We start from the raw sequence: 72,089 nt of genomic DNA, 5'->3' as shown, positions 1-72,089 counted from the left end.
TCCAGTTTGTGCAGCTGACTTAATTTCAAGTTCTTCTCTGTTCACAACCAACTGGTCGAGCAGGGCACCTCCCCTTGTTGGCTTACTCACCAGCTGTATCAGGAAGTTATCTTACACACACTTCAGGAACCTCCCAGACCACTTCCTCTCTGCTGTATTGTATTTCCAGCAGACAAATGGTAAGTGCAGCCCCCCACTAGAACAAGGGCTAGGTCCTTCTGAATGACAGCACAGCACTCAGTGGTATAAGCCACTCCTCTCAGTTCATATCATCAGCAAACTTGCTGAAGAAGCACTCTATCCCTTCATCCAAGTCATTTATGTATAAGATGAACAACACTGGACCCAGTATTGACCCCTGAGAGACACCACTAATTAGAGGTCTCCAGCTAGACTCTGTGCCACTGATCACAACACCCTGAAATCTGCCTTTCAGCCAGTTCTCAATCCACCTCAGCATCCACTCATGCAGCCCCCACTTCCTGGGCTTGCCTATTAGAATGTGATGGGAGACAGTGTCAAAAGCCTTGCTGAAGCCCAGGTAGACAAAATCCACCACTCTCCCCTCGTCTATCTAACCTGTCATCGAATTGTAGAAGGCAATCAGGTTGATGAAGCATGATTTCCCTTTGGTGAACCTATGCTGACTACTCATGATCACCGTCTTGTCTTCCATATGTTTAGAGATGGCCTGCAGGATGAGCAGTTCCATCACCTTTCCAAGGATTGAGATGAGGCTGACTAGTAGTTCCCAGGGTCCTCCTTCTTGCCCTTTTTGAAGACTGGCTTGACATTTGCTTTCTTCCAGCCTTCAGGTACCTCTCCTGATTGCTATTACCTTTCAAAGATGATCAAGAATGGCCTAGCAATGATGTCCACCAGCTCCCTCAGTATTCATGGGTGCTTGCTCAACGGGTGGCTGAAGGAGAAGGATGGACTTCTCCTGAAGGAAGACTAAGGGATTAAATGTGTCTCACTTCTTCCACTTGGAACTTTTAAAAATCTTCTAAATAAAAACCAGTTTACAGATCTTCTCCTCAGCTATTTGTTTTGGGGTTTTTTTTTTCCCCAGTTCTTACACAATTAAGAAATCAGAATGTTTCTCTCCTCTCAGCAAATTTTAAGGAACCAGTATGCATTAGATATCTGAGAATTTGATTCTGTTACAAGTACTTATTAAATGTAGGGGTTAAATTGGCAAGGAAAAACACAGTGAGAGAATTGAAGAAATTACAACGTTCTGAATGTTTGACATTATGAAAATTGTTCCTAACACCAAAACCAATCAGACAGTAGATCAGATATCCAGGAAATTTCATGGGAGTGCTAGGTGGAAACAGTAAAAACAATTCTGCCACATCTGAGGACAGACTAAATGATGATGAGATTCCTTATAAGTGATGATGACACAGCGAGCTTTTGCTTAGTATGTGGCTGGGAGTAACAATGGCAAAGCAGAGGCAGTGTCTCTAATCTTCTGTAAGTGACAGGAAGGTGCTTGACTTTGCTGAGCCATTGGCCTCTGTGGTATCATCTGGCTTCCCAAACGTTCTGTAAAGCAGCCTACATATTTAACCAAATAAATACTGATTTCTTGTTTTCAATAACACTTTAAGTCCAAATTCCATGACTTTATGCAGTTAGCTGCAGATGAAAGGATCCACCCTCTTTAATAGGACTACAACAGTATTGTGGGTTTTCTGCTCTAGAATTACATTCCTTATTTAGTTCTCAAAATAAATTCTGTTAAGAAAACTGCTACATGAACTGAAAGCAGGGACAACAGGAGAATATGAATTTGGTACTTTATTTTCAGTTCTTACCATTTTGATGCAATCATTAGGAAAAATTTGATTAAATTATAAAATAAAAGGATAAAATGTCAGTATTTGCCAATGATTTGAATGTCAGGGCACTTGTTCTTCCCAGCTGCTTTCTAGGAGAAAATCCAGGAGAAGCTGGATGCAAACATCCACAAAGAAAAGCAGACAGAATTATAATTTTGTGAAGAACTAGCAAGGCTTGCTCTGCTTCTCAAGAGCAGGTTAAAAAAGCTGGGGGAGAAGACAACAATAAAACCCCAACAACCAGGGTTCATTGTTTCCAAGCACTTTCGTATTACTTCATACTGAAACACAAACAAGGATGCAACTTGATACACATTCATTTGAATTCCGGAATTCTTTTTTCCAGCTACTTAATTTTCACAGCGAAACAAGCTGGAAAATCATTTTCCTCCGGAGAAATGTTCAGCTTAGATACCACTACAGAAAGGGTATAAGTTATTAGATCCATCAAAGTAACTTAGCTGAATAAATTATGATCAAGGTTTATGTTCTTTTGGGGCTTTTTTTTTTTTTTAGGTCAGCCTTATCTGTGTGCTAAATTATTTATATTACAGTGTGGCCTACAAGACTCAAATAGAAACCTTGGGCACATTGCACTGAAGGTTTAATGTCTAGTTTTCCTTTAACTTTTAAACTGGTCTTTATCTTGAAAAGAAAGGAAAAAAAAAATCAAAACCTGCAATGAAACAATCAAAATAACAGTAAAGGTTTCTTTTTGTTTCCTTCAGCAAATGTTGCTTTACACTACAATAAGTGAGGGGAAATTTAGGACAGCTGCCAAGAGTCTAAGTACCATTTATTCTAAAATAAAAACTTCTCTTTCCCCAGTTTATTTTATTTTGTGCTGTTTTACTGGCACAAAAGGAATAACGGTTCAGATCCTTTACCTGAAATGCAGATGTTCAGCTATCAAAAGAAGCATAAAACATTTTGCTGCTGCACAGCATCACTTACCTGAACATCTCACGGCGCATCTCGGTGATTGCCCATTTTACTGATGCAGAAAGCGAGGCACATGGAGAGGAAGGTCTGAATTTTTGAAAGCAGCCTGTAATTGATAGTGCTTCCATGACAGGGAGGTTAGCTTTCAACAAAGTTAATTTTCAGTCTCTGAAAGTTTAGGTTCAACTTACATGATATTTGCTGCATTGGACACCAGTAGCCTGGTGTTTGAGGGCCTTTGCCTCAGCTCTTTATCTAAATTCCAACTTCAGGTATCACAAAATTGCATCCAAAATTTGAGACTGATGATTTACTACTAAATGAAATATTTTAGATTGTCTGTAGACTGAAGGTCTTTCAGAAAAAAATGAATTTCCCCAGTTCTGACTTCCAGGTAATTTTGCCTCCCCACTCCAAGCTTTCCTGATGTACTCACAAACTTCCTCTTTGAAGAATTGTATTTGAGAGCTTAATATTTTAAGACCTAAAGAAAACTAAGGATGAAGCATTTAATCTCAAGCTTCACACAGAGTAAATTAGAAAAGCAATACATAATAGCAATGCAAAGGGATGAACATCAAACCACAATGACGTGTGAACATCCATCAGTGACACCTATCTCCATGCTGGACCAAACATTATGTCACAGTACAGATTTCTGCAACAGGAATGGAATCGCAGCTCCTTATCATGTGTCTCTTTCTGTATAAACTGAGGCTGTTCAATGCAGGGTATAAAATAACATACCTATACAGAGAGCTTCTGAGGAGCAGCAAGTTCTTTTATTTACTCCTAAAGCTGCATTAGAAAAGGGTTGTGGCAGGCTGGGGGGGCAAATACCAGATTATGCAAGGGCTGGATAGGAGCAAGTGCAGAAGGGTAAGTCATAGAGCTGAAATGTCTGACTGTCAACCTTCTGAATTGGTTTGCAGTCATTGAACGAGAGAAAAACTAAAAAAACTACTTGGCTAACATGGCTAGTGAGCACTTAATTCATTTCAGAAATCAATCTGACAGCTCCTACTCTGTCTGCTAAAAAATCACCAGATGTCATTGACTACTTCTGTTTCTGCTCAGGGTGAAGGCTATGCTGTCAGAGATATGACAGAAATACAATTCAAGAATAATTGGTTCATCTAAGTGGTACACTTATAGCAATAAACTTAATTAAAGTTTTGAAAGTTCAAGCTTCACTTATGAAGCTACTTCACCAGTTACCTGCATCATAATTGACTCATCTGCTGCCATTTGCATGAAGTGAAAAACAAACCCTGTTGCCTTTGATGTTTTGAGGGTTTTTTGCATCATACTGCAGCAGCAATTTCTGATTTGTTTACTAGAGATGTATGAAAGAAGATTTTGTTAATGAAACAGCATGCATTTATTTCTATACCAGCACTTCATTTAATAACCCTCCCTTTTCCTGCAGTATGTGTAAGCTAAGAATAAGCCGTCTGGCACATAGGCACTGTAGCCCTCTCTGGGCTCACCTTTGTGAGCCAGTCAAAGGAAAGGGAGTAAGTGATACTCATAAAACAAGGACCCAAGGGGTAAAGTAGTTTCTCCCTCTCCTTGCCTGCAGTGAAGGGATTAAAATCCCAGTGATCAGATCACATTCATACCGAGAACATGAAGGTTTTGCCTTTAAACACAGGAGGTTCACAATCCTATCACTCAGCCATCTGCTTTGCAACCTCTTGGTCAATAGACCATGCTACATTTCTAAGATCAGGCCAAATCTGAAGCCCACAGAAGAAGACGAAAAAATTCCGATGCTTTTGAACCATTGTTTCTAACTGATGTTGCCCCTTAAATACAATTATCATGGCAGGGCATCTGCCTGATAGTGTGTATTATCCTTGTGCAGAGGGTGACGGGGGCACCATGCTGTCCTGACGTGACGTATGCTGTCACGTCCCCTGTCATTACAGAAACAAGGGATGCCTGACAACTGAAAGAAATCAATGCCAATTTGCTCATAAGTGCTTGGCAGAACAGCAATTACTTCACTGATTAAATCATCAGCTAACTAACAGAGGTAAAATTCAAAAGTTAAAGGAAACTTTACAGTGTTGCTACGTAAATTTTTCTCTATTCCTTTTTCAAACTGTTACGTGATCTGGTGAAGTCCTGCTTTGTTCTCTCAGAGCCTGTTGCCATGGAAGTGACTGAAATACCACAAGTTAAGCACTATAGCCTCTATTTCCTAAACAAATAAGCAGCTTTTCCCTCTGCAAGGGACCACAAATGGTACTTCTGCCACTCTCAGATATGCGTTGCACTTGCCAAATGCTTTTAAGCACTGAGCTCAGTTCTAAGCAATTGGGTCACCTTACAGGAATGGCCAGCTAGAAGGCGCTGCCTTGTGTGTGGGCAGAAGGAGGATGTTCTGGAGTTTCGGACTTCACAGGATTTCCAAATCAGATCAGGTCACCCCTCACTTCTGCTGTTTTCTAGCAAACAGGCCCATGGCAAACATGAAGGAAAGGGGAAATGAGCCTGAAGTCAGACATCCAGGTTGGTAACACAGCCCCATGAACAAAAGAATGAAACAACAGAGGGCTTAATATTCATCTGCCAAACCACTTCTGTCTGTTAGGAAGGCAGGATGATACCTTGGGGCTTTTTTCAAGAAGAGGGCTAACATCACTTGATGTGCTTTTCAGAAACACTCTGCATTCAGGAGAGCAAAGATGCTGCAGCTGTGCCTGCTGCTTGCAAGGATAGAGAGAGGTTGCTACCCCACTCTCTAAAATGCAAGACAAGATGAGGCAAGCCAGCCCACAGTCTGCCAGGGGGTGGATGGTGCAGCATGGTGTTTGTTTTTCCTGCCTGATGCTTTCTGAGCAAGTGAACAGGAGAACTGGGAGCAGTCTGACAATGCAGAGGCTCCCTCAGAGTCTGTTTTCAGAGAACAAATGCAGTGGTGCTCACTTTTTCAGTAGAGGCAGATCCTTTCTCAGAATAAAAGCTTAGCTTAGAGAAAAATCTGTTTGCATGTTGTTTCACACAATGTATGCATTCCTACTGAACAAAGTTTATGGTGACAAAACATTCCTGGCATTTTAATCACTGCCATGTTTTCCGATTTGTTTGTTTGGTTGGTTTTTTGTTTGTTTTTCCCCACAGGAAGGAAACCAGGAAGAAGAGAGGAATTTCATCTTTGTGGATTTTGTATTAAAATTTCTGAAGCATTTAATGCATTTATACAGAAATCCTGTATCCTGTGCAGGTCTTCCAATCTCCTTCTAGAGCTGCTGCATATAGGAAGGATTTTTTTCCATCACTACATTTTCAAAATTACAATTTATGTTTACCTAGATGTGAGCAAATACAGCTCTTTTCATCGGAAGAAGACTTCAGGTTTGGCCCTTGACTGTTGATCCCTCCAGCTTTTTGGCTAAAATGTTTTTGAGTAGATGTAAGTTCTGGGTTGTTGTGCTTTTGGCGAGCTTACAGAAATGGAACTTTAGAAAAACCAATCGCAAGTCCTAACCACCTTGGCTAAGACTGAGCAAGCTGGGCAAGGTCAGTGCAGTCAGTGAGGTCAGGGTAGCTGGTAGCTGTTATAGGGAGCTGCACTGCTGACTGGCACTGGAGCAGCAGCTTACGAAAGGTGGTGGGAGCGCCACACTGCAGAGGAAAGAGACATAAATCTTTATAATCTTCTCATTAACCCTTCAGGTTTGGGGGAAAACTGCTAATTTTAGTGTCACGGCCAAACCATATGGCCTATACAATCAGTGTCATCTCAGATAAAAGCTCTGGTTTTCACTTAATAGAAAATTTCACATTATGCTGTAGCACACTAGTAAACAGAGGTTACATTCTGTCAGAAAGCTGCGGTCTTTCCATCCAGCAATTTCCATCAATATGTTTTGATTTGGAGACCTTTTCTGTATCAGAGGCTTGTATCAGTATCTGGCAGCACCAGTGTAAGAAGGTTACTAGGTTCCTTAACAGAAGTATCTAATAGGTAACTGTTTAACACTGGACTTACTGTTTAAAGGGAAAAGATCATCCTCCTTCCAAATATGCTAAACCAGTAATATGTAATGATAATAATGGAATTATTTCACTTAGAAGACTAATAACAGACATCTTGTCTGTTACAAGTGCCCTTTAGACTTCCTTTCCTACACAGCCTGCAAAGGGCTATTGCTCAGGTAATATTGCAGTTGAAGCTGTGTGCTAACACTCTAAGACAGAAGGCCCAATACATTACAATATCAGAGGAAAAAAAGCTATAATTTTGATCACTATGTAATTTCCAGACACAACAGTGACCTTACCATAAACAACTTTTAGAATGAGAGTCCCATTGCACAGCAGCTGAATCCAGCCCTGGATTTGCAGCAGGCACATACACTGCTGATTAGACAAGGTGCAGATTTTACTTAATGAGTAACATGCAATCTTACTGAATCTTTGAAGTGAAACCTTTGGCTATTACAGATGAAAAGAATGACCCTACTGAAAGACTCCTTCACCTTTTTGATAAGGTAAGGAGTTTCCTAACATGCAGAAGATATTAATTAGGCAAAACCCTGTCTTTCTTAATTCTTAGACATCAGTTTTATCCAGGGGGAGTTTCAGATACTACAGTTGAGAAAACTGACCGTCAATCTTTAGCTCATTTATCTGCTGCCAGAAGCGTGCTTGGCCCAGCAATCTATGACAACTAAACCCTTTCTGCCCCCTTGAACTTCAGAGCACTATAAAAGCAATTACAGCAGAAATGGATTCAAATTATGTCAGAACATGAGCAAACTTTAAATTCCCTGATATATCCAATAAAGATTTTATTTTGCTATTTAAGGCAACCAAACCAACCAACCAAACACCAAAAAAACCCAAAAAACCCAACCCCCTCCCACTAATTTATCTCCGTTAAGGTATCTATTAATCACTATTAGACCACACGAACTGGTGGCAGTAAGCCACTAAGGTCTAAATTCTGCCTCAAAACCATTCAGTACACCCACAAAAACTTCTGTGGAAATCTAAATCAATGAGAACTGATGCAGCTGTTCTGCTTTTGCTGTATAAGTACAAATCCATAAAAGCTCTACAAGCAAAAGCATACCATCTATTTTGTAATTGTAATACTAGTTAGCTATAAACAGACAGATGAAGCCTCAGATTTTTCCATTCAGAATTCAACTGCCTGTTTCAAACACTCTGGGGTCCAATCCTGTCTCTCTGTGCGTGTGGTAACATATATGCAGTATAGCTGCAGGGTTCCCTCCTCTGCTCCCTTCCAGACACCTCAGAGTCTATGGAAGGCAGCCAAAGCAGCGGCTCCTGCCATAGTTCACACTCAGCCCCAAAGAGTGGTTCTGGGAGAGAAAGCTGAAGACCTGGGAGACCTTCCAAGACAGCCCAGCACCACAGAGGTGGGCACACCAGCAGTGGCAGGGCCCTTTGCCTTTGATGCCACCTTGCTTTTCCAGGCAAAGACTCTGCGACCACCCAGAAGTGCAAGGACTCTCACTGTCTTTTGAGGAAAAGAGGATGATCCATATTGCCCCTCTCTTCCACATTTGTTTTTCCTCTTTTTTCACTAAGGAGAAGGACTGAGAGTACTGGGGGCCTGGGACATCCCTGTTCAAATGCAGTCTGAAGATACAGAGTGAGAGAAAGTGGTCACAGCTGGATCTTAGTGCTCTTTAGGTATCTTCTGCTGTGGACAGCCTTTAAAGGTCTTTGTAGTAGGATACTACACAAAGCACTCCTGAGCTTGCCCTAATGCAGGTTATTAGATGAACTGTGTTCAGGCATGGAGAGGCAGAAAGCACACTGCCTAAAGTGGAGCCAATTCTGTCTCTCAGGCTATCAGTAACATGGTCTTTGACCCTGACAAGGCACATAGCTGCTTGCATGTTTTGTTTTCCCCTTTTGACAGCTATAATAAAAAACCTTCCTCAATATCACTATAATGTGTTAAGACATCAGTGTTTGCAGCTATCTGCTTTGCTCTTCTGCCAGGATTTTATTACTCGGCAGTGGGAATGACAGACCCAGACGAGCACCTACATCTCAGCTACTCCTGTGAAAAATCTGATATATTACATCCTTGGTGGAAAAAGATAGCCCAGCAGTCTGAACTTAATGAACAGCTGAGGCACAGGTATACATGAATGAAAGGCAGGGTAGGTAGGGAGAGTAATATCTCAAATCATGCCAGTGTGCTACAGTGAAAGATATCTGTTAAATAGCTACATTGATCACTCTGCTGTCCTTGTATAACCACATTCATCCAGAATAATTAGGATACACAAAATCATAATTCAAACATTACATCAGAAAGTCCTTAGCTTATCCACCTTCCAAAAGTACTTTTATGAAAGCATTTGTTGGTAGGGTTTTTTTTTATATTGCAAACACTTTTTTTTATATATATATAGATTTGCACACTTTTTGTTGACTAAAGTTGCATATGATGTCATGGTGACTGTATAGCATTCATTTAATGTTATTTCTACACAATTAGTTAAAGGAGTATTAACACAGACTCAAAATGAGTTTCTCAGTCTTCCACTGGACACCTGCATTGCCATTTGCAAAGCAGAAAATACGTGATCATTCAGTAACCTATGTCCTATTATGGTAATAATAAATGATACATAAACCAGTCTAAAACTAAGTTCAACCATAATAATTCAAGAACATACCAGTTATGGGGTTATACAGAAATCCAGCCAATCTGGAGCAGGAAACCTGTGTTCAAACAGGAGGCACACAAAGAGTTGTGGTGAAGATAAGGAAGGCACTTCATTTGTGGGACATCAATAGCTGATGATTTGCTTTTGGGCTCTGTCACTGTTGTAAGTCTCCTTTCCACCTACACAGGTGGGAAGACTAAGAAAGACAGCGTCCCACATTGTGGAAGTGAGACTGCTTACTTAGAGAACCACCCCTTGGCAAGATCTCATTTCTTTCCTTTTTTTTCCCCCCTGAACTTCAATAATTTTTAGAAAATTTAAGTTCTTTAGAAAACCAAGTTCTGGAGAAAGAGCTCTTCTCTCCCTGATTTTGTATTAAGTTTGATAGGAAACAGACTGATCTTTATTAGCAAACTGGAGATCAGGTTCCTTTACTGAAAGATATTAGACACCAAAGGATTTTTTGGCATTTCTGCAGACTGAAGGCCTTGTTTTAATTTTGCTTTTGTTTCTCACTCTCTGAACCATGTTAATTGGAAATAAACTAATCTTCCATAACTCTGTTTTGCCCATGATAGTAATTGGTATGTGGCGTTCCTGTCTTTATCTTGACTCACAAGCTTCTCAATCTTATTTTCTCCCCGTCCTGTAGAGGAGGAGGAGGAGGAGTGAGAGAGCAGCCAAGTGAGTGTCTGGCAGCCAGCAAAGGTCCAGCCACCACAGGATGCTAGAGGAAAAGCAGCCTGCAGAAAAAGGCATTCCTGCCCATCTTGTGTGGGTTGTCTCATCTGCTTTTCAATGTAAGGCTAAGATTATCACTACACTTGTCCTCACAATCATCACTACTTGCTGAGACTACTGCTAGTTCTTTGCCAGCACTGACCAGTATCCAATGTTTAGGCTTCTTCTCATATCTCTGATTATCTTAGGAGTTAGCTTCTCATGGTCATTCCTTGTTTACAGCATCTCTAGTTTGCAGTGCTCCACCTGTTTATGCTGAAATAATTACAGAGCGCTCTAATGCCTGGACACTACCTAATAATTCAGCTGATTTAGATTTGCATATTTATTATTTATCAGTCACCCAGAAGGAAAGGACAAGTTTCACTGAGTCTTCCCTTGGCAGGTGGAATGACTTACCTTCCTTTACTGCCTGCATAAAGATACTACTCTTGGACTATTTCTATTGCAATTCTGTTTCATTGTATGCCACTTGGTTTCCACATGATTTGTGGGATAAGTAATTTTACAAGCAGAGAAACCAATAGACGAGGACACAATGCAAACCTGTATCAGGTCAGGAGGTTCAGATTCTAGCTTCATTTCAGCTCTCCCTTCCAACAAATGATCATTGCTGAATTCTGTCAAGAAATGCCCTAACTTATGGCTTCAGTGTTTAGATTTGAGTTTTCTCTGGGTTTAATCTTGATTTTTTAGAGTTAAATTTATTTTTTCAAATTGTGCCACAGCTTTTTGATAGTTTGCTAGCTTCTGATATTTTTTCTTGATAAAGTTTCACTTATTTATATATTAAAGAACACCTTACTAATGCTCTTTCCCGTCATTCCCTCCATCTCAATTTTATTTTTTGTACTTTGTAGAGAAATGAGCTAGCAATCACAGAAGTCAGAACTTCCGATAACTTCAGTGAGCTCTGGAGAAAGTCCTAAAGTCCTCACACCTTCCAGACAGAGCTAATATTCTGGCTGGAACAGCTCCCAAACAAGGCATGTTTCAACAAGTACACCTGTGATTAAGCTGAATTGTGAAATCAGAAGCATACAGAACTGGAATGCTCCTGGCAGGCTTCTAACTTTATTCAGAAAGGTAAACAAACACAGGCAGGTGCAAAATCCTGCTAGAATTTAATAGGGCCCAGGCCTGTTTAAAAGGAAGGAATCCAGCCCTGCTGAAACCAGTGATCAGTTGTCTCCAGCCACGGGGCAGAGTGATGTGCAGCTGCAGAAGTTTGTGATGGCATGGGGACCCCAGCAGCACACATGGTCCCCTGAGATGGTGTATTGGATGCATGTCCAGGTGTTGGCAGCTGGGGTGGCCTTTGTGAGAAGAGGCCAGACCGGCTCGGTGGGCACCTGCCAGCCAGCCAAGGTCAGCCCACCACATGTGCACAGAGAGTGGTTGATCCTCTTCTAAGAGGAACTGGCCATTGTCCCCAGAGCCCAGTCCACCTGGCCCCAGGACACCTATGGCTGTAGGCAGTTCCCTTCCTTTTCTGCTCTTTCTCAGCACAGATCTCACAAGGATAACCCTACCACATCCAGGGCTACAACACATGGCTTGAACTTTCCATCCTAGGGATATCCCAACTCACTACAGAAAGGGACCATATGCCTCAACAGGCCCTACTTATCATAGAATAATAAGATCATAGAATGGTTTGGGTTGGAATGGACCTTAAAGCTCATCTAGTTCCAAACCCCCTGCCATGGGCATCTTCTACTAGACCAGGTTGTTCAAAGCCCCCCGTCCAACCTGGCTTTGAACACTGCCAGGGATGGGGCAGCCACAGCTGTTCTGGAAAACATTTGGGAAAAATATTACAGCAGAGGGGTCACCTCTGCTAGTTTCATGACAGCTTTCTTTTCCTTTCCAAGGTCAGGATTGAATGATTCAGGAGAAATAGCTTCAGACAGCATTTAATTTACCTCTTTGACTGCATAATAAAAATGTGACACTCAGGAATGATGGCGAGAAATTATTGTTGGTCTAGTTAAACAGTTGATTCTGTCTTTCTTCTGTATCATCATCCTATGACATGGATCTAGATCAGAAAATTCAGAATTTTTCTCATGAATTGCCGAGGTGAGTATCTCCAGAGAGGACGCCTTTAACACCGGAGCGGGGGGAAGCACAGCGTCCAAGAGCCTCAGTTCGGGGCAGCAAGAGCGACCGAGGGAGCCTCAAGTCCTCGACAGGACTTGCCCAGGAGCCGGCAGCTCAGCTGACGCGAGCAGCTGACTCACAGGGGGCGGCGCCAGGAGTGACGGCACCAGCCCTCAGTGGGGAAAAACCCACCCTAGGGAGCGCGGGCGACCAGGGCGTGGCGCGGCAGTTGGCGCAGGCACGGCGAGCGGGCAGCGAGCGGGATGGTGAGCACTCGCCTCAGGAGCAGCGCTCGCTCTGGGAGCTCTGCCCCGGCGGCGGCCAGCGTAGGCACCCAGACAGAGCCGATGGGAGGGGAGGCTGCGGCGCCGACCTCGGAGTGTAGAGAGTGCCTCGACTGGTCTCTTGAGGCGAGGGTGCACAATGGACAGGGCTGCACTCGGTGCGCCTTGGTGGAGGTCCTCCTGCAGCAGGTGGCTGAGCTGCGGGAGGCTGTTGGAGAGCTAAAAGATGCCAGGGAAGCTGAGAGGAAGCTGGGCTGCTTGCTCCAGGCGCAAACTGTGCAGGGGCTGCAAACGTCCAGCATTGCTCATATAGGAAAGAAGGAGGGCAGCAACCCAGGAAGCTGGGACTTAGTCACGAGAAAAACGAACAAAAAAAGGAGGAAGAGGACAATTAACGACAAGGTGCTTCCTCCTAAATCTGATGTCCCCACCCAGAACTGCTTCGCAGTTCTGCAGGGGGCTAATGAGAAAGCACCCACCACACCTAATGAGTATCCTGCTGATGCACCAGTAAAGAGAATCACTACTGGTGCCTCCAGGAAAAAGCGGAGGGTCATAGTAGTAGGGGACTCTACTTTGAAAGGCACAGAGGCACTCATCTGCCGGCCTGATCCAGTCTCGAGGGAGGTGTGTTGCCTGCCAGGGGCTCGGATCAGGGATGTTGCTGAGAGGCTGCCTGCTCTAGTTCCTGCTATTACCCCCTTCTAGTGGTCCATGTGTGTGCTAGAGATATAGCTAGGAGTAGCCTGGAGAACATTAAGAAGGACTACAGAGCCCTGGGAGAGGTGGTTAGGGGCTCTGGAGCTCAGATAGTTTTTTTCATCGATTCTCCAGGACAAAGGAGAGGACCTTAAAAAAGCTAGGCGCGTTTGTGGGCCCTCTCCAGAAGCTATCGGGAGAACTGGCTACCATGGATTTGGAGAAGGCTGAGGTTCTTAATGATTTCTTTGCCTCAGTCTTCACCAGCAAATGCTCTGACCACACCACGAAAGTCTTGGAAAGCAAATGCAGGGACTGTGAGAATGAAGACCTTAGGCCCACTGTAGGAGAGGATCAGGTTCGAGACCATCTTAAGAACCTGAACGTGCACAAGTCCATGGGACCTGATGAAATCCATCCACGGGTCCTGAAGGAGCTGGCAAATGAAGTTGCTAAACCACTGTCCGTCATATTCGAAAAATCCTGGCAGTCAGGTGAAGTTCCCGATGACTGGAAGAAGGGCAATATGACTCCCATTTTCAAGAAGGGGAAGGTGGAAGACCCAGGGAACTACAGACCAGTCAGCCTCACCTCTGTGCCTGGCAAAATCTTGGAACAGTTTCTCCTGGAAAACATGCTAAGGCACATGAAAAACAACGAGGTCGTTGGTGACAGCCAACATGGCTTCACTAAGGGGAAATCCTGCCTGACCAATTTGGTGGCCTTCTATGATGGAGCCATGGAACTGATGGACAGGGGCAGAGCAGTTGACGTCATCTACCTGGAGTTGTGCAAAGCGTTCGACACTGTCCCGCACGACATCCTTGTCTCTAAATTGGAGAGACATCAATTTGATAGATGGACCACTCGGTGGATAAAAAACTGGCTCGATGGCCGCACGCAAAGAGTTGTGGTAAATGGCTCGATGTCCAGTTGGAAACCTGTAACGAGTGGTGTCCCTCAGGGATTGGTGTTGGGACCGGTCCTGTTCAACATCTTTGTCGGCGACGTGGACAGTGGGATTGAGTGTGCCCTCAGCAAGTTTGCCGACGACACCAAGCTGTGTGGTTCGGTTGATACGCTGGAGGGAAGGGTTGCCATCCAGAGGGACCTTGACATGCTTGTGAGGTGGGCCAATGCCAGCCTTATGAAGTTTAACCAAGCCAAGTGTAAGGTCCTACACCTGGGTCAGGGCAATCCCAGGCACTGCTACAGGTTGGGTGGAGAAGAGATTCAGAGCAGCCCTGCAGAAAAGGACTTGGGGGTGTTGGTTGACGAGAAGCTTAACATGAGCTGGCAGTGTGCGCTTGCAGCCCAGAAAGCCAACCGTATCCTGGGCTGCATCAAAAGAAGCGTGACCAGCAGGTCGAAGGAGGTGATCCTGCCCCTCTACTCTGCTCTTGTGAGACCTCACTTGGAGTACGGCGTACAGTTCTGGTGTCCTCAACATAAAAAGGACATGGAGCTGTTGGAGCGAGTCCAGAGGAGGGCCACGAGGATGATAAGAGGGCTGGAGCACCTCCCGTATGAAGACAGGCTGAGAGAGTTGGGGCTGTTCAGCCTGGAGAAGAGAAGGCTGCGTGGAGACCTCATAGCAGCCTTCCAGTATCTGAAGGGGGTCTACAAGGATGCTGGGGAGAGACTCTTCCTTAGGGACTGTAGTGGTAGGACAAGGGGTAATGGGTTCAAACTTAAACAGGGGAAGTTTAGATTAGATATAAAGAAGAAGTTCTTTACAGTGAGGGTGGTGAAGCACTGGAATGGGTTGCCCAGGGAGGTTGTGGATGCTCCATCCCTGGCGGTGTTCAAGGCCAGGTTGTACAGAGCCTTGGACCACGTGGTTTAGGGCAAGGTGTCCCTGCCCATGGCAGGGGGGTTGGAACTAGATGATCTTAAGGTCCTTTCCAACCCTTACGATTCTATGATTCTATGATTCTATGAAATGTAATTTTGTCAAAATGATCTTTTTGTTCTTTACTAATAGAACATGCACACTCAGAACATTGCAGAAGAAAGAATGAAAATGTTATTTTTACCATTTTACTATTGCTCTTTTACTATTTCCTATTTTTTCATAACATTCACTCTATAGTCAGATTGCCCATGAGAGCAATCATTAGCTTAATTACAGCAGAATCCAGCACACTCTGAATGGTTTTTAGCCTACTAGAATCATAGAGATAACCACAAACATCCTCAGACTTAAACAGTACATTAGCACAGTGCTTCTAATGACTTTATATATTTGGTTTGGTTTGTTTTTTTATATAAACCTTGAAACTACTCCGAAGATAGCTGCAAAAGGAGGGATGCTAAGAAAATCATCTTATCTCTGTTGAGATGCTGTCTGTGCTGGCATGTTGAATCATACTAGGTTATGAGCTTGAAAAGTGGCATTCATTGCCATAACACCAAATACAATTTTGTGACCAGTTTGGACAAGGACCTATCTTGCTGAGTAACTCCATCAGCTGTCCATGGCTAAATTGAATACATGAGTTAGTGTTACTCCACATAATTCTCACAGGCAGAAGATAACATTAGAGGAAACCTAAACCTTAATCTATCCACACTCATTTGTGATACCACATCAGAATAAAGTGATGTATTTTGAAAACACTTTTCAAGACCATTTATGTAGTGACTTATACTTTATTAGTTTTGTATATTTCTGAATTGTTTTCTCAAGAGAAAAAAATGACAAGACATAGTTCAGCCTTCTTAAGATCATCATCACTAAGATGTAGGATCAACATGACATCCTTACTAAAGAGTCTTTAGAGAGACCAGTAGTTTCAACATATAATTTCCTATCAAATAAGTTATTTATCCTTCCCATTTATCTCTGTTGTGATATTATTTCTTTGTCAATAATAGTTAATCTGAAGGCAGTTTGTAATGGTCTAATAGCCAGATAGATAGACTAATAACCTCTACAGCCTCACCTCAGATCCTTAACACAGATAGTTGTTAATAAATTATGGTAATAACAAGTAGAATTATTATGGTTGCCAAACATAAGGATCCTTTTAATATGTAGTGTAATTATCTCTTTCTTATATGATATCTTTTCAGGTTGCGCATATTATGAAGTAGAAAGGTTATAAAAATCATAAATATCAGACCAGAAAAAGCCATAGCAGCATTAAGTTAATTCATGGCTATTCTGTCTGAGGAACTGACAGAGATGGACCTTTGGGATCATCAAATCTGCTGTTTGTTGTGAGCTGCATGATCATATGGATTCCGTATGCCAGGATCCACAATAAAACTGTAGTTGTCACCAAGCCCATCCAGATTCCAGGAGTGAAGAAACCTGTACAGTCACTTGCATAGGAAAACTGATTGTTTTCAATGTTGAAGCCTTGAATCTGAAAATGAAGAAAGGTAAACAGATGACTGCAATTAAGCACAGAGTGTACGACCTATTTTCAGGATACATGTGGTAGTTACAAAAAACCACACCTGTTAATTACCACTCACACTTTACTCACTAAAAAAGAATGAGAACCAAATCCTCTGCATAACAATTTTCCAGATCCCCTTTTCACCCAGGAAATTTAAAGATGCAGAATTCATTTGTTTGGCAAGAAGAAGGTTTCCCACTTCAGAAATTTGTGTTACTTTTAGGTAAGGTCCCAAAGGGGACGTGTGGTCAATATTGCACAATGACCATTTAAGAACCAGAAAACTCAAAGCTCTGAAAGGCATGAGAGTTAAGCCACCAACCCTGAGATCGTAAGATTTATTGAAATCCCCTGAGTTTTTACCTATTAACTCCTTGACAAGATGAACTCCTGAAACCTACTTTAAAATGCACCTAATGAAGATGACCTTTTGGGTTGAGTTTTGGTGAAAGTTTAAAGAGGAAACAGTTGTGAAACCTTTCTTCCCCCTTCCTTAGACATCAGAGACTTGAAAACAGGAGAGAGAACTTGTTTTATTGAGGTGTGGGATCTGCTTGTCTATTAACATAAAAAGCCCATATAAGCTTTTCCAGCAGTTAGTTAGAAAAATCTGCAATATCTCTCCTTTGACTGGATTTTTGAGGTCTGCCACTGACTGAGCTCCAACCATATTATTTTCCTCAGAAAAATGAACTCATTTGGGGACCTGTTTTCTGCCTAGCCATCACTTTCGCAAGAAGTATCAACAAACTAAATGCCTTTGAGACCATTATCCTTCTAAAAATTTTCATAAAACAGTTAAAGTATTTATTAGAAAATTATGAAGAAAGGGAAGACATTCCCCCCTCTGCATACATGCACCTAATGACATAGGCAACAATTCCTTCAGAAGGAAGGAAATCTAACTGGTGAAAGCAAATGAAGGAAGGAAAGAATTAATCTTTCTTAAATAATTCTATATTAAAAAAAAAGAGGACTGGGATTCTTAAGTATTTACAGATTCTTTGGAATGGGTGTCTAAGGAAAGCACCAAACATCATAAATCCACCAGTAAAGAAACAAGACCTTAAACCCGACTATTTTCTATAAAATATCATAGAATAATATAATAAAGTGATTATTTTATTTAAATCACTTCCCCCACCAGGCAGTAAGCAAGGAAGTAGAAGATCATGGATTTCTACTTTTCCCACTCCATGATTACTCTATGCTTGGCATGCTAATAAAAGCTTTTCCTTCCTAGGAAAGGTGTTGGTACAAACACTGAAGAACTTTGTGGCTTGCATACCGTGCTGCCCCAGTAAGCACTCTGGGTTTCAGTTCATTCATGGCTCAAGCACCTAAAGTTAATGTGTACATCATATATGCGTTAAGACCAATGTCTATACTTTCCAGAACGCTGATTAATAAAACTATTATAATATGCAGAACTAAGGGCTATTTAGGTACCGTGGAGGTGAAGACAATTTTAGCAGTCCAAAACGTCTCTGGGCCTTTTAGAAGAATCTTTCCAAGTCAGATCGTGGTAGCTAACTTGCAAAGACTGCCTGTTTTCACTATAGGCAGTCAGACTTCTGCTTAAAGCAGGATTAGAGAAAATAAGCTTTTGGGTTGGATAACTGTTTGCACAGTTTTAGAGAATACAGGTGATTACCAAAGCCTTTGCTTGTTAAGCCACCACTTTGACAACAGATGAGAATGTGAATAGGAGTCGTGAAGTGTTGTCTGAAAGACTTATTTAGAATAAAATCAGAAAGCAGGTGATGATTTATGTCATTTATAGTAAAAGAATTGATTGAAATTCTGGAAAACAATACACACTTGTTATGACACTTACAAGAACTCTCTGAAGCACTTAACAGGTATATTTGGTTTAGAAAGGTTTTATCACTTCTGATTTAGAGGCAGAAATACTGAATTTTATTATGTCAATCCTACTGGGATTTGGTTGGGGTTTTTTTGAAGCAGGATTATGCTTATCGAACCTTCGAGGTGAAAGCTTTAATTGTACATTCTTAAAATGCTCTGTCTCCTTCTAGGCGTGAGATGAAATATATGCAGGGTTCTCATTGTTTTTCTGAAGCTTTATAATTTCTGTGGGGGTGTTAGATTCCAGGTGGGAGATAAAAATGTGACTTCCAGCAGCATTTCTATCTATAGAAAAGCTAAAAATACTTACATGTGATTCTCTAATTTTTATGAATGTAAAAGCCCTTTGGACAGAGACTTCCGTTCTGCGGAAGTTTTAATTTTAGTGTTTGGACCAGCATCATTTGTCATGGTTACACTAGTCTGCATTTACTGTTGATTTTTAAAATATTTTTTTGAATGGAGTTCTCACATCATTTGAGCTTTGACAAAGCCTTCAAGTAAAATCGGTTGTTTTCATGACTCTGAAGTCTACACTGAACATCTAATTTTTGAGCTTAGAAATATTTTAGCCACAAAGAATCATAATATTCTTGATTTGAAAGGTTTTGGCAGTTGTTCTTAGGAACAAAGTGGACTCTAAACCACTATGACACATACTAAAGAAAAGCAGTGCTTTTGGTGGCAGCCTTCTCTTTCAGCCCATAGGTGATTCTGAGATCCTCAAAAGGATAAAAGCTATAATGGCAGAACCACCATTCGTGTAAAAACAATGAAACCAACAAAAAAACGCACCGGAACCAGAGCAGTTTTGGTACTGTGTACAGCTATGAGTGGTGACATCCAAGGCTATAGGCACGCCTAGACAACATCCCACAGAAGTTCTTTAGGTGGTAGTGACTGATCTAGCTCCAGAACTAAAGTGAAAGGCTGTATCAGTTCAGCCTTGCCTTGGAACAAGCTATGCAAGGCTTCACTGTGCAGGTACCATGTCACTCTACACTAAGCTGTAGTTTCCTAGGTAAACAAAGTGCAAAGAACTCAAATAAAAACAAAGTAAGCAGCATAAAGCCACCCACCTAAGAGGCCCATGTTTCCCAGAGCAGCCCAAATCATTAAACAGGCATGTGGACTTAGTCATTCTTTGCCTGATTAAGTACATTTGGTTTTATTGGTTTTTCTTTTCTGTGGACTACATTGGTTTTTGTTTTTCAAAACTGTGCTTTCATGCTTATATTGTTCAGCAACTGACGTCCTTTTTACCCCTTTACTGAATGGATCACCTAGGGGAAACAACTTTTCTTTTACATTTTCCCTCAAGCTGAAATGAAAGTAAGGGCATTATGAATCTGTGCTGTTTAGCACCTACAATAGCAAGTAATAGTTCTTGAAATTATCTCTGAAATGGCAATGTGTACTCACTTGCAACCTGGAAATTAAAACATCCCAGTTTTTCGCCTCATCATTGGATGGAATAAGCTTTGCAGGATAAAGATTGCTTGTTCCCACCAGCTGACAATGAGATGAATACTCTGCAGGAGCAGAGATGACAGAAATATTAAATTTAGCAAACTTTTCTCCATCTTGTACAATCTCAACTGAATTTAAAGTGGACCAGTTTCTAGCTGAGCCATCATAGAACTTGTTGGTCATTAAAAACCTACAAAGAAAACAGAGGGAAAAAAAAGTCAAAATGACAGAAGGAAAAAGTTAACATTCATTTGATAAAGTACTGGTGGCAGATAAAGGTTCACTATTTCTAGCTGCAAACATCACAGTTGGTATCTTAGCTTGGCCTCCCATGTCATTAGGATTGTTCATAAATGAAGAGATTCTGTGAATACGTTTTTACTACTTACAGTTTCATCTCACAAGCACAGCTTTCCATAGCTCTGGCAGGCAAGGAGCAAATGCAATTTCATTCAAGGGCCTCTGCCAGTGCAGTATTTCAGCAGTTACCAACAGTTTATAATCAGTGGAGCAGAACCTGAGACACTGTCAGTAGGCCTGCAGTGGCTCTCTATAAACATTTTATGAGGTTTTTTGAAAATTGCTTTTATGATAGGTACAGGCATGATAATCATTCTGATTTACCATTGCAATTCTTCCTTGGCTCAGATGCCTAAATGGCAATTTCCTTCGCAAATGTCTGAATTTGTAGTAGAAGATAGTTTTCTCTCACTGGAGGGTGGGGAGGGGTCATCAGCCCTAGTCTCCCAACTTGTAGTGGGTTAGGCACAAATTACTGTTTTCTCATTTTGAAAAGGTCTGTCTATGTGTGGTATTGCTGCAGTTTCCAGTAGCTTATAATCATGGGCTTTATATATATGTTACTACCACTTCAGTCTGAACACCTCCCAGATAAATGTTCTGAAACAGAAATAACTGAGAACATCGAGAAGTACATCCTGATACTTTACAGATCAGGACTATGTCCTAGTCTTTACCACTTTTTTACCCAGTTACTGTTTAAGTATTCAAGTGATCTCATAAGGATATGATAAAGTTTCCTCCTTACTGTATGCTGCTTAATACTTTAAGCCCATTTGGTCTACATATGTATTGCTGTATATAGTTTGCTAAAGATTTTTTATTTTTGCTTATTGATAACCACAAAGACTTTAGAAAAGGAATCTTTTAGCAATAAGTGAGGCTTGCTACAAAATGAAATATTCTGTTTATCCACAATGGGTAACACTGTACGTGGATTTTAAAATTTGGGATAATACTTAGATGAAATTATGACAGGCTTGAAAAATAAGCAGTCATCTATATATATATATTTTCTGGTCTGGAGGGTATATGTATAGAGAACATTCTCTGTTGTAGAATATTGTTTACTTGTTCAAATCAGTTGCTTTCAGTACCACAACATAGAGTCTAAATTCAACACAAACAATGCTCCTTAGGAGCTTTTGACTCATAGGACTTTAGAATCCTCAAGGGTTTCAAAATGCTTAAAAGGAATCCTAGAACTCAATGTGTCATTAAGGAGAGAAAAGGATGTTTTGCTTTATTGCATTCCTTACATTTTAAGCCTAAACAGCTCTGTCCATACAACATTCAGCTGAAAGTGAAACATTCAGCATCAGTGAAAATGAAAAAAACATTTCCATTTCATCTAACACACATTCACAAATATTTATGGAAAGTATTCTATTGTTATAGTGATAAAGTTACAAAATTAAAACATGTATTAGCGTAAGTCTTAATTTCTAGAAGGCATCTGATATAGCACACAATCTGAACAAAATTTCCATCATGTCTCAGTACAATGCTATAGGCAGTAGTTGAAAGCCACTTATAAGCACAGAGAAGTTGACTTAAATGCTTGTGCCAACCACAGATGCTGGATGTGCTCTGTACTTTTGCTGAGCAGATAAGAAAAGTGGCAAACAAGGAAATTTTTCAGAGACTTACCATATGAATAAACAAGTTTTATAAGGTTATGTATGTGAGTACATTCTAAAGTGACCTCCAAGAGAACACTTTCTCTTCATATTGCACGAGAGACTAAAATTTTTTGTTACTTGCAGATTTATGAGGATTAGCATTCTAATTAGTGAACTAGTTGAGCATGCTTAACTTAATAACATAGGCTTTTATCCTTAGCATTTTTCCAACCAACTGATAGTGAACAGCCTCCAACAAGTACATGCTTAACCAATACAACTATAATTCATTAAATGACAAAAAAGTCAAACAACAAAAATCAATATAATTATTTCATTTAGTTTAATATTTTCTCAGATGAGTAGATAGTAAATAGGATAAGCACAATATAGCAAATGAATGACAAAGGAAGGGTTAACAAAGATTTTATCTGCAGGACTGGAAGTGCCTTGGCTTTTGTAGGAAATGCTGTATTCATATTAAACATCAGGCCTGACTCCTTTTGTGCCAGATAACCATATGAACTCTAACTGCCATCACCTGGTACTGATCACCATCTCATGTGCATATTCATTACAAAGAGAAATATTTCAGGAAAAGAAACTAGATGGAATTACTACTGTGTCAAAGATTCAAAGAGAAACGCAACTGTTGGGTAGAAGACTTTAAAACATGGTTTTTGGATCAGTTCTATTCTGTACATGCTATGAGAACAACAGTCAAGTACTTACCAATATAAGTCAAGTACTTATCAATATAAGTGGGGAAAATACTAATGCTCTGCACTTCCATTCACTTTGACACTTTTTCCCAGAGAAGATGACAGACAGGTTCTTGAACAGCTGGATGTCATCAGCTGCTGAGAAAACTGACATGATGCTGCTTCTAGCAAAAACTACTGCTCCCTGCTGCAGCAGTAGCTCACTTTTCTAAAACTATCACAACCAGAAACACTCCACAACCACCCCCTAACAGCTCACCTCTCAGTGGCAAATACAGGAAGATGAATGGGACTGATGCTCTTGCTAGAGAGAGGAAGAGGGAGATGGCAGCTCTTTGCATGGGATGAAGCAGCTATTGTAGCTGCTAATAGGAGGTGGAATATGACTGGCTGCTCAGCACAAGGTGGTAGTCCTTGTTTCAGCTGGGATAGAGTTAATTTTCATCCTAGTAGGTGGTGCAGTGCTGTGTTTTGGATTTAGTGTGAGAACAATGCTGATAACACACAGATTTTTTAGTTGTTGCTCAGTAGCACTTACCCTGATCAAGGACTTTTCAGTCTCTCATGCTCTGCCAGTGAGGAGGGGCACAAGAAGCTGAGAGCAAGCAGAGACAGGACACCTGACCCAAACTAGCCAAAGGGGTATTCCGTACCACAGCACATCATGCCCAGTATATAAACTGGGGGGAGCCACCCAGAAGGGACCAGTCGCTGCTCGGGTCAGGCTGAGCATTGGTCAGTGGGTGGGTGAGCAATTGTATTGTGCATTATTCTTTTTTTTTTCCCTTGGGTTTTATTCCTCTCTCTCTCCAGCTCCTTTTTGTTATTACTACTATTATTGTTGTTGTTATATTGTTATTATTTTATTTTATTTCAATTACTGAACTGTTCTTATCTCAACCCACGGGTTTTGCCACTTTCTGATTCTCCTCTCCATCTCACCACAGGGGCAGGGGGAGTGAGTGAAATGGCTGCATGGTACTTAGTTGCTGGTTGGGGTTAAACCATGACATGGTGGAAAGGGGAGGCTGTGGATCCAGCTCATGCTCTGGAAGTTAGAGGCTCTTTTACTGATGAATAAATTGAGCTATTAAAACTCGGTCTTCTCTCGTGTAACTTTCTGTCTTCAAGGGATGCTCTCCTACACCTCAGTAAATGGCTTTTAAAGGGGGAAAAAAATGCAGGCAGGGCTCTAAGTTTTGTTCCTTCCCACCTCTTTGCCCTGTTTGTGTCCTGTTTATTGAGGCAGACTGTAATCTTACCAAGGAGCCATCTTGAACAAGAAATGTAATCAAAGTGAACCAGAAGGGGAAAACAGAGGTTGTAATGTATCTCTGTGCATTTTAGCAGCTCTTCACAATAGACATGCTGAGATAAACAAGGTGAATAAAGTGTTCCTGAATCCTGAAAAGATCAATGGATTTTTCTCTTTCTGTTGAGTATATCTTATTATTTGCATTATACACCATGCAATATTGTATTATGGTAGCTAACAGAGGCCTAAAATGATGCAATTGTCTCTTAAATCAAGAGATAATCCAACAGAAAACAGCACAAATAACCAGGTGTGTCTTTAGCAGAAAGTTTTCTTTATAAAGGCTTCTGAGATGCTGTGGGTTGATGCTAACCAGCAGCCAAGCCTCCCTGTAGCTGCTTGCTTAGTCCCCATCGCAACAGGGCAGGGAGGGAGAATAGAAAGAGCAAAAAATGAGGAAACTCATGGGTTGTGGTAAAGACAGTTTAGTAAGTGAAGAAAAGAGATAAAAAAAAAAAGCTATACAGAAGCAATCACCTCCCACAAGTAGGCCAATGCACACTAAGTGCCCAAGATTGCTGGAAGCCACTCCCCACCTTCTTCCTTTTCCATTTTTTATTGCTAAGCACCTGTGTCATACGTAAAAATAATCAGTTTAGGCATTTTTGTGTCTAAGTGCCCTGAGGGCCTATTAAAAACTGGATTGCACCTAGCCCAACAGAGTAAATGAAATTCTCCTGCAAAACACAGCCAGACTACGCTTCCTTAATTACTCGCTTGTCATGAGAGTGATCAGGACTTCATCTACTCTCTTTTCAAGTCTCACCTATTGTGGAGCTTGAGTTTCTTATCCCAGCTTCAAAGGGCTGTTTATGCATTTTGGTATTTAGTTATAATGTATTCAAGCAGACACAGGTCAAGAGAAACTTTGTGAGTATTTCTGCCTTTACTACAAGAAGCTCAAAGGATATAAAAAAAAAAATATTCCAGAATAGGAGAAAACATGAACCATTCACCTTTCATACTGATATTCTCCTTTAATTTACAGTCAGTGTGTCTGCAGAGTTGCTTCAAATTTCTTCTCTTCAGATGCACCTCAGATTCATGACCACATTAACGTTTTCTTCCAATAATTAATTGAAATGATAGGATTTTAGAAAACAAATGACAAAACATAAGTCTGAATAATACTCATGAAGTCCACATATAGGCACTGCACTAACATTTGATCTTATTATGCCTGCTGCAGCAATCAAAATCTAAGATAAACATTTCAACTGCCAAAGTATTTTGTTTCTGTAGTAGCACCCTAAGATTGCAATTTCCTGTTGTATAGTTAAGCAAAACCTGCTGACTACTTTTAGGAAAACAACCCGTCTAACAACTTGGTTGCTACTTTTGCAGCACAGTGTCATGCTCCACAGGATTTTCAAGTGCTTTTTGATTCATATTGTTTTCTTGGAACTGAAATTTTACTAGAAAGCATGGTATTATGCTGACAATGGTCACATTCAGGACAAATGTAGAAAACAACCAGATTACTGGAGCAGCTAAGACCTGCACTAGTATGAGTAAAGATGCAGGGCACTGTTTTGGTGGGTCTGTCTGTATGAGAGTGAGGCAGGCAGTAGACAGAAGCACCAGGGCAGCACCAGAGAAAGTGGTATTTTGTGTCTTCGAGTAAAAACAAAGACCCAATTTGGGCAGAGTTTTGATCTGAGAATAGTATTTTTTGAATTGGATCCAAGGAAAATGTTTCCTTAATTCCCTGTGGTGTTCAGGGAAATGCATGCCCTTTGATAATTTACAGTACTGAAGCCAAAAAATGCTTGATTCCATCACTAAAGACACAGCTAAATACAGTAGTTAAAAAAAGGTAAAAATACTACACTAACAGCAATCTTATTTGTATATTATGTTCTTTCACAAAGTTCTAGATGCCTGGGGAGGAGAGGAGATGTTAAATAACAAAGCATGTTTGGGTTTTGCCACCGATCATGGTCTCTGATGATGACTGAAAAGTGTCTATATGCACTCTCATTACAGTGTCAAACTCACCACTGACTCTCTTCAATGCAAGTCCTTCCAGGGGTCCTTTTACCTAAATCTAGAATGTCCTTCAATTTCAGTTTAAATAATGATATTTATTCCTTCATGCTTACCAGCTTGATGTGACGTGCCTCTTTTACTCTCCTACCAAAATGTTGTTCAAGCTCTGATTATATCCTACATTATTACTTTAATCTTCCTCTATTTGGTTTCCTTGAATTTCAGTTTCACTTTTTCAAGATGTCAAAACCATTTTTAGATGGCAAAAGTCATTTGCCTTTCTGCTGCCCAAGCAAACATCTAGTTCAGCTAGGAGGCTGTAGCAAACTGGGTGTCAGCCTCTTCTCTCACCTAACAAGCAATAGCACAAGAGGAAATGGCCTCAAGTTACTCCAGGGGAGGTTTGGTTTGGATACTAGGAAGAATTTCTTCACCGAAAGGGTTATCAAGCACTGGAACAGGCTGCCCAGGGAAGTGGTTGAGTCACCATTCCTGGAGGTATTTAAAAGATATGTAGATGTGACACTTAAGGATATGGTTTGTTGGTGCACTTGGCACTGCTAGGTTAATGGTTGACTCATCTTTTCATCCCAAATCTTCCCATTCCCTAACTCTTCTTCCCTCTTCTGATGGTAGGAGAAACATGGTCCTGTCACCATCCATGAGGCAGGAAAATTATGAGGTTTTGCACCCCTTATAAGCCACAAGCTAGCTCTGACAGAGTACAGTGGTAATCCCCATTAGGACTAAATACCCTGGCCATGCAAGTAGACTTCAGCCCCTAGAATTGTTTACAAATCACAGTTAGATTTCCCTGACAGGATTTTGTTTCATCCTATTAGCAAAGCAGGATGATGCAAATACCAGTACCTTACAGTATGTTTGCCTACACCACTTTTTCAGACCTTTATCTGAGAATATTAATATATTCTCTCTATAAAGACTGTATTATTGCTCTCCTGCATAGTAACAGAACAGAAAGCAAATTGTAATTTCAAAACAATTTTCACTTAACTCCTCTTCTTGTTTTGCTCCTATTTACAAACAGGCTTTGTACATCATAAAAATCTATTTAAGAATAATCATAACTTACCTTATCTCTAGGCTGCTGATTCCATTCACTGGCCTTGTATATTTTAATGACAGTCTAAGTATAAGAAACAGATTTTTAATGTTACAGTAGTCAGCCTTAATTAGATCATTGTGACATTTCAAGCAGAGGGAATATTCTAAATCAACATGCAATTACAAAAGTCATATAGCAAAGGTTCAGTACACAGAGGAATACTTCTAGAGGGCTTTTTTTTACCTAGGAGCAGGTGCTTCAAAGTAAAAGAAAACAGAGATCATGTTTCATTAATGTACTTCCAGCTGAATTACTACCTAGTAAATGGCAAGACTTCCTTTCAAGGGAATTTTACAATGAAATTATGGTCTCACTAACGCCGGTGGAGATTTCTGTGATTGTGAGATCAGGCACAGGGAAACACGTTTGGACCAATATAAACAAACAAAGAAGTAAGGACTGTAAGAGGAAAAAAATTGTGAAAATAAGAGACTGCATCTGAAAAATTTTAGTGGTCTTGCCTCAGTATTTTTCTTCAAAGAATATCCAATTTAGTGTGTTTTTTTAAAAAATTTGGATGCTTTAGAAGAAGAAAATTAAAATCAGTGTTGACATGCATCATTTCTGATTAATTTTCAGAATCACATGTATTATGATATGAAATTTCTTGTGCTACTTACGTTGCATTGCTGTCTGAGCACTCAGAGGAAGAAGTATTCACATTATTTGTTACAAATGTTGCACTTGTCAAATCTATAAAAACTGAACTGCTGGTTGTGAGGCTGAAATTACTAGCATAAAAAAGGATGCATATATCATTTCCAGTGGTCACATTCAGGGGAGAATATGATAAACTGTCTTCTTCCTCAGTGGCCATTAATTGTCGTCTTAATTCCCCCGCCACTACAGTTCTTCTAGAAATCTGAAATAACAGCACATTAATAATTCATCTATTTTGTAAGAGATAGTATCAAATGACCACAGACTTTCACCATTCTGTTCCATGACCACCCACCCTTCTTAATTCTAAATCAACCTCAATATTTATTGTTGCCTGTCTACTTAATTGGCAGTATGGAAGCTAATAAAGCGGTACTAACCTAGGTTCCCATGGTCAGGTCTCCACATGTGGAAACAAGCACCACTGATATTAAGCAAATGAATGTAAACCCATGTTGTTAATGCTGGCTTAAGATAGTAGTATGCATTAGTGCTAACAGGTTAAAGACTTTGATTTTTTTTTTTTTTCAGAAGAATGTAAAGAAAGACCTTAACTTTTTTCCTGCAATAAAATCACAAGAAAACTTCAACTTGCCAGTTCAGTGACCACCCTCCCTTAGTAACAATAACAGGTTTTGCACTCTTCATTTTAACAGCCATGAAAGCAGCAGCTTAACTACCGTGGTGTTATATTTAGGCTCTTTTGATGTCTTCTGGAAAAAGATCTATGCTTGTTTGGCTGGTGTGGTGAACTCTATGGGACTTCACTGCAAATACACATTTGCTTTTAGGAGGTTTCCAGGAATTCCCTTTAATAGGCAATGCTTTTTTACAAATGTGCCCAGGCCATCGTTGGGAAAACAGCCCCACTGATACCAACTGTAAAAGCTAGCTGACCCTTTCAGACAATAACTTAATCCTGTTCATATCTTGTTCTTCACTTCTTACTCTGTTCATATCTGGGGTATTCCATCTATTTTTAAGACCCATTTTAGCTTTACAACTTTGTATTCTACAAGTGGCCTCTACCCTTAGATAACCTTGGGATACAATAAATGAGAGGCATCACAGGGGTTACCAGAACTATAATTATGTAACCGCTTTTAACAGGTTTAAATACAGGCAAGTACCATTTTCTAGTCTGAAACAAAGGATCCAATATCACTTTATAACCTGCCTGTGGAGACAAGCCCCAGAAGATATTGTCATCGTAACTGCTGCTCTCTAAATGCTACAGGACATCTGTTATATACAACACATCTTTGCAGATACCTCATCCTATGAACAAAGCAGAATGGACTGAGTTAAAAACCTTTGACTAAACACTCAAATGAAGATTGCAATCTTCCTCTCCCATACATGCATACTTTATGAATTTCTTTTTAATTTAGAGTAGTGCCTTTTCAAGTGCATCAGAACATGCATTATTTTAAAGGAATACCATTTTCTTTAAAAGAAGAGTGTACAACAAAAGAAAATATTCAACTTTTGATATAAAACTTTTAATCTTCCCTTAGGCTCTCCTGAAATGTAATCATTTTATTTCAAACTGAGAGGAAGAGCTGAAGTCTAAATTATATCCTGTCTAACAATTGACTTCACTATGTGGGCCCCATGTATCATCTAAAGAGGGCTTTAAAAACCGCCTGCTAATAGCTGAAAACAATGCTACTTTGGAGACTGTGATTGGGCTAACTTGGGGGATTAGGTTTAAGTATCTTAAAATAAAAAGAAAGCTATTAAAATATAATCATAAGATTACAGCTTTATTTCTGTTGCTCTGCTGCCAATACTTTGCCATGAGGCTCTCACATAAAGATTCCCTTTAGTCTCTGAAAAAGCATATGAACCAAAAGAGTGTTTGCTCGTGAAGAAGAGGTGTCAGGCACTAAGAAATCCACTAGTTTCCCATGATTAAACCTGTGTTAATAAATCTACCCGTGCTGAAGAAGGAAGTCAACACAGCTTAATGAAAGCATTTCTGAAAGTGGGCTTTGTTTTGGTTATATTTGTAGCTGAAAATACAGGCAGTCATGGACTGTGCAGCCCTGCGAGTCTTCACTTGCACTGCTATAGGCAGGCAGGACTACTACACTGAACAGGAGCCTGAAAGCATCAGCTCTCTGGAGGAATGTCCCCCAAACTCTTATCAGCCTGTGTATTCATCCCTTCAGCCTGGATGTGTTTCTCTAAGATATCTGTGGTGAGGTAATTTAGCAGATTTGCAATCAGATATTCAATAAAATTTAGTCTTGAGGCTGGAAGGAGGATCTGTGACACACCCCAATGTGGGACCCACTGGAGACCTGAAGACAGCAGTCGCTCCTTCCCACTGACCTGCAGTGGGAAGCTGAGTGCTCCCCAGTACATCCCTGGCTCTATGTCTTAGGCACATTTTCTTACTCTTTTGTTGCTGCACAAACATGAGCTTACTGAATTAAAATCATTCTCTCCATGACATATATTTCATGCTAAACTATAAATGACAAGATGTTTCCTCGAGAAATGCATTATATTTACATTGAATTCTTGTAAATCATATTAGATTATTTAGGAAAAATCCACTGTGCCAGTGTTGTCAATCGTTAAACAGTATTTTATTCTGCTGTTCAGTGCCCCCTTTGCCTTTACCTAATTTGAACCATGGGATGTTTGAGTCACTGTCTTGTTCCTCTGGATTGATCAATGACATTTTTTGATCTCAGATATGCAATGAACAATCACAAGACCTGATTAAATAAGGTACAGAAAAGAAAGGTTGCCATTGACAGTGTCCTAGACCAGAACTGTAATTACCAATAGAACCTGCAGGAGAAGTAGGCTGGACAAAATCCTTCCCTTTTGTCTGTGCTGCAAACGTCCTGATTCAGAATAATCTCTGTTGGAAAGAAAGATGATCTGGCAACATTCTGATGCACCAACACACTGATCTTTTTCAAAGCAAACAGACCTTACATCCAAAATTATTCATTTGTTTTGTTGTTGCTGCTGGGGTTTTGTTGGCTGTTCCAAAACAGAATGGCTAGAGACAAGAAAAAAGATTTAGGGCCATTTTATATATTTGTTTGTAATATTTTATATTACAAGCAAGTATAAATCAAATGATTGCAAACACATATGAGAAAAAATACAAAATATTGGGAAAATAAAATTTTCATTGGCTGAAATGATGCATGGTAATGAACCATAGAAACAGGCTACATTTCGTACCAGTTTCAATGTGGATTTTTGGGTATCAGTTCAACATATGGTTATGCCTTCTTTTTCAGTCTTGGCTTTTTTCATTGCGACGTTTAGGTGTGCACATAAAGGATAAGAAAACTGTCCTGGTGGCGCATGTTGCTCCTTTTCAATTCTAACAGTATGGATTTATGACCACATCCTCTCTGTGGAGTTATTGTAGCAGCTAAGGGAAGAGGCAGGTCTTTCTGTACTTTCAATGAGGGAGGTGAGAAGGAAGAAGGGTCCACTCCCCTTCTGTTTTTAGGTTGTATCTTAGCCTAGTCCCTGCCTCCATACTGTACTGTGTACTGCAGCAGTGCATTCTCTGTATACATGCTATTTAGATGGCAAATGGTAATTTTTCTAAATTTAGTCACAACACAATTAAACCAGTTGTTGGTATCACAAAACTGCATAAAAATCTTAGCTTCTATTAAAAAAAAAAAAAAAGTGCAGTATAAGAACCAGATATTGCTTAATAGCAATAATAAATGCAGAAAAGAGCCTGAAAACATAGGGATGCAGGTGTGAACAAAAGCTCAAAATACTTTGTGAAAGGGAAGGTCAAAGAATCCTTTTGGATCACTTACGATGGCCTGAATCATGAGGTGCAGCTAACATCCCAGGAGGGGAAAGCAGGCACTGCAACTGCACCACAGCACCCCAAAGACAAATAACTGCTATCTGAACTAGATTTTGGGTTTGGTAGCTTGGATCCCATGAATGTGTATAATTATCAGAAGGGAAATTGTAAAGAAGAGGGAGCCAGGCTATTTTCAGTGGTGCCCAGTGACAGGGCCAGAGGCAATGAGCAGAAACTGAAATACAGGACATTCTGCCCGAACATCAGGAAACACTTTCTCTATTGCGAGGGTGACTGAGCACTGGCACAGGCTGCACAAAGAAGTTATGGAGTCGCCATTCTCAGAGATGTTCAAAATCCAACTGGATATGGTACTGGGCAACTTTTTCTAGTAGGCCCTGCTTAAGCAGGGAAGCTGGACTGGATGATCTCCAGAGGTCAGTTCCAACCTCAATTATTCCGTGATTCTGTGTGATTCTGTCTTAAATAATTTTACAGGTCTAGACCTTGGCATGACCTGAGTAGGATGCAGGATGAGGAAGGCTTCTTCAGATTCTTGGATTTCAAAAAGACACAGAAGTCCAGACATGTTAGGGTGTGGTTTCCTGCCTACTAAGTGAACTACTCATATTTTACCTGCTACTTTTTCCAAGTCCTATTGTTTGAATTAACATATCAGTACAAAATATGAACCATGAGATAATGTCTATCACCTACAAAGATATGAAATTAGGCATAGTACTGAAAAAACCCACTGGTTTGGAGCAGCACAACATTCTGAGCAAGTTCAAATGCAAGCTTTGAAGCAGCAACTACAGTTTTTGTGCTCTGTCGCAAAGGATCTTCCATACTGCCAGCTAATTTTGACTTTCACTCCTTATAACTAAAACTGACAGACACAAAATTTCTGCTCTGCTTCAACTGAACCCAGAGGATGTTTAAACTACATTTTCCACTAGAAATGTTTGTAGGGTGGAATGTTTGTGACCTAGTGTCCTGGGTTCAGCTATAGCAGTCATTTTTCTCCTTCTTAGTAGCTGGTGCAGTGCTGTGTTTTTTAACTTTCAGCCTGGGAACAACGCTGATAACACCGATGTTTTTAGTTGTTGCTAAGTAATGTTTATTCCAACCAAGGACTTTCTCAGTCTCATACTTTGCCAGGGAGGAGGGGAAGCCGAGAGGAAGCAGAGACAGGACACTTGACCCAAACTAGCCAAAGGGGTATTCCATACCACAGCACGTCATGCCCAGTATATAAACCGGGGGGAGTTACCCGGAAGGCCCAGATCACTGCTCGGGTCGGGCTCGATATCGGTCGGCGGGTGGTGAGCAATTGTATCCTCTCCCCTTGTTATTTCACTAATCATTATTATCATTGGTGGTAGCAGTAGTGGTTTTGTGTTATACCTTAGTTGCGGGACTGCCCTTATCTCAACCCGTGGGAGTTACATTCTTCCGATTCTCCTCCCCATCCCTCCGGGAGCGGGGGGAGGAAGGGGGGGAGTGAGCGAGCAGCTGTGTGGTTCCGAGTTACCGCCTGGGCTCAAACCACGACACCTAGTTATATCAGAATCCCCCTAACATTTCTAATGGAGATGCCTAGTTTATCAGGAATTACCAGAAGCTCATGTGAATACACCATTCTTTCTTATTCACCTATCTCATTCTAGACAGTACATTATCACAACTTCTGGGTAGCTTTTCAAATTTGAAATTTCTGTTCATACTAAATCACCTGAAATTTTATAACTTGCATATAATACAATAAAAAAAAAATATCTAAAGACTGCACAAATCCCAAGTAATTGCACTTGCAGGTGTTTTCAGAACCAGAATTCAATTTCTGAAATTGTTCTTCCTTTTCATATAAAATCTCTTCAATGCAAATGTCAATGTAAACTTACATTAAAGCTTTCAAGGGAAACAAAGCTGGTAAAAATATGCATTGAGTAGATTCAGGAAAATTTAGAAACCTCATTTAGAAAAATCTATTTCTGTACTTATGTAGAAGCTGCAGTAAGCTCTTGGATTGTGAGAGCCAAGCCCTTACATTTTTTACTCAGACATATTTTCTCTCAACATTAATGATTTGTTTCCTAAGTAGAAACTTTCAACTGACCAGAATCCCCACTCTATGCAGAAAAAGCAAGCAGGTATGTAGTGTACTTCTCTTCAGTGAAATACAACATAGAAAATTTGTTCTAAGTTATAACCAAAAAGACAAACATGCTTTAAAATAAAATAATCAAAATCTATGGCTAACTGAACTGTGACAATACTTGGCGTAAGTATGGACCTGGATACGTGTATTGCTCACATACGTATAGGCATTCACACATACACACATATACAGAAAGAGTCGAGTGGAAATACACTCAGAAGTGGAGAATTTCTCATAGATCTCATTCTTTTCCCTACTGACTGCATGATCCACATGTAGATCCAGATGGAGAATGCAGAACTGAGGGCATTTACAAGAGGACCTAGAGAAGGAGCTTAAAGTAGTCACACTTAAAAGCACACAGAAAAAAAACTGTTTTCAAAGCAGGATTAAGTTTGCATTGCTGAAACTGGAATAAACTCCTCACCAAAAATCAGAAACTAAACTTCCAAAAATGGAAGTTTATTTAACACTTAGCACTATATTTTCTCCTTTGCTCTTCCACTTCAGCAGCTGGCAGGGAATCATTAGGCCACTGCTTGCTATCACACTGAAGTGAACTCTATGCTTCAGTATAATACTGTCACTCTCACTCTAGTGCAGGCACGTTTCGCTGTGGAGCAGGGAATGGCGGCATACAGTGGGTGTTCCTGAGCCTGGGAAACCCCAGGGGAGTGCTGAGATCCTCCGGGAGTGTGGGGAATGTGAAGCTCAAGCGCAGCCTTGGCTGCAGTGACCATGAAATGGTGAAACTGGATGATCTTTTTTGCATGTTTGTAAAGTAACTGTAAACCTAACCAAGATATCAGAGTAAATATCAGTAGCATGACATTTTGCCCAGAGGAATCCTCCACCTCTCTTTCTCTTCTTTACTGTCTTTATATGAATATTAAAAATATAAGTCTCACTGTGAGAGTTAATTATCTCACTGTAAAAGATAATGTTTTCATAATCGATTGTACTGTTATGACTTGTGGAGAGTACCCAAGTAATATTCTGATAAAGCAGGGGGAAAAGAATACACAGGAATGAGGTACATTATATCAATAGCAATCAATTTTTAATAATGATTACTGTCATTTTAGTGCCCTGCAGGATATGCAACCAAGCTTACTGGCCCACATTATCATCTGATTGTTCCCCTGACCAACCATGCATACTTTTACCAGCAAACCAATGGCTCAGGACTGTGACACTCAGTTCCCACCTGGTGTTTTGCACCTCCCAGGGATTTTCACAAAAGTCAGGCTGGGACATGAATATTAAAGTCAAAATATAAGTCTCACTGTAAGAGTTAATCATCCCTTTAATGTAGAAATGTAAAAATCACTGTAAAATATAATGTTTTTATAATTGATAAGATGTTATGACTTGTGGAGAATACCCAAGTCATGACCAAGCATTTCTAGATCTTCTGTTAGAAAGGAACAAAAAAACTGCAATATTTATTACACTGTTCCGTTCAGTGGCCTGCGTAGACACAATCTGCTGGGTCAGCTCACATGTTTACGGCTGGATGTGTTTCTTCACAGGCCTGTCCTTTCGTAGCACTGGGCTGTATAAAAGATCTCTTGACTGTCATTCATAGAGAATGTGACTACCCTGCGCAACTGAATATGGTGCAGAGATGAGTGAGTTAACAGGGACCATGCAAGCGACAGAACCCACAGCAGAGGAACGTATTGTGATGCACCACTTGTGATTGAAAGGCCTTAAAATGAGGCAAGAAATTTTTGCATGTATGGGACACATAAGTACATCTATAAATGCCACAGTAGCCTAAATTTTCTGAAGAAAATTATATTTCCTGTTATTTCATGCTCCAGATTTTAACAGATTTTTATACCAAACTTTTTCAGCTTACTTAAGGAAGGGCAGGGATTGGCCTATAAAAAGATCTTGATTTTATAAAATAAACCAGAATATGTATAAGCTGGAGTAGCAGTGGAAGGAGCTGCTACACTTAATTCTCCACCTTAAATTTCACTGTTTCGAGCAATTCTGCCATGAAGATAAAAGAAGCTACAGATTTTACATCATTTTTAGACTGCTAAGGGGAATACCCACTCCAACTGGTTGTTTTCCCCACTTTCTTATGTCCATATGTGGAATCCAAGTTGCCATGGGAGATGTGAAAAAGGATGAGGAGCCTCTGCTGCAATAAGAGGACACGGATATGTAGTGAGGGTTGGACTGAGGTTAGATCAGGGTTTGGTGGGTTACCTAATTGAAAATTGCAGACAGGGGCTAAAATGTGTTACTCACAGTGCTGGGAGAGTTGCTAACACTGTTTGTCCCAGATGTAGGCTACTCATAGGGAAATGAAAAATCTGCAGATCCATAAAAGTCTCCCTCTCTCCACTTAATATTTTGATCCTGTAGCACTTCAGAAGACTGATCTGAAAAATGGAGCCTCTCTACCTTTTCTTTCCTAACTTGAAGAGGTGTGGACAGGGCGATCTTATGACATGTTACACTTCAAATTTTTACTGATACTTCAAAGAAATATATTTTTGACTTGAAGAAGTTGCACATCATTCTTACATGTCCTCAAGTCTGTCTGTAATACTTTAAATACAAGTATGTTTTTCAGATGGTCAGATTCTCCATGTAAAAATACTGTGATCAATGTGACAACATTCTTTGCTTTCGGCATCTCCATCTGTGTGTGACAACTCTTTTGGAGAAAACAGAGAAAGCCAGAACTTGGACTGCAGGAACTTGTGAGGGGAGCCTGGCTCTGTCTTTCTAGTTTTGCTGAATCAAAAGGCAAAGGCCAATAATTCAGGCAACCTGGATCTCTTTGACAGGGAAGTTAAAACAAGGGGGTTTTGGTTTGTTTTGGTTTGTTGGGGTGGGTTTTTTTCACCCACAGGAAATCAATAAAAAGATTCTTAACTTCTATTTTGCTTTCTTACACTCAGTATCCACTTAATTTTTCTGACAGTAGTGTATATACGCTAGACGGTATATATATAAATGAAACCCACATCACAAAGCTTAGACAAAGCTAATCTTAGAATTAACATCCATGCTTTCTAAAAGGAAATCACCATGCCTTATTTTTTCTTGATAAACCCTATTTCCTCTTCCAAGTTTGTCTCAAAATAGACATATTTCCACCAAAGCCTCGTTGACCCTTCCAGTTAACACATCTCAGCCAATGCCATCAATCTCAGTTTCATAATTTCCTCCATCTCCTACCAGGATCTAGCCCATCAGCTAAAACAAAATGAGACCAAAGCCTGCAACCGTTGCCAGCAGTTAGGTGTAACTGCCACCTCAGTGGCTGATAGTTAGTGACCCCTGTCATGATGCTTTGAAACTTTGGAAAACTGAATTTTATAAGGTGAGGGGTATTAGAAAACAAATACCAACTTCCGTCCAGCACTCCTGTGGGATTGCTTTAGCAGCAATAGATGCCTATTGCTGTTCCTACCCCATAGCTAAGCTTCAATGCCAGCTAATAGCAACCCTGGCCAGGGTTTTGATTCAACCCCAAGAAGTTGCTCATGCTGGCAGTTCAGATCCTGAGAAAAACTGTGAGCAGTAGCAAGGAATATTGTTAGGGAAGTCACGTACTGAAGAGGAGGAAGCAGTTCTCAACAGTGAGGAGGCAAAGTGGGATCCAATACTCACCTTGCAATAGTTCTGCTCTATGTAAGGCAAGAAACCCTCCTTATTCTGTTTGAGGATCTTGCAAGTGATTTGGCTGAAAGCCCCAGAGGCAGAGATATCTAACTGTTAGACTACTCGGGGTTTAACTTTCATACTGTAGTGCACTAATATGTAGAATGGTATTTTTTATGATTCATTAAATATCTGTGAAGTCACTCAATCACTTGTGCTGAAACAGAAATCCCATCACAGAAGAACAGCTGCAATCTTTCAATAAAATTGTAAACATTGAGGTTGTAGTAAAATAGAAAAGGACAGAACAAGAACAAAATATGCCATGTAATATCAAATTTGGTGTCAAGAACCACTTTACGTACAGCTTTTACAGCAATGCTTCCATTAACAAATTAAATAAGAGGTCCATGGCATTCTGTCAGGAAAATTATGAGTATCTTGACTTTTTTTTTTTTGCCTACCAGTGACACTAAGGACATATGTCATACAATAACCCAAAAACAGATTCCCATGCGAGGTTGGAGTGAGCTGGTAAGGCCACATGGATCAGTACAGTTCTATGACACTAGGTTGGATCCCAGAAGAAACAAAGATTTGTCAACTTCACACTGGGCAAATTTGCCTCCTCTCTTACAGCATCCCCAGCTAACAGTGCAGGGGTCCACTGGTGAGTCCTACCATTGCCTATGGGTCTGCTGCAGTGTGACTGATGCTAACACAGGTGACTGCACAGGGGTCTAACTGTACAGGGCTATTTCCTCAGAAGATATTAGCACCAAAAGCTCCTGTCATCAGTCGATTTTCTAATTAGACAGCTTTCTAAAAAGAAATACATTAGGTGACTGACATCTGATCCAATTTAAAGCTGTCAGCTACAAGGTATGGGGTAATATAGTTCTCAGAAAGAAATAAGATCTGTATTTCAATAGAAAAACACTGCCGTAACAGTCTGACAAAATTTTATTAACACCCTGGACTAGTTCTTAGCTTTCTTTGCTAAAGCTCTAATGTGCAAACTTTGCGAATAGAGGCTTGCATGCAATTTCAGGTTCACAGATTTTTATGTAAAAGCCTGTAGGATTTAGCAAAAGTAACTTTTAGATCATTTCACTAGAACTATCCATTGCTAAAGCAAGAATATATTTCTCTGTTAAACTCATAAATATGCTTGGAAAAAAAATATGCTTGGGAAGAAATAAATAAATAAATACATATGCTTGAAAAAAAGAATTATCATCCTCTACCCTAATTTTAGAGGCATGTATGGTGTACTTACGAGTTTAATGGCTGCATATACACAATGGCTATGTATGAATAATGATGGCCCCTCTTTTCAGCTTCAAATGGCAGAAAATCATTAGCTGATGGCTTTGAACAGAGTCTAATACTTCAGGGATAACAGGCAGGGTAAGAGTTAGAAAGCAGAGAAAAACATAACCACTACATGTGAAATATAGCAGATCTAGAACTGTCAAATATCTTCCTACCGCAAAACACTGAATTTTTAAAATTGAAACATTCTGTGGCACTACTTCATGTAGTGGCACAGAATGAATGAATTCTTATCAAATGTGAAAAGAAAGATAGAATATGGCATGCCACTTGAAACTAAACTCAAATAATCCAGGTTTCTTCTCACTAGTTTTATCTGTGTTACAGATTGGATGCACTAAAACTTCTGGGTTTTTTATTCTGCCACCAGATCACACGCACTTCCCAGGATCAGGGATCTGCATTTTACCAATTACTGGCAAATTTTTATGCCATGTTTTGGTAAAATGTGCCTTTGTTCCTCTAACAGCTACCTCTTTAGCACAGACAACAGAGGCTGCACAGAAATGTAATGGTGCAGGGTATAAATGCTTTTGCCAGCACACAGGGCATCCCTGTGGTTACACCAGCTGGTTCTTTTACCAGATTTATTCATTTAATTTCCTACAAAGGGAAGAAACACAAGAAGTACTGCAGGTAGATGTTTAGGGCAAGGCTGCTCTGACCCCAGGCAGGAGCCACCTAGCTGCACAGCACCGAGCTGCTGGCTCTTCAGGCCTAGGAACATGCTGGGAGGAGACACACTGCGATCCTCTGGGTGGATGGGATCATTCCCCATTTCTAACCCTTCACTGCCCCAAACGAGGAATGCATATCTGTCTCCGAAAAAGATCATGCCCATGGGCTTTGGTGTTTGGAGAAAGTGCTGAAGTACAAGTCTCTGTGTTCGCCAGTACCAACAAATGGAGAAGGGATTCAGAATTCCCTGATGCAACTTGCAGATCCTTAATCACAAGGAGAGGAACTTGAGAATCTAACCTGTTTCACTGCACTGAAAGTAGGGAAAATTGCACCATGCTTGGAGTGCTACCTACCCGATTTCCAGCTGACACAGCCACTTTTTGTTTGCCAGCAGAACAATGGTTTACATGCAGCAGACATTTGTTTGATGTGGCAACTATTTTCATTTTCAAAAGTGGTACTTCTACAACCTATAGGTGAGCATGATGAGGAAAGTCTGCAAGCTTCCTTTAGTAGAGCTTTGTTTAGTCTGTTGGCTGCCTTTTCTGGCTCATAGCCTTTAGTTAAATAAGTTACATATTACCTTCCACATTCCTGTCCCAGAAAAAATGCTATGTCAATATCCCAACCTTCCACTGCCAAGACACAAGACCAGATAAACTGTGAGACCAAAGGTCCACCTAGCTCACTGCCAGTGCTACTGGTAGTAACTGGCAGCTAAAAATAAGAAAAGGGTAAATACAAATAATACTTGTCCCAGGATACCCTCCACGATTTCTGTGATGTTTGGGTTAGAATCCTTCAGAGCTGAAGGTTGCATTTAAATGAACACGTGTAATAGGACCTTACTTCAATTCTTCCTTCCTATCTTTCTTGCATCAGTTCACCAAATCACTGAAATCTATGTACTTTCATCACCCTAAAATAGTTTGTTTCTTTAAAGGAATTTGGTGCTCCTGCATTCCTGCACCCTGATCTGTGCGTGGAGATAATCATGATTACTGGCCAGAGACAGTATAATTATGTGTAATTATTTCCTGTTTAGTCCATCCATGTAATTGGTGTTTTTATTTATTATTTGCCTCTTGAATTGTCACATTTTCTAGCTAAAATATTTTAATCTCCTGGCTCTACTGTATCCCTTTGGAAATGGGTGGTCAGAATCACACACACTATTCCACTGACAGACTTGCACTGATGAAGGGCATAGTGAACTAATTGACGCTTGCTGCTTTACCCTTTTTCTTTCCAACATGCGTGGTGACACTGCTCGCTATTCATCCCACGGCTGACTGCCGGGATGTTCCAAGAGATCTACCCACATTCACACTGTAATCCCTCTTCTGAGAAATAGCAGCCACTCACCACAGTGTAATATGCATATTTAAGGTTTTCCTTATGTGTGTTACTTTCCTTCACGCTGGATTTCATCTGTCATTTTATCACCCAGTAAGGCAGTGCTGTGAGTAGTTTCTCCAACTTGTCAGTGCATCAGAAAACTTTGGCACTTTTGGATTTCAGCCCCCTTTTCATACTAACAACATCTCTGTTGAACAGCACAGGCATCACCATCAATCCCCACAGAATTCCACTGGAAATTACTGCCCACTGTAAACAACGATCCTTTATTTTTATCCTTTATTTTCTACCTTTAATTTTTTTATTTTTGTGCTAAAATTATTTCACTTTTTTACCTTTTTTACTATAGTAACATGATCACTTTTACCTACATATTTTATATGTCTCAGAGAACACCAAATCATATTATGTTTTCTTCATACATCCACATATTCACTACTTTAGTTTCAACCGTTCTCTTCAGTACAGAAGGCAGGTTTCCTGGTTGTATTTCTCCAGAGATATGGATCCTCTTTTCAAACTCCATGTCACACTTGACACTTCCTGCTCCTCTGGGATTAAGACTGAAATAATTTGTATTTTTTTATATATAGATATGTATTATGTAAACCATAATTTATAAGTTGTACATTAGAAAACATGATGATAGTTTGGCATTTTCTTATTTTAATTAAAATTTAGGTGAAAATTATCTGACCTTGGTGATACGATACTATTCATTTTATTGATTTATTCTGAAATCTCTTCTACTACCACTTCAGCAGCAGCAAATGTTTTTGAGGCTTGATGATTTCTGAAAAAGTCTTTAAAGTGAGAACTTCTCTACGTTCCACCACTGAGATGATAAACGCAAACTCGTTTGACTTCGTGTTGTCACTCATTTTTCTGACTTCCTTTATTTTGTTAGATCAAATGCTCTCTGAAAGAATTCTTGTCTAATGTGTTTTTATTAATAGCTTTTATGTGTTTTGCAAATTATTCTTTTTAATGTCTTTAAGTCTGCCGTATGATTTTGCACTAAAATTGCAAGAATTTATATTCCTTTTAATTTTCTGTACAGATACACAACTTTCCTTTTGAAGTGTGGCTTTATTACTTTTAATAGCCTCACCTCTTTCACTCTGTTGTTTAATTCTGCCACAGTTTGGGATGTTTCCATGTGGGGAGGAGGGTGAGAGGAAAGAAGCTGTCTTTGAAAAATGCTTTCTGACATATAGTTTGAGCTTTTAATATGTTGTGTTTAAACAGTTTGCATTCCATCTACAAACACTGCCAGTCAACATAATTAGTAGAGCCTACCAGGCAGTTCACCGAATCACAGGTACATGGATCATTTCTACTAGGCTAAAGTCTTATTACTTGGCTGCTATGTTCAGCCTCAGTCTTCAAAGACTCTGATCCTAGAATAGGACTCTAGAATTCCCAGAACACTTGCCTTTTTCTCCTTGAATCCAAATTTTCTTTAAAATACAACAGCAGTCCTTTTCAGACGTGTTCTGTCACCCTGATAAATCTTTTACCTTGGCATTTTCCTTCCAGAAAGTTTTCAGCATGCCTACCAACATGCCGTATCAGTATGCTTCCTTACAATTACACATTTCATTTATTCTACGCTATTTTAGCCCTATGCCTTAACTGTGTTCTGAATTATTATGTTTATGACCTCTGCTTATATATGACTGTATTTTTAAGAGATTTCATTGCCATTTTTATACCTGCATTTTATCAATTTCTGTTTGATAACAGAAATTATTTTTTTTTCCTAAGACAGAATACATCCTCACCTCTGTCCTTCTCCGCCATCCCTCTCCCACCCCAGTTTTCCTGGCCCTTAGTATCAAATGCAAAATAAATACAACTTTTGAATTTGGAGTATCTGGAATACCTGTACAGGCTTCATTATGCCTTAAAAAGTGAGTCAGCAACTGAAGATAAAAAAAAATGTTCTGATCAGATAAGAACAACAGTTCAGTTCCACGCTGCCCTTCATTTCCCAGTGAAGTCAATAAGCATATATATATCAATAAATATAAAAATAAAATGAAAGCTAAAGTTGCAGAAATGTTTAAAGTGAATCTTAATGCCCTAGTGTAAAGTCTGGGGTTACAGGTAAAACACTAATTTTCAGTAATTTATTTCCCTGAATTCCTCACTACCACACAGAATGAATCATACACAATTGCTAACAAGCATTTCTCACATCCTTAGCACACAATTTCCAAGCTAATTTGACTAAACGTTTGTTCATTTTTTCTTACTCTAGAGTGACAACTAACTGGCTTCAACCAGCCTTAAGCAGTCCTTTTCTAATTATTTAAAAAGACCGTCTTTTCTAACTTTTAGTAAAAAATCCACCTAAGTGCATATTCTTCGTCTACAAGTTAATTTTTTATTATAATGGAATTCTTTAAGTGGGGAGAGGACTAAAGGACGAAGAATTCCTTTGGTTTCTTCTTTTAGGTTGGAAGCACTGATGCTTTATTATACTAAGTCAAACTGTAATTTCTCCTTCAAATGTAAAAAGTACAAGAGTAAATGGATAAGGAAATTCCTATATTCTAGGATACATGAGGATATTAACCTTACAACCCCAACTCCTGCAAATGGCATTATAAGCATTAGTCAACAAGAGAGGAGCTGGATCTCAGTGGAAGATGCAGCACTGCAAAATGTAGAAGGCGAAAACTAAGAAAATACAACCACAATCACTTGTCAAAGAAGATAAAAACTTTTCATACTCTTTTCAGCTGAGTTTCACATAAATAGCACCTTCAAGATACCTTCAAGAGACACTTTTTAAGGGTCAAATGCAGTCACTTGTGCTGTAGATGCCCATGGTACTTATGGCTGAATAAAGTTCCTGTAACTCTCATTGCCTAGCTCAGAGTGGGATCAAAGATTCAACACACTTAAATGCCAGCCAGAGCAGACAGTTTGTCAGATGAAGCAGTCCAAAGCCCACAGTAGCTGAAGCTGCCTGAAGGTGTGGAGGCAGTAGCGAAGGTTTAAACAGCACTTCAGTAATGAAGGTTTAAACTTCACTTCACTTCAGCACTTCGCAATGCATCTGCACAAAGTGTAGTCAGCAAAAAGATTATCAGCTGGGAAGCAGCCATAAATCTCCTTTTGGCAATATGTGGTTCCTCAGCATTCGATCTAACTGGGAAGAGATAACAACTATAAAGCTGTCTTGCAGAAGTTTCAGAAGCAAACGTGTAAAAATATTACATGGACTAGTGTTTCATCTCATCCCACAGCAGTCCCCTACAAAACAGATCAGAAGGCTCATACCCTTAAAAGCCTTTGATTGTAAAAAGAACCCTGGTTGATGACTTCACATGTAGACATTTACACTTCACTTGCCCAGAGGTGGTACAAATCACCCTCCCAGTGCCAGTGCAACTCAACCAGACCTTGAAGGCTAAGCATTTTAGAACAAGAGCTGCAAGATGAGGCAGTTGCCTTGTTGGAGGAAAGCAGATCCTTTATAACATGATGGGATACCTAGAGGAACCATCAACTGGTTAGTGAAACCATTTCATTTGGTCACCAAAAAGCCTGTGTTTCAGGATCTTAATTCTGTCTTCCAGCTTCAAATGCTGAAACTGGAACAGAACAAGCACCAGCCTGAATAAATCTCTGTCATGCATTCGGGTAATTAACTCATAACTGTGATAGCCCAAAGGGATCTATGGCTGCACTACCTAAACTAAACAGCTCTTTCTCATCAGGTCCTAAAAAAGATTCAATCATATGGGAGTTTTCTTTCCTGTCTCATAAATTTACTTTCTGTGAAGCCACTACCAGTCTGGAATCTTTTCCAATATATCTCACATTTATTTTTCTCTGCTTGAGGCAATGGAAGAATGAGTGAATATAAAAAGACAATGCTACAAAGCCATTAACTGCCCAACAGCAAGGAGGTAGTGTTATCAGGAGAGAAGTATCTCATAGCCCCAGTTGTTGGCAGCTTCATTGCATACAATTCATTTATCTGATCAGAAGGAGCTGTCCATTCTTTTTTTTGTCATGCTTAAAACTCATTTCCTTCACCATGAGAAAAAGCCAACTTAGTAAGTGCAAATCTTTCACACTGAATAATTGCTATCGATTTTTAAATGTACTAAGTAATCATAGAATCATAGAATGTTTGGGTTGGAAGGGACCTTAAAGATTATTGGGTTCCATATCCCCTGCCATGGGTAGGGACACTTTCCACTAGACCAGGTTGCTGGCCTTGAACACTTCCAGGGATGGGGAAGCCACAAATTCTCTGGGCAACCAAGTTGGAATTGGAAAGGCTGAGCCCCTCCTGCATCCCTGTTCCAGGGTCTCACCACCCTCATAGTGAAGAATTTTTTCTAATAATAATATCTAATCTAAATCTCCCTTCTGTCAGTTTAAAGCCATCCTCCCTTGTCCCAGCACTACATGCCATTGCAAAAAGTCCTTCTCCAGATTTCTTGTAGGCTCCCTTTAGGACTGGGAGACTGCTTTAAGGTCTCCCCAGAGTCTCCTCCAGGTTGAATAACCCCAGCTCTCTCAGCTTGTCTTCACAGGAGAGACATTCCAGCCCTCTGATCATCTTTCCCATATGATCAAAGTATTTTATTTCTCATATATAGTGATCTCGGTTATCATTGGGGAGTAACCTTGTAACTTCTAGATCATGGTATATAGTCTTTATAGTTTAAACAAAAGGAGTTAGTCCTTTATCTTAAGGTTATGGAACAGTTCACATCTTCCACAATTCAAGTACAACCAAAGATATGCAATACATACTAAGAAGAGGTTACATGCAAACGTACAGACCAATGAACCCTCAAAGGTACTTTTTGTTTTGCCTTTTCTAGCTCTGTACAGAAGCTGATAACCTTGAATGCACAGAAATAACTTAAAGTTATTGGGGGGTGAGGAAATATGCTTCAAATGGGTTTATATGGCATTGAATTTACAAAATTAAGAAAAGTTTTAATTGCCTTTTTTTTTTAAATGCAGAACATCTTAAAATACATTGCTTTAATTATTTAAAAGTGCTCCAATTGCTCAAACTAAGTCACTTTAATTTAGAAAGCCTGTTGAAATATGCATAGATGTAAAATTCAACAAACTTTTAAAACTGCTCAGAAAATTCCTTCTCATAACACCAATTCTTTCATTAATTAAAAATATTTTTCATTCAAATTGTTCTAAATGCAATTTTCAGCTAAGTGTGCCTTTGATTTCAAAGAGTAAAGATCCACAATAACTAAATAATTTTTATTTTTACTTTGGATCTCTACTAAAAAAAATTACAAAAAAGGCAGATCAAAACTCCTGGACTCATCTTCTCCCCTTTACCACAAGAACATACAGCATGGAGAATGTCAATGTAACCTTGCTTCCTCATGCTTTGTATTCTAAGTCTGGTCTTCAAAACCCAGTCTCCGAAAATTAATTTCACAGGGTGCATTACTGAAGAAAGTTCCTGGGTTTCTTCAGTAGAATTAGCCTTTTTCCTAGAGTCTGAACATCTTGTTGGTCAGCCAGAGGTTCAGGACCCTCCCTCCCTGCAGAGACCCAGATTATTTCTAATCGAACACAGAACACCTTTGGGGGGTTCATCCACTTTTGGCTTAAAGAACATTTATGAAGTGCAGTCAAGTTGCCTCTTATTCTTCTTTTGGATAAGCTAAAGGGACTTTACCACCGCACCCATTTAAAACAGGTTTTCTAGGTTTTGTTGTTGTTTTAAGAACAGATGTGAGTTTTTCATAGTGTTCCCTCTTGAAAACCCTCCAGCTTCTCAAGATCCTGTCTGCAGTGCTCACACTAGATCTAAATAATCCCAGTAATGGCTTTCCTGTTGCCTAAACCAAGGAAATTATACCTTCTGTATTCTCAAATGACTTACTTTATCTTGAGTTTGAATTAAAATTCTAATTAAACTAAGCATCACATCAGGAGCTCATATGTGTTACCACTGGAACAGGTATGTTTCATTCAAAGTTGCTGATGCACACAGCCCACCCTTCATATACCTTTCTTTTTAGTGGGAACTATATTCTGTTTTCTTGAAGGCATGACTAACTTCCATTTAATCACATTAAAATTAAAATGTGAATATTTCTTGAGTACAACCTGCATGTCATACAAGCCAGATAACTCTGCATAAATGACTATTCTGCAATGCTACTTACTGCTAACATAATATGATGTGATCTATAAATGATGTTCTGACTATGAATAAGGGTGAAAACTTTATTTACAGTTGTAAGTACCAAGTATTGACTAATAGGAATGAAAAAGTTAATTTAAAAATTTACACCTTAGTAGCCTTTGGTTAACTAACAACACTCTGTCTTTACTGACCAGCCACACAAGGGTGCTCGATAAGGTTTCATAAAGAACTTACAATAAAACCTTTAGAGTTGAATGGAAAAAAAAAGTATCTAAAATTACAGTCCTTAAAAAATAATAATAAGTCCTAAAGACAATTGCAGATTTATGGTCTCCTAGAACAGTAAAACTTCAATAGTTCTGTAATACAGCTACCATACATGAAAATTCATTTCTGATCAAAGCCTCATATAATACAGATTGCTTGTTTGTGTAATCTTGAAAATCATCTACAGCATCCCTCTCTAAACATTAAGTTGTTAGTTGCCAAAAATCTGACAGTTCTAGGCACTGAAGATTACTCACCCTTGAAGGTCTCACTGCAGTATAAATTACTGAAAAATTAATCCCTCGTTCCAGTAGATCCATGGTCAATCTTCCAATTATTTTGTCTATAAATAGAAATACATATAATTTAACAAACTCTGTAAGCTGAGAAAGCTGAAATTGTACAGTAGCCGGAGAACTAATGAGTTAGATGTTTAAACTTATTTAGTTTGTTTAAGCAATTTAGGTGCTCATACCATTTATATGTCACTAGATACAAATGGGGTAAGACATGTTCAGTGTCTTGAAAAATGCACAATTTCAGTGAGACAATACAAACAATTAAATTACAACAGTTCAGAAAAAAGGGTGATTTTGAAACTGAAAATTAAATGTCATAGAAACAATACCTGAAAGGTTGAACTTTGGGCAATTAAAAGCAAGAGCAGAAGATATCACCTAAGAGATGAGAGCAGGATGCATATACTGTCAGTAAAGATGAGTTAATAAATAAATAATAAAGCTTAAGCAGTATTATTCTGTGATTTACAAAGTACACAGAACCAATCACTGAGAAACAATACCCCCAATGTAGTGCTTAGTTTGGGACATAATATGCATAATATTGGCAGCAATATTCCTTTTTGCTTCAGTGGATTTAAAGCCTGATTCTGTACCCTCAACAGGATATGGAAAATTTTGTTCTTGACTACATTTGGGGCCAAAGGAGAAATATGGTGGGATATTTCTGAAAAAGGAAGGAAAAGTCAAGTAAGGAAGAGAGGACCTTGCAAAAAGCTTCCAAAGCACCTCTACAGAAGATCCTCCTTTAGTTCTGAAACCACAGGCAGTTGTGACAAATACTTACACCTGACAAATGTTTTCAAGCTGTGTGCAGAAATATTAACATCTGCTTATGATAAGGATCATAATAGCGGTGAATCAAGAACCAATATTAGTGTTGTTATTGTGACTGATAGAGAAATAAGCATGCAGACTCACATTTACTGTTTCACTGCCTTCCCACTTCTCATCCATGTGCCAGCGTGGTGAATGGATATTTTACAGCCTAGACATACAGGCTTCTCAGATTCCAAGGTTATACTTTACAGAAATTGTATTTCATTTTCATGTACTGGAAGTAGAGCTTATATTATTATCCTTTTTAGCCTCTTCTATTTATAGCAATTATGGTCTGCTGGATGAGTAAAATGTTTAGCGTTTGTAAAAGTGCAAGCATTGGTTTTTCTGCAGGGTTTTAATCAAACTGATTTCCTCCTATCAGTCAAGAATTGTAGCTACGTAAATCTTCCTTCTAAAAAATTACTGCTAATAGGATGTACTCTAAGAAATGGACTTACTCAGAAAAACAACTGCTTATGTGCTACTAGTGTAATTGTATTGGATGTGGAGGCATTACATAATGTAGAATTTGCATTCTACATGCACAGAATGCAACCGTGCATTCTGTGGAAATTGTCACCAGCCTCAGCTAAAATTTGCAGTAGAAAAAATAATACATAGGAAAATGCATGGATTGTCTCTGGGTTTTCTTCCGTTAAAGCAACCGATTGCTTTCTGAGATAACATTATGTGCATTTCATTTTAGTAAGGAGCTACGTGTAACTATAGTTACCAGTAACATCTATAACTCTTGCCTTTGGGAAAATTCTAGAGGCAATTACTTCATTCAGAGAAGCTGCTGTGAACACCCTCATGACAACGGAGTTGATATAGATCTTTGTTTGCCTTTGTTTGCCAAAATTCTACCTTGCTTCTGAAGTATCTGCAAATTTTCCAAGGAAAAGGGCCCAGATTGTCCACCATGTTTTAAAGCACCTGAATTACATGATTAGCCATCCCAGGCTCTTTATTCGATGGAACAAGAGGCATCTCCAGATAGTGATATTGATGTTAGAGTGACTTTAGAGTGGTTCTACTGAAGTGTATTTTTTCTTTTAGATAGCATGGATCAAGAAAACACTGCATACATCTATGAACGTAAAACAGTTTGTCTAGGATAACACCTTCCAGTTAGCAAAACTGCCTGCATTTATGCCCTGATGGAAGGAGTAAACCTCTCTAACTCATTGAAGACACATCCCTTGAATTTCACTAGGGAGTGTGGTATTAGTGCTATTGTTAATTTCTAATCTACTTTAATTTCTTTGTGTGATTTTACACATGGATGGAAGGGATGGAAGAAATTAACCGAGAAAAAGTGTTCTGGAGGAAGAAAGGTGAAAAGAAGAGTACAAACCATGAACAGGAGAGAAAGAACAGAAAAGAATGAGATGAGAGAGAAGAGAAAGAGTGAAAAGCACTGAGAATCACAGTGGGAAAAGAATACATGCAATAGCAATTAAAGCACTTCATCTTAAGCAGTTGGAGTCATAGGCAGCTTTTCCACTGATTTTGAAGTATGCTGGATCCAGCAGGTAAGACTGACATGACAGAATGTAACCTTCTCCTAGGCAAAGAAACATTTAGGAAAACTGACAAAACCCAAGTAACTACGTCAAACACTACCTCATGCAAAAGAAAAAAGAAGAAGAAATACTGAAAAGAAGCATAAAAAACACAGCAAGTCTAATCCCTTGAAACTTGAGCAGATTTGGATTCTGAATTCCAGTTTGGATTTTGTAATGAGCCTCATTTTAATATGTTAAAACCTCTTCTTACTCCAGCTTCTAGATATTTCAGAGCAGTACATTTCTCTTGGGAAGAATCTAAGCCCATTTGTTCCGTCTTACAGAGCTTCCTGTCTGCCGTGAGTAAAACAGCAGGAGAGATTTCTCTGACATTTCATTACATCAGATTTTAAAACCCTCTACAGCAGAAAGGAAAGAAGTTGCTGTGACAAGCATAAGAGGTTTTGTGAACTTCCAGGCAGCCTACTACAGGTCTGCAGTGTTCTTCTACGGATTTACTGTTGATACCAGAAAAAACCCCCAACTACACTCAGTATTTATAGGTTAACAATTCTCTCGTCACAGAATCATAGAATCACAGAATAGTTTGGGTTTGAAGGGACCTTCACAGGTCATCTAGTCCACCCCCCCCCCGAAATAAGCAGGGACATCTTCAACTAAATCAGGTTGCTCAGAAACACACCCAGCCTGGCCTTGTATGTCTCCAGAGGTGGCGCATCCACCCTCTCTCTGGGCAACCTGCTCCAGTGTTTTACCACCCTCATCGCAAAAAATTTCTTCCTCATGCCCAGTCTGAATCTCCCCTCTTTTAGTTTAAAACCAGCACCCCTCATCCTATCACAACAGGCCGTGCTAAAAAGTCTCTCCCCACCTCTTAGAGGCCCCTTTTAAGAACTGAAAGGGTGCAATAAGGTCTCCCCAGAGTCTTCTCTTCTCCAGGCTGAAGAACCCCAACTCTCTCAGCCTTTCCTCATAGGAGAGGTGTTCCATCCCTCCCATCATTTTAGTGGCCCTCCTCCAGACCCTCTCCAACAGGCTCATGTCTTTCCTGTACTGAGGACTCCAGAGCTGGATGCAGGACTCCTGGTGGGGTCTCATGAGAGCAGAGTAGAGGGGCAGAATCACCTCCCTTGACCTGTTGGCCATGCTCCTTTGGATGCAGCCCAAGATATGATTGTCCTTCTGGGCTGCAACTGCACACTATTGGTTCATGTCCAATCTTTCATCCTCCAGTACCCCCAAGTCCTTCTCTTCAGGGGTACTCTCAATCCCTTAATCCTCCCTCTATTGATACTGAGATATTGCCTCAACCCAGGTACAGGACCTGGCACTTGGCCTTGTTGAACCTCATGAGGTTTGCAGGTATGTGAGAAATAGTATTTTTTGTTGCTTACCCAGGTAGGATCTAGGAGCAGTGCCTCTGCAACAAACAGTAATAATTCTCAACCTTGTAAGCAGTTTTGACCTTGAAGGGTCTCCTGACAGCAGTATTCAGCAAATGACCGTGGTTGTACCTAAACACCTAGAGCTGCTGGAGCCCAAACTGCATGACTTGGAAGACTGACTGGGACACTTATCTACTACTTTTGGAACGACTCTCTCTCAACTCTCTCTCATCTGCTGCACAGACTTTCAATGTTTTAAGGAACTGTGGCTCAGTAAATTTCATTTGAATTAAAACTTCCTGCTGATGTTATTTCCACTTTTTATTCAGCAGTGCATTGAGTGGCCACTTTGGCAAATTAATCAGAAAGTGAGGCTTCAGCCCACACTCCCACTTTTCTAGAGCACTGCTGACATGCAGAATACTAAGTGCAGATTTTGCACTTGGCCATACAAAGTGGCACATCTTCCCCCAGCTACACACCTTTTTCCTCATAACAGCTAAATGACACTAACCAGAAAACTGGTATATCCATCATCCCACAGGTCTCCCATTAACTTTGCTGTACAAAACAAAGAGGCCTGAGGCAGGGTTTGGGAAACTTATTCTTGAGTTCATGCAGCTGATGAAATAAATGTCCCATAAAGAAAAAGCTAATATTTAGGCAAGGCCATCATTAAGCTAAGGCTTTTCGTATTTAATATGCTTGGGGATAAGAAAACAGAACTAAACAACTCCTTTGCAAATCAAGGCTGTAAATCCAGCTGCTTGAGTACAAAAAACCACACTCTGGAGTAGTGCAAAAACAAAGAGAAAAGGACACACCGCTGATTTCCGTACTAAGGTATTTTCCTCTGATTTTCAAATTTACACCCCCAGCTTTAGGCAGAAACAGTCACAGGCACTAAGGACACTGTTTAATTATTAGCTCACTACACTATGCTACGCTAGACTATACTATGCTACGCTACGCTACACTACATTACACTACATTACACTACACTATACTACACGACATGTTCCTGAAAACACCACTACAGTGATTTCCAGACTTTCTAACTTGATCTCTAATCTAAAGTAGTAACTGAAAGCCCTGCAAAAAAAAAAAAAACACAAAAAAACACTCAGATGCCTCTCAGTGCCTTTTGGGTGTATGGCACCTCTTTTTTATTCAGATGGTTGGCAAGAGAAGTCTTGTTATACTGTTATATTGAGAGATTGAACTTTAACAAGTAGTCTTTGGCAAAAGCAATAAAAGACTCTAAACCCAAAGGCTGTGAAGGGCAACAGTATTGTTTTACAAATATTAGGAAAACATTTCCTATTCATTCACACACCCTCTGTTAAGACCGAGACCTTCAAACTGCTGAATGAGTTTGAGAATGGCACACCTCCAGCTGCCGGTGTGCCAGGTGAGATCCACAGAAGCAGCTCAAGCTGCATGGAGACATAGGGTCTATACTCTGAACAAGGAGGATCTCAGAGCATGAGCAAAGGCCCGTGCCTGAAGCAGAGGTGAATTATCTTTACATTTCAGGTCACAGAGCTGTATCCATTTGGGTGGATTTTGAATCAGATGCTCAGTACTTCAACACTATGAAAATTGACTGCTTATAGGTACTATAGACAAGGGAAAAACAAACCTTTAAATAGTAGTATTACAGCAAAACCTGGGAACTAGAGAATAAAATCCGCTCAAGTGAAAACACAGACTTAAATGATGAAATGTTAGTTATATCTTGATTATACTGCTTACCATTTTCAGCAATTGCTTCCAGGGTGGAAATCTCATTTAAGCCACTACAAAAAGAGCAGGAGAAAAATAATTAAAAATCTTTTCTAGGCAAGAACAATGTGAACCAGAAATGTACAAGGATACTGACTAGTAAAAGGATTATTGTCAGCATCAGTCACTCCATCATTCTCTCATCTCCTCTTCATGACCCTCTTCTTCTGCAAACCTACTAACAGTACAAGGGTCGCATCTTCAGCTGATCCCTCAAACCTCTCAAACTTCCTTAGCTGCAGAGAAGCCAGACTACTGATGGTATTTTGACCAATCTCTGCAGAGTCTTTTTTTCATTTGGAGTTGGCCCGTTGTCTAACATTTGTACCTGAGCTCCTTAAAATGGGTATCCTGTCTTCCTGTGTAGTGATGTGATAGCTATAATTGCACTTCCTTAGGACACATTGGTACATTCACCCTATACTGACATGTAGAAATGCCTAAGTAACAGGCTAGGAAGAAAAAAGTACAGGAGAAGCTGAGCAGAGGGACTTGATACACCCAAACCTTATATTTTCTAAATATACATTCCCTGAAGGAACCACCTCTCTCTGGCTCTGTTGGATCACAGTTGTCATAGGCTTGGAAACATAAAGAATTATAGCCCTCTTTTTCCTTCCAGAGTGATAAAAATCTGTCTCTTTATTCATACAAACTATAGGTTTGTCTGTATGTTTATCTGCTTGCTTATTTATCCTGCCAGGCTTTTTGATGCTTAGGAATGCCTCCTAGCAATTAATTCTGCAGGTTAATCATGTATTGTGCAAAATAATTCAGCCTTTCCGCCAGAAGTGTGTTGCCATTTAGTTTTATTAGTTGTCCCTTTATTCTCATATAATGAGGCAGACAAAATGGAATGCCTGACTGAATTTCTCAACGTAATTCATGTATTACACCTGGTAAGCTCATCAGGGGACTTTAAAAAGCACCAAATTCACTCTTGCAGGAAAAATAATTTCGCTAACCCTATAAACTTCCACTTTGTTTTTTAAATCTCCTGGATTTTCAAAAACTTTAAATGTCGCGCACACACATGTGTCAGTTTTGTTTGTGACAAGCTCCTACCTGAAAAGTGGTTGTAGCTGAATCACCAGTAAGTTTGGTTTAGGTGTATTCACTTCCAGCTGAGAGACATTGAGATTAGATATGTTTGTTAAGTTCCAATCTTCTGACTCCTGAAGAAAGCTCAGAAGGTACCTGGTAGCCTCACAGTCAACAGCTGGCAAAACTAAAGATGAAGGAGAAGACTGAAGAATTTCCTGTAATAAATTTATAAATAGTTTATTCACTTGCTTAATAATTAAACACAAACCTTTTTTTTAATGTATCCTTAATATAATATTCAAGGTGAGGAACCACCATGGTAAACAGTATGTGAATTCTCACCAGCCTGATGCTGCCTCCAGGCTGCTGCTGAAAAGGGACGGTGTGGGCACACTTGTGTTGTTCTTATTCCTGCACCTTTTTGGGGCAAGCATAAGGCACTCAGGGACATTAGATTCTTACTGTTCTTTCCACACATGTGGTGGAAGAGGAGAGACAGATGATGTAGAAGTTCTCAAGCTAAAAATGTGCTGGAGAAACAGGTTATGAACGCTGCCAGAAGCGAAGCTCATCATATGGCCATCTAATTGAATGCCTTTGGAGGTTAGAAGGACCAGTGTCAGACACTCTGTATTCAGCACAGAGTCATACTGTGCATAATAAATACCCTTCCGTTGTGTACATCCTGGTAGTACAGCACATAGTATTGAGAAGTGTCTAATTTTTAACTATTAATTAAAGCTACATGTTTCAGGATCTAGAAAGCTTCCAGATACACAAACAAACCCCATGTCATGTGCTTTCTGTCTTTCTACTCAAAATACAAATTATAAAGCTTAGGCTGAACTGGTTCAGATAATCTAGCATCAGTTTATATATCACTTTATTTGTAATTCTCATAGCTGAGCTTCTGATTAAAATACTTGAGTGAAATGAATTAAAAAACATTCTCATTCTATAAATTTGAAACCTGCATAGTCAAAAAACATCTTTCCAAATATTTTTCTTGATAATAAAATTAACTTGAAATATTCAGGGGGAAAAAAAAATGCAAGAGGGAGACTTGAGAATTATTAAAATTAATGTACCCCAAATTTAACGTGAATATTAGAAGATATTTTTTCTTTGAGTCTTAGTTTAAACCTTGTTTACTTTGCTTTCCCACTTTCTACATTTAAGTCTAGACTGAGTCTGTCACATGCTCCAACATTCAGATATTCAAGTTGCTACAGACTCTCTCTCCCTCTAATTTATGCAAGTGTTGTTGTGTTGCTAACACTTCTCTCCTCCTACTCTTTTTCCCTTTTGTCTGTCCTCCAACTGCCTACCACTTTTTCTGACCTGCTCTGATTCTTTCTAATTGCTCACATGTACTTCTTCCTAGGCAAAGGCTAGTTATTTTCACATTTCTATAGACTCTCAAAGGCAGAATTATGCAGCATTGTCTGACTTGCCAGACTGATAGAAAAATAATTACCGAAATTAAAATAGAGCAGAAAGTACTGATGTGGTTCACAGGTCTTTGAGTAGCATTTTTAGCACTGCCTGGAAGGAAACAGTGATATGCTTCATTTTTGTTTGTTTATATGAATTTAGAGCTAAAATTCTGAGCAATAGTCAACTTCCCCCTCCCCCCAATATTTTAATCCTTTACCCCTTAGCAGCAGCCAGAATGGCAGCAGCCACTTCTTCCAAGGACATATATTAAGCAGATTACTCATTTATTGTAGAATAACATATAAAATACATCCTTACTGAGTATTATCTGAATTGTGCCTCTGCTCCTAACCAATCCTGCACTGCCATCTGTCTCAGCTTCCAGCCACTGGTATTCAACTGCTTTCCATCTGAAAGCTAGACACAGCTGGATATCTACCCATTAGTCTCAGAGAGCCATTCCGATCCCATGCCTCCTGTCTGCCCTTCTTGACATTTGACCACTGGACACTTATCTTTACAATACCCATATGTTGCTTTACGCATTTTAGGATTTTGACTACCATGCATGTTCAAAACACAATTCCAAAAGAGGGCGGAGAATGAAGAGGACTACTGAGAAACACCTGATTTTGCATTCTGCTAAAAGACTAAACAAAGAGGTACATCCACACAGTAGCTAGGAAAGGAATAGGGAGAGGGAGGGGGAGAAGGAAACAGAAGAAAACCTCCTATTGAGCTGTTGGACTGATAGCAGAAATTCCTATATTAAGTGCCAGAATTTATAACCTGTCTATGGGCAGCTTACTCTGATTATAAGTACATTTCCCCTCTTTAGTGTTCCCTGAAGCACTTCTCCTGATGAAATATTACAAGAAGGTTCACTCTTGGATTATATATGTCACTGTTCAAGATTTTTGAAGGTAGGTGTGGGATTACTCTGTCCCCATTTCTAGCCATCCTGAAGCCAAGTAGCTACACTATAATAAAGCTGTGCTTGGGCTTACTCGACCAGCTCTCATTTCAGTGTTATGTTAACCAGACTCATATTACGTCTAAGCAATTTGATGATGGAATAGAGTAAATTTAGGTCTATCATTAAAAACCTATTGTTAAAATCTTTGCTAAAGACTCGTGCATCCATCTATAAGATATTATGTAGGCGTATTCATTGTTCTGAACTAGTTTATATGTTTGGTGTCAAAGCTGACAGACAGTCCTATAATAAAAACATTAGTTAGGAAAAAGGCTCCTGTGCTGGCTGTGGAAATATCTGGCAACCTACACCCAGAGTAGGCAGGCTCTTTCATGTAAAAAAGATCTTTTAAATATTACTTTTTTACCTGTATGTAATTCAAAATAATAACTATTGTATTTATTTTCTACAGTGTTGGTCAACAGGTTATCTATACAAAAAGAAAAATCTCTTCAAACAGATTTGGAAGCACATCTGTTTCTACACACAGTGATAACTACAAAGAAAATTATCATTGTTGCATTTTCCAATTTCTTATTAATCTTGCAGTCTTTTATACTATACCTGTGTTCTCCAAAAGTATGCATAAAGCTACCTATTATGATTTTAATGAAAATTGATCTGATTTACTTTAGCTGACGAAATACGTTGTAGTTACAGAAAGTTTTGTTGAACCAACCTCTATACCACTGTTCTGTATGGCGGGAAACATGACATCAACTCTTTTTTCAAGGGTTACAGACAGATCCAAGGAACCCTAGTGAAGGAAACCTGAAGTCCAAGAATGGGAGGAACTATTCCAAAGAATAAAATACACACTACAACAACAAGGAAGGATTATACTTGGAAAAAGCTGACTTGGCTTTTGCAAAGAGAACCTGTGCCTCACAATTCTGCCGAAAATCTCTGAAGGAGTCAACAGGCATGTACGGCAAGGAGCTCTAGCTGATGCCGTGTACTTGGATCCACAAAAGGCACTTGTCAGAGTCTTGAAGCAAAGATTCACAAAGAAATTAAGCTGCTTTAGCATGGGAGAGGCAGTCTTCATGTGGAGGTAAGTAAAGAATAGGTAAAGAGCAGGTAAAGAGATAGCAAGCAAAGGGTAGAGAAAAGTATCTGCTACTCCACTAGGGTCTGTGCTGTTCACATGTTCATCAATTATGACACAAATACTGAGCTAATGAAATCTGCCAATTAAGCTGAATTATTCAAGATAGTGAAGGCAAGGGCTGACTGATGAATTGCAGAAGCAACTTCTGGTACAACCTCTTGGGCAAAAAAGTAAGTGATGAGATTCAATGTAAATCGATTTTGGCAGGGCACAGGGTGAGAAAAAAAAACAGCACTGATTTTATGTACACAGTAATAGATAATAGACTCAGAACTGAGTGTTACCCTTCAGTAATGAAACCTGAAGAGGCACAACAGCTCTTTGAAAATGGCAGTTCAGTGGCTGATAGTGATCAGAATTGAAAAATCAAATGGTATTTTTTTTTGAAAAGGACAGAGAACAAAACATCATCATATCACCGAGTAAATCCATGATGAACTTACATCCTGATTATCATTATGCAGTTCTGCATAACCCTTGTCAAAAAAAACCACCCCAAACATATATATATACACAATAAAACTCAAGGAGGTAAAGAGAAAGGAAACAAGTCAATCAAAACTATAATTGTACCTCTGTATCATACATGACTAAACAATACTCCTCAGTCAATGACCACTGAGTGAGGATACGATAGAGACATAGAACCATGAATGGCAATGACTTAAAATAATAATTATGCAGCTGAGCAGCTGGCCACTAACTGGAGTGTGTTACCATACACTGCAGCTCTAAGGAACTGAGCATTGTTTAGGGAAAGACAAAGCTAATATTGAAGAAAAACAGTTTGTACAAAAAAGTTCCCCAAGTGCTAATCTTCGTATTTTATTATTAATTTAAAATTTCTTTGAATGTTTAAGATAAATTATCTACCTATAAGCTTCCTTTTGTATTAACTGGAAATAGAATTCTTTTATTGCATACAAACCCATTGATCCCAAAAGCTCAAACCAGCTGCTAACATAGCTGAACAAATGTACTATCTGCAAATGTCTCTGTGGTTTACAAGCCTGTAACTCTTTTACAAATAATGCTTCCTTCTTGTAGTACACATGCTGCTACATGATATGTTCTAAATGAGATCTTCAGTTTAGGTTGTGAATAAATTTCCATTTCTGAAGTTCAAAAGGAGGATGCCCAAGTGACAAGGAATGTCTATAATAGCCTAATGAATCACTTGCATAGTATCAAGTGCGAAGGCATAAAAATTTGTGATTATGCAACATTCAAGATTCTAATTTCCCCAGTGAGAAAATTCAAACCTGACCCTCAGTTTGTCCTGTGTTTTGTGCATATTATGAGTGAATCTCTCATGGCATGATTAAGAACAGGTTTCTTTCCCAAAGTAGCTCAAGTGGAGTGCAACTGATGCCATAGCAACTGAGCAATTTTTGTAGCCTCTGTTACATCCAAGATGGAACTGGATGATTACAAAGATCCTTTCTGGCCCTAAAAGCTACAAGTCTATGCAATAGATAGTGACAAAATTCTCCATCTGGGCACCTAGTTGAAAAATAAATATTTAATTCATACATCTCATTTTCTTTCACTCAAGTTACAGCACCTCACACACACAGAATTATGCTAGAAAAGTATTAAGATTGCCAAGTCCAGCAGAACAAATCCAGGAAGTACTGGAGTTAAGGTGAGTAATTTGTCAAAAGAAACTTTCAATTTTTAAAGAAGCTGTAATGAGAAAAAGTTTCTCAGCTCCAAGACAGACAGAGAACAGAGGCAAGGTCAGAAAGCAGTTACTGACATTTATTCAGCTTATTGAAAACCTGGGTTTAAATCTGTGCTCTGCCAGATACAGACCCAAGATATACTCAAACACAATCCTTTGTTTAGCTGAGGACCTCCTCACAAGCTCTCAGTAGGTCCCAATCCACTCAATACACCATCCAATTTCTAAAGCTGTAAATCTCTGGACTCATCTCTAGCCTCAAGCTCTATCTATGGTGCCGATGGAGCCCTGATAACAAGGAAAAAAAAGTATTAAATAGTTTAATATCCCTCCTCTTAATCACTCAGGGCTTACTTAAGGCCACCATGTCACTAGGAGCTTGCAATGCCATGTGCACATTTCACACAGCTTCTGAAATCAAACCAGTTTTCTTGTCAGGCAGCAACAAACTTTGATCCACACAATGTCTTGCATAGGTTTGAAACTCATGAGTATAAGGCATACCAGAGAAGTACCAGGACATCTGCCTGTGGACAACTGCTGATCCTTGTACTACAAAAGAATATTACCCCCATTCATTCCTCAGAAAATGCATGTACATACCCTGAATAGCTGTTTTGGTTCCAGCATCAGTATTAAAATGCTGTCATGAGGCAAAGAGATGAAGATCTCTAGTATTAATAATACGAGGAAGATGTGAGGTTCTTAGTATGGATGTAAAGGTAATATGTGAATATTTATGTATTTAATAACACATACACCTTGCTGTGTGGTGCTTGGGAATTTACACTTCCTTGTGTGTTCTGATACCAGTTACTTTACTAAAAGCTCTGTTCATCCTGCACTGCTTGCAGAAATACCTTTATGGCTTTCAGGTGTGAACACTTCCTTTGTGTAATTACAGTTCAATAAACGGTCATGCAAATACAACTGTAGATGCTGTGCACAAAATCCATAAACCTCCTCAGTGAGGACAAAAGCTGAAGTTGCTGACTGACTCAGGAGGACTCCATCTGTGCCTGGAGTTCATTTCAAATTATTGAAGTAGCATTACTTTTTTTCATGAAGATTAAAGCAATCCACTATCTAGTCATATATTAACCACATTCAAATATGAAACAGTTAACTCCCTGCATGAAAATAAAATGGGTATTCAATTCTGAAAATCAGGAGAAAACAATTGATTCCTAAAACTTCTTCTCTTCCTGTGGCTTCAAAACAGAATATTGGGGTGTCAGTCTTGAAGTTTATATATTTTTCTTTACAACACTAAATTGCAGCATGTTTAGGAACAATTTTGTCAGTTACAATGAGTTCTGAAAACTTAATCTTCAGAAATAGAATAGCTACAAAACACATTCCTGCAAACTCAGTTGATTTCCTTTAACCCACATGATCAAACTGGAATAATCTCAATAAATAATCTAAATAGGAAAACTGCTGCAATTCAGTTTAATTTTCTCAATTATTGTTTGTTTGCATCTTTCTTATGTTTGTTGGTTTGGGTTTTTTTTTTTTTATTTTAAATACTACATGTTAAAAAAAAAAAAAAAAAAGGAGAGAAATGCTTGCCTGAACATTTTGAACTGGATTCTTGTTATCGTAGGATTCACTGAGGTATGTGAAATCATCTATGCTAAGCTGAAAAACAAAGAGAGTAGATTGGTGAGAAGGAGCCATGGCATCTCATTCAGGTACATAATGGCACTCAGCATTGGTAAGAGAAAAGGAATTAATGTTACGTACCATATCTTGCAGGAACAAAATGAGGTTTCTGGAATTCTGGGTAAAAGGTTGCAAGAGTACAGTCAATTCCTGTGCTGAGACGATGTGTCCTTCATGCAAAGCCATGTATGGATTCCACTGCAATCTACAAAAAATACTTGTTTTTCTGTAAAATGTGCTGCCAGTGATGACACCTCTTCTTTCTTTAACCATGAAACAGCAGGTAATGATATCATCTTTGGTTTAAGATCAGGTTTACAGTTCAGTGTACCTGCATTCTACTCAAGCGGAAAAGAACTTGCCCATTTATGCCCATATCACGTTAACTGTGTTACAGCAGGAACAAAATTGGTCCAATTAAGATAACTGCCTCTCTCTACTTTCTTGTTTGTGAACAACAGCACAGCTGCATCTTTAAAAAAAAAAGCAAAAAAAATAAGCTACTGAGAGGAATGAAGAAGAACATGTTCAAAAGATTCACAGAGAATTCCCACAGGGAATCCAAACTCCCAAGCCACTTACCAGTGCCACTGGATATCTTGGTGGCCAGAGAAGAGTAGAACTCAGGCTAGACCACAAGTTGTCATAAAATCAAGTTTTTTTGATAAATCTTTTGTTAAATAAAAGTGGCTTTTCAGTGTTATTGTAAACAATGTGGTCTTTTTTATGTTTTTCGTGACAAAGGACCAATTCTGCAGAAACAGGGAGAACTGATACCTTTCCAGAAAGAAGAGCTCTTCTGAACAGAAGAGCTCAAGACACCCAGAAAAGCTTATGACTCTTTTGTCAACCTGTCATTATGAAGACTGGAAAGAGAAACTACTCATCCTTTTAGTTTTACTGCTATGAAAAACAGTTATGGACAAAACAAGAGATGGCATCATTCTTTCAACACCTGAGTGGGATTTTAACAGTATGCAGCACGGGTCTATTAGGGATGAAATTTATTATGAAAACTCTGGTCCTGGGTGTTCTGACTAAGGTAAAACTCATTCTGTAGAAACCCCAGAGCTTGAAGCACAATCTCCCATCTTCCCCAAATACGTATCAGTTGATAATGACTGAGAAATCAGGTATTCCAGATCCTCTAATTGGTTCTAATTACAAATAATAGAATACAGAGAATTGCGGAGTGCTCTAGCACCAGATCTTATATGATTGCAATTTGGTGAAGTTGAGATGCTGATTAAATTTTCTAACCCAAAAGCATTTCGAAAATTACCCTTGCACAGCAAGCTTTTATGAGTGAGAACAATCTTTGCAGTCTCTTAAGATGGAGGCAGAACAGGGGTAATGAATGCATAGGGGGGTTTCAATGTTCTTTCTTGGATAAGGAAAAACCTGTATTTCACTTCAAGACTTCCCAGTAATTCCAATGAAGATTGCCAAGAGTGAATCGAAAGCCTCAAACTGCACCCATGGCAGAGACATAACACTGCAGTCCTGCAATACTAAATACCCAGCCTACTTAGCACTTTGGGGTTTGGGAGAGTGTTAGATCAAACTGTACATGTGGAAGACTTTTTCAGGACAACGTGCTGCAGATGTTAAAATTAAATTCTAGTAGGTCTTCTGCCTGTCACTTTTCAAGCTTTAGAAGCAAACCTTGCTGTTCAGGAAGACTTTTTTTTCTATTTGGTTGAAATTATCATTTGATATTTTCTTAGTTTTACTCAGCATCTTCACTTCTTTGTTATTTTCTGCTTGGAAATTCACAGTAACTTCTATTTATGAAGCCAAACAATTAGAAATTGTAACCTCAACTTGTCAGAAATGCCTCAACTTGTCAGAAAAGACAAACCTCACAATCTCAAATATTTAAGTATGATCTTTAAAAATAAGATACTTGAAAACACAAACCCTCCAAATATTCTGAATGGCTATTCAGGAACTGACTTTCATACTGACTCTCACACTGACTTTACGCATTGCATGGCCACACCAAAATACTAATGATATTAAAGGAAAAGAAGATAGATTAAATTAAGAGATGTTAAAAATTGGCTTGTATGAAAGGAAATGAAAGTGAGTATCTTGGTATATTTATTTTAAAAACTAACTACATAAATCTAATCTTAGAAAAAAATTGAAGACTTTGAGAGCTTTGGGGACTTGCAGTTAAGAAGAAAAGTTAACAGAGAGCACATGAAACAGAACTAAGTTATTTGCAGCAGCACAATGGCAAAGGCTTTTTTTGTGAACCCAAAAACTCAGAAATGTAATGATCCTGTTTTAAAGCATACTTGCTTCTAATGTATTCCCTGTTCCTTGAAGCAGGTCTTGCTAGCTATCTCATCTTGAAAAGCACCTTTTGTAAGACCCTTTAGCTTCCAGTCAACTTTAGAAACTCTGGCACCATCATTAGAAAAAATCTACATCAGTTATTCAATAATTCTACTATAACGCAGTGTTTTCCTAATACTTACATTCAGTATATTACACATGCAATTATTGTGCTGCTTCTAAATAGTTTGCTAAGCACCATGCATGGCTGTAAGCAAGGCTATACCCTTCGCTGAGTGGGCTGCTACTGTCAGCTGGGTGCAACAATATTCTCACCATGGTTCAGACAGGAAATGCCATATGTTTTTTGTTATACTAGCTGGTTTACTGTGAACTGCAGAGTGAAATGGAGATATGTGACTGCCACAGGCAGTGCATCGTGGCTACGCTGATGATGTGCTTTACTGAATGCAATGAACCAGCCCATCCCTTTGAATGCTTCACCTCAAGCGGTCAGCAAGGTGGCATAGGATGACACAGGCAGTAGGCCAACATACATATTGATTGCTACTATTGATTGCTCACACATAATTTTATGTCCAAAGATGCACTGCCTTGTGCAGTCCTCTGCATGCCAAGCACATCAGATGTAACCTCCCCACTGCAGAGCCATCCTGGGGTCCTGAGCTGTGGGGGGCTCACAATGATGAGAATCTCTGCTCATACACGTGTTTTTCTGCTGGCTAAAAAGGAGGAAACTTAAAACTCATCTGCTCTCTCTTTCCTCCAATAGCAGACATTAGCTTGTTATTTTGCTTCTTTCCTGTCCTGAGCTGCTCTGGCATGACAACAGGTTTAAGCATACAGATTCTTATCTGACCAGTGTTCTTTCTAGGCAGAACTGAGATCTGGCACTTATTATTAATGGAAGCAAAGATTTCAAGATTTCTTGTATCTGACACACCAGAAGGGCAGATGGTAAGATAACAGTAACCCTTACTTGTGAGCCTACATTTTTGCTTTGTAGCTGCCTTCTGAACTCTTTCCTCCAAGCTATTCTTGTCAGTTGTCTCTTTCAGTCTCCTCGCGATTACCATATGATAAATAGTATTTTCTCCTGCACAGCAGAAGTAAACTGGCATGCATGCTGGCACACAGTATCTCCACAGAAGCCACACAAAGTTACAGCTTAAACATTCTTCTGTTCCACTGTATGCTCTCTACGTTCCACCTTCTTCCAGCAGATTTTTTAGTAAATTCCTTGCAGTTTTAGGAAACACAGTAAATATACAATTTGGCATTAATGCCGTCTCAAAGTCACTTATAATCTGGATTTGCCAGAAAAGGATTCATTTCCAAATATTAGCATAGTACAAGTGAATGCAGTAATGCATTTTGCAATGACTGTAGGCAAAAATCATTCCTAAAACAAACACATGAGGGGCAATCATAAAAGCTAATTTTAATGAATCTATTTACTCAAGCTCCCTCTCTAATCCGTGGAGGGAAAGAAAAAGTTTTGAATATTGGTTCAAAATGGCTAAATAAAGTTTCTGTTGTGTATGTATTGTATGCAAGAGGAACTTCTCCCTCTCTCTTGCTTCGAAAAGCAACTGGGGATATTAGTTTAAAGGTTGATTTAAGATAAAGGTAATTTTTTCCAGGCCAAAGTTATCTGGAGAATCTCTACTGATATCTTAGTATTCCTTTGTGAAAAGCAGGACACTGTGACGTACTGAGTTATTTCCACTCCATCTTTTGCTGGGATCTATGGGAAAGATTTTTGTTTGGTAGAAAACACTTATTTTTCTCAAAGTAGAAATCTGCATTTTCCTTTATAGAGGAAAGAGGTATTTGGTTTACTAATATCCCTGTAATGATTTATATTACACTTACCTTATGCTTTGCACACCGCATGTATTTGTCACTTGCAGGTTTCATCTGTATCTGATATCTAACATTATCTTTAATAGCATGATTACAGTACAATAGTAATGCATAAAAGAGAGACTTTAAAGTGTTACATTATTCTAATGCAGCTGTTCTAAGATACGGCTTTACAAACACTGGCTAGTTGTAAAGAAAAAGCAAAATATATTATCCTTCAACTATTTGATATCAAATCCTAACAGATAACCTGGGAAAGGGGGATGGAATAGATCAGTGAATCTCACTTCTGTTGATCAGTGAATCACTGAACTTTTAAACTGCTGGGACATGTTTCCACAAAGTGAATGAAAATCCATTGATAATTGCTGCACCTCTTAAGTTACCCTTCCTAAAATTCTTAATAGTTTCTAGGTTTCATAAGCCTGAAGATCACACTGCAAACCTTGCATCACTGCAAAGTACCAAGGTGTAAAGCACTCATTTCAGGGTTAGCAACCAAAAGTTGCTGCTACTGTTTCTTTATTTTACAAAATAACCTGAATATTCTTTCCTGTTACTTCATTGACTTTCACCAGAACTAACTTCTGCCCCACAAGAACTTCACCTTTCAAAAACGCAAAGGTCATGGTAGGAGGAACACTTCCTCCATAAAATGTTCTATTTGTGGAAACATGAAACCAGTTTCATCAGTCCACTGTTCTGATTTTCTGGCTCTAGATTTGTATAAACCTGAACAATGTGCAGTCTAATCTAAAGCAAGATGCTAACTGCATCTCAGTGGAAAGTTTGCTTATCTGACCACCCAGGATTAACTGGTAAGATCTTGCTTATATTTGCAACAGGTGTGTTGTTTATATCAACCAGGAAGTAGGACAAAGGAATCACTGATCTTTTCTTAGACTTTTAGGAACACTTTTATTCTAAAAGCAACTTATAGCAAAAGTGAGGGCTAACCTGTGCACCAAGGCTATGCATGGTACAGTAAAGCATTTTATGCTTACAGAATCACCCAGCTGGATTGTGATAAATTCCAAATACTGTTGGTGTAATGGATTATTTGCATTAGAGAAATAAATACGTAAATAAATGCCCAGCTGAGATCAGGTTGAATTAAATATAATACATATTTGCTTGCAGAGGGTATGAAATGGACTTTCCAAGAGAGTGTTTACAATTTATATAAACCGGGTTAAGAATGAGGAGGATTTTAGGAATCAGGAGGAGAGAGTCAAGTGATTTACTCAGGCCAAAGCATACCTTAGACAAATTCTACAGAGTGCAGCAGCTGTGTTGTCACCTTCCCACCCAAAACAGAACTTTGCCTTTGGCCCTCCCAATCAGTCCTATGATCCCATAAGCCCTCGGGAGCCTTTTCTTCCAAATCTCTGACATCAGCTTACTGTATTTTGAGGCAGTACTTCCTAGACAAAACCAATGTGTATGCCCTGCAGAGAGAGCCTTGTGCGTAAGAGGCACATAGTCCTCTGAGAATTTCACATATCCAGTACCCCCTTGAAGCTGTTGCGTTGCCCAAGCTGCCATATTTCTGGAAATCCCAAGTAATTATATAAAATCTTTAAAATCTGCATGAATAAAATTCCTGGTTGGAAAAAAAGAGGCCTATTTATAGCTCTTTCAAGACAGGTTCAAAGTCTTATTTCATACATATATGCAAACCCCTGAATTTCACATGTGTCTTTGGATCTGTCAAGACTCTGCTGTTTTTTCTAATGATGTCTATGCATACAGCAGTGTATTCTACTAAAAAAACTGCATTAAAAAAGAAAAAAGTGAAAAATCAGGATTCTGGAGTTAAGAAATGCAGGGATAAAGGTTGCCCACACAGTTTTTGGTTGGCCTTTTTTTTGTGAGACTGCCTTATATCGTGCCTTTAAGTCATGACATCGTGGCAACCTTGACAGCAGAGTTCAAGGTTGCCTTAGGGTGAATGTCTACTTCAGATGTGAAGAATATGAATTTTATTTACTTCTTACTGCTCAGCTTAGAACACTAAAATTATAAATAAAAATGGGTAAATTCATCTGTTAGGTTTTTTGACTGCTGAGAGGCTAATTTATTTATTGGGTAATTTTATTGCCCAGAGGTTATTTACAACTGATTAAATACAGTATATTCTGCATGCACACACGCACACACGCACACACACAGAGCAATAGCACAAGCAGAGATACTCCTTTATTAGATTTCTTACCTCTGAGATGACCAAAGCAGCATCGGTACATGGTCCACTGACAGAGATGTTCTGAAGAGCACAGCGAGGGTGCACAGCAGCGGGGCTGGAGCAGCAAAGTCGAGTCGTGTCATGACTCCAGGCAAGTGTGTACGTAACTGGCCAGCTGCAAAGGCAAAGCACGAGTGTATGCACAGTGGCACTTCCTGGTTCAGTTGCAGCTATCCGGATCCAGCCAGGCTGCTGGGTGAGGTTGCTCTCTAACAACAGCAGGAATATTCAAAACATGGACTTCCTTATCTTGACGTTGGCAGTTATACATATTTTTAATAACTTTCAGGTTTGTCATTTAAGCAGCTCATAAAACTTTCCTCAGTATAAGCACAGACAGATTCCTCTTACATTCTAGTACAAGGGAGAGTCATGAAGTCCAAACTCCTGTCCTGCTGTTTTCTAACTCCCTAATAACTGCAGGCTGATACCAGAGTTGATCAAATTCAAAATGGAGTTCGTCATAGAAAAGTTTTCTGTACTGCACAAAATGTATTCTGCAGAACTTCTGTCTTCTTCCCCTGCTACATATAAACATGTCCCTCAGCTTAGCTCTTTCACATGTACTGAGAGCCGGTGTCACACATTTGGGTGTTGACAGGTTTGAAATCTGCAGTAAATTTACCCATTCCAGATTCCAGAAAGAAGGAAGAGAGTGAGAAAATGGTACTTTCAGAGTGTATCCAGTGAAACATGGAATTGTTAAGCTATCTTTTGCATGGAGCAATGCTGTCCCAAAAATCAAAAATATCAAAAGTCAGGAGCAAATTATAATACTTCAGAACCTGACATGACTTCAGTACTTCACAAGTCTCATGCAAGATCAAAATAGTCATAGAGAATTTCTTCATACTGGGAAGCAAATTCTGGCATACTGTTTTGCTCCTGCCAAGCACTGAGCTCTTTCTACACCTTGTCACTGCATTAGGCAGCAGCAGTCACTCGGCACATGTTTGGCACAGGGCACAGATGTCTCTTCACAATCAGAACAAGATGTTAGGGAATAATACACAGAAGACATTGTTAGCTATGTTAAAGCAAGTTGTGATAAGGGCAAAATAAGGAAGCATGATGAAAATTGTAAGAGAATATATAAACGTGTCAGAAGACATGCACTTTTGAATCTGAGCACGTGTAAATTAATTAAATCCATTTGCCTTAACTGGCAGCATACTGTTATAGTGCTGTTATCTAATACAAGGAAATTTGTTCATCGCTGCTATCTGAAATCAGAGTTCTGAGACAAAAATAATGATTTCGAGGGAAGCAATAAAACCTATCATCTACATGTTGCTTTTCTTCTCCATTTTACCTTTACATAACACTGAATTTAACTCTTTAATTGCACTTTTTTCCTCTTCTCCTCAGAGATATATTAGAAATCCTTCATTTCCCTTTTCATAAGTCAGTGTTTGTTCATCTGTTTAAGAGTGTGTTCGGCTAAGACCGCAATCCAGAGTACAAAGACAGAGGTAGAACTGGAATGCCCTAGGGAGAACTTAGTATGAATTGGAATAGCTCCATCAATACAAGCAAAATACTTTGGAATTCTCAAAGTGCTTGACTTTTCCAGGGTATCTTCCAGACCGTGAGGGATCTGCTTTCTCACATAACTGGCCAGAATAGTTTTGCCAGGTTTTGTGAGCATTTCCTGTCCACAAAGCCAATCCACTGTAAGTCTTCCTGTCTGCTTCTTACAATTACCCTTTATATAAGAAAGGAAGATGAATTGAAGGTCAGTATTACATAAATCACAAGTGTACAATATGATTGCCCACAGAATACTGAAGGAACCACAGAACTTCCAGCAAAACTCTCAATGTTGCAGAACCCACTAGATTTGCATTGCAGTTGACAGTCTGGAGAAATAATTACGACTGCTTACTTTTATTCCACTAAGCCCATGCCTTCTCAGATTGTGATTCCTTTCATTCTTTAGCTTGCATAGTGCAGAGATCCTTATTTGCAAAACAGAGCAAGATAGCAACATATCTTACTATGCTTCCAACAGGAACCAATGAAGAGGAGGTTCTAATGGGTCTCCTCCATAACTAATACAATTGATAAATATGACCAACACTGCCAGGCCTTCTACATCAAAATAATCTCTCACAATCTGATCTGAATGTATTGAAATCAATACCAAACAAATACACAGTGTTGTACGAATACATGTTGTAACCTGACAGGAACCTCACTAGAAGAGCAAATGATTTATTACTAAATATTTGACAACTCTATACTTTTCAAATGGGTGACAAATGCTCAACTCTATTATTACAGAGCATTTTCCTAAGGCTAAAGCATTTACACCATTTCGAAAATTCCACTGCTGGTGTGTGCAGCTTCTTTTACAAGTTTGTACTCACTGACACCCTAGACGAAAACCCTAAGTCATGTAAGAGATTCCAGGCTTCTTACATCCGAAATGGCTGACAAAGCAGTTAATGAAAACAAAAGAGAAGCTAATACAAGGGAGACAATTAGGAAAGAAAGGTATATTGTTCCTATATCTTTCTGGTAATATCTCAGAAACTAGATTATCTCCTGGTTTGAGCTGGATCTTTTGGAGGGTATTTGCACACACTAACCAAACTACACACAAGTGAGATGGAGCACAGTTTGTGGGTATACTCTGTATTCTGCCTTATGGAAACAGTCTTAAAACTTTTTGAAACAAAACCAGATTGTTTTCTCTCAGATTACCATATTACTTATGATCAAACTTTTAACTGAAAACAAACTGAATTTCCTGTTTAATATTTCTTCACAAACCACAGTCTAGGATCAAGTGAATTGAAGAAAGCTTTGAAAAAAAGGAATGAGAAGAACCTATTGAGTGGGAGGTTAATTTGCCTCCCTTTGTAAATTTGGCTCGCAAACGCATCTGCATATATTTTCTCTTTCTGCATTTTTTTCTTCAGTCCCCAAAATAAAGATTTTTTTGCCAAATTATAAGAAAAAAAGAAGCTTATTACAAAGAAATTTTCAAAAAGATTCCTTACTTTCATTTGATTAAAATGAGATGAGATCACAGTGGTTCTCTTATCTGTGAGCAGGAACCTAAACCACTTGATTATTGATGTCTTTTGTTACACACAAAAGCACACAAAGTTTACTATTGCATTTTCCATAGGGCTTTTTCCTTGAAAACCCAGAGCTGATCTTGAGTCCAGATTTAGAACTGCTTGCACATTAAGATCCTTTTTAAAATCCAACACAAATTCAAAATACTGAAACTCAGACTACTGTGAAATCATTATGAAACTGCGATGAAGAAAAAAATACCTCCATTACCATGTATCTCCATGTAACGAAAATAATTTTAAAAGAAGCTGTAATATTGACATATCGTGTATTTACATTCTACTCCTACCTATTTCTCTGGAATTATATATGCTTTCTTTTGTAATTGTATGCCGATCTCATATCTCATGTATTTCTTATCCTATCAAAGTTGAAATAGGTCTCATGAAAAATAAGTGGAGAGCAAAGAAAGACCACGATAATGGAGGCTTAATTTCTTTTGCTTATGAATCCTCTTCTTTCAAACAAACCAAACCAAAGGGGGGGGGGGGGGGGAAAAAAAAAATCCTCTCAACTTCAGAATTCTACATGCCCAATGTAAACAATTTTGAATAAAAAGAAGGGTGAATGCCATATTTGTGTGGGATGATGTCAATTTAGGACTGTAAGTCAGGCTAAAGGGGATGACTATCATAACAAGGACAATTCACAGTGCGAGGTAAGCCAGAGGAACTATCTATAGATAGTTGATAAAAATAAGTGCCATCCATTTTGCATGCAAATTTGGTCCTTGAGCAGTGGGTTTGGGTGCTAACAGCAGTATACTAAAGAACCTCTTCCTCCAGCTCAGATAACAGACATATTCAAATACAGGTTCTTAAAAAAAAAAAAAAATAAAAACTAAAACCAAACAACCTAAAAGAATCCAAGATACGGACTATTTTTTTTTTTGTAATCTCAATTACTCAGAGTTCTTCCTTTAAGACACAAATAGGGAAATTTACATCCTGGAAAAAGCATGGACTTTCCTCTTGGGAGTAGGGAGGCAAATGCATGTGCTGCTTTGCTAAATGAACATATTACCCACTTTTGCATGTGGGAAGAAAGCCAGAACCTTTTCCTCTGGAAATGGATTAGCAGTGGTGTTGCAGGTGAATAGAAGGCAATTTTTGCTTCAAGTTTGAAGAGTGCTGCTCACAAAAGAGTCCTGTGAGGTAAACTGCAGGCATTAATTTGCCACAGGCCTCTGCTAGTGCAGAAATAAATACAAGCCATGTGGCCCAATCCCTTTTTCCTGGTAGTGAGTATGTACATCCAGGAAACAATGGAGGCAAACCCAGCACTTCTCACCAGTGTTCAGGAGCATGCACTCCTCATGGTCTCAACCTCTAAACCACAATTGGAGAGACTTTATAAGCCTATCACATTAGCCACTTCTGAGATGTGAGGAGAGAAGGTTAGAGTTTCACCTTACAATCTGTTCACCTTTGAAGAGAAGGAGAATAGATTTGCAACCATTTGTCCTTGTTATCCTGGAAAGAACTAGGCTCCAAAGCAGAGGTCTTTTTACCAGCAGATTCCAAAACCAGCTTGTGTGTAACTCTGAAACTCAAGCAAAGATGAACAAGTGTACTTTTAAAGAATTTACCCAGTTTTAATAGAAATTGGCAGATCTGAACCTTTATCTGAACAGTTTTATTTTCCCGATAAAATGCAATGACTTCTTCTAGAAATACAGTATCTTTAATCTT

The 72,089-nt window shown here is 39.2% G+C and overlaps 1 protein-coding gene across 2 annotated transcripts; it reads right to left on the bottom strand.

Annotated features, from left to right (window-relative positions):
- Positions 1 to 15,307: 15,307 nt before the first annotated feature.
- On the bottom strand, positions 15,308 to 67,474 carry LOC115605405 (V-type proton ATPase subunit S1-like). Of its 2 annotated transcripts, none has more exons than XM_030479749.1 (10): positions 67,282 to 67,474; positions 60,978 to 61,101; positions 60,804 to 60,872; positions 54,045 to 54,238; positions 52,950 to 52,993; positions 47,417 to 47,502; positions 27,722 to 27,963; positions 27,069 to 27,122; positions 19,980 to 20,217; positions 15,308 to 16,652 (listed from the first exon to the last, which is right to left on the bottom strand). In XM_030479749.1, exons 1-10 carry the CDS (start codon positions 67,392 to 67,394, stop codon positions 16,443 to 16,445), a joined length of 1,374 nt encoding a protein of 457 aa, XP_030335609.1. In that variant the 5' UTR covers positions 67,395 to 67,474; the 3' UTR covers positions 15,308 to 16,442. The 2 variants fall into 2 exon arrangements, with proteins under 2 accessions (XP_030335609.1, XP_030335608.1); XM_030479748.1 differs by having other exon boundaries at positions 60,978 to 61,113; positions 67,282 to 67,472.
- Positions 67,475 to 72,089: the final 4,615 nt, after the last annotated feature.

Source organism: Strigops habroptila, chromosome 3 (assembly GCF_004027225.2).
Source record: "Strigops habroptila isolate Jane chromosome 3, bStrHab1.2.pri, whole genome shotgun sequence".
Lineage (NCBI taxonomy): Eukaryota > Metazoa > Chordata > Aves > Psittaciformes > Psittacidae > Strigops > Strigops habroptila.
Note: the sequence above shows the minus strand (reverse complement) of the source record. Positions and strands in the feature narration are given on the sequence as shown.

Excerpts from the sequence above, each read along its gene's own strand:
- LOC115605405 (XM_030479748.1), bottom strand. The coding sequence starts at position 67,394 with ATGACACGACTCGACTTTGCTGCTCCAGCCCCGCTGCTGTGCACCCTC. Across the intron at positions 60,873-60,977 it reads TTTTGTTCCTGCAAGATATG|CTTAGCATAGATGATTTCAC; the intron begins GTACGTAACATT and ends TTTGTTTTTCAG. Across the intron at positions 52,994-54,044 it reads CAGCTACAACCACTTTTCAG|TGGCTTAAATGAGATTTCCA; the intron begins GTAGGAGCTTGT and ends CTCTTTTTGTAG.